At 34.2% G+C, this 72089-nt stretch overlaps 9 protein-coding genes across 9 annotated transcripts; all 9 read left to right on the forward strand.

Annotated features, from left to right (window-relative positions):
- The first annotated feature begins 391 nt into the window (after positions 1–391).
- On the forward strand, positions 392–2924 carry LOC128662388 (protocadherin gamma-C5-like). Its single transcript, XM_053716178.1, is given in 2 exon segments — positions 392–2736; positions 2739–2924. Coding segments are annotated over 2 exon segments (2331 nt in total). The 5' UTR covers positions 392–501; the 3' UTR covers positions 2835–2924.
- Positions 2925–10409: 7485 nt separating this feature from the next.
- Positions 10410–12799, forward strand: LOC128664829 (protocadherin gamma-C5-like). Its single transcript, XM_053719631.1, is given in 2 exon segments — positions 10410–12650; positions 12653–12799. Coding segments are annotated over 2 exon segments (2337 nt in total). The 3' UTR covers positions 12749–12799.
- A 3317-nt stretch (positions 12800–16116) lies between these two features.
- Positions 16117–18674, forward strand: LOC128662389 (protocadherin gamma-C5-like). Its single transcript, XM_053716179.1, is given in 2 exon segments — positions 16117–18482; positions 18485–18674. Coding segments are annotated over 2 exon segments (2337 nt in total). The 5' UTR covers positions 16117–16241; the 3' UTR covers positions 18581–18674.
- Positions 18675–24372: 5698 nt separating this feature from the next.
- LOC128664830 (protocadherin gamma-C5-like) lies at positions 24373–27333 on the forward strand. Its single transcript, XM_053719632.1, has 2 exons — positions 24373–26937; positions 27325–27333. Exons 1-2 carry the CDS (start codon positions 24499–24501, stop codon positions 27331–27333), a joined length of 2448 nt encoding a protein of 815 aa, XP_053575607.1. The 5' UTR covers positions 24373–24498.
- A 4683-nt stretch (positions 27334–32016) lies between these two features.
- LOC128662390 (protocadherin gamma-C5-like) lies at positions 32017–34538 on the forward strand. Its single transcript, XM_053716180.1, is given in 2 exon segments — positions 32017–34350; positions 34353–34538. Coding segments are annotated over 2 exon segments (2334 nt in total). The 5' UTR covers positions 32017–32112; the 3' UTR covers positions 34449–34538.
- A 3235-nt stretch (positions 34539–37773) lies between these two features.
- On the forward strand, positions 37774–40306 carry LOC128662391 (protocadherin gamma-C5-like). Its single transcript, XM_053716181.1, is given in 2 exon segments — positions 37774–40122; positions 40125–40306. Coding segments are annotated over 2 exon segments (2337 nt in total). The 5' UTR covers positions 37774–37881; the 3' UTR covers positions 40221–40306.
- Positions 40307–45378: 5072 nt separating this feature from the next.
- On the forward strand, positions 45379–48015 carry LOC128664831 (protocadherin gamma-C5-like). The gene has a single exon (XM_053719633.1). The coding sequence runs from the start codon at positions 45520–45522 to the stop codon at positions 48013–48015; it is 2496 nt and encodes an 831-aa protein (XP_053575608.1). The 5' UTR covers positions 45379–45519.
- A 6248-nt stretch (positions 48016–54263) lies between these two features.
- LOC128662392 (protocadherin gamma-C5-like) lies at positions 54264–56834 on the forward strand. Its single transcript, XM_053716182.1, is given in 2 exon segments — positions 54264–56642; positions 56645–56834. Coding segments are annotated over 2 exon segments (2337 nt in total). The 5' UTR covers positions 54264–54401; the 3' UTR covers positions 56741–56834.
- Positions 56835–64247: 7413 nt separating this feature from the next.
- On the forward strand, positions 64248–66941 carry LOC128663988 (protocadherin gamma-C5-like). The gene is given in 2 exon segments (XM_053718610.1): positions 64248–66749; positions 66752–66941. Coding segments are annotated over 2 exon segments (2337 nt in total). The 5' UTR covers positions 64248–64508; the 3' UTR covers positions 66848–66941.
- Positions 66942–72089: the final 5148 nt, after the last annotated feature.

The following is a 72089-nucleotide window of genomic DNA, read 5'->3' on the forward strand; positions in this document are numbered from 1 at the left end:
TTTAAAATTATTTACTTTAGTAAAAATTGCTTATCAACATCCAACAAAACTGACCAGTTTTTAGCTTTTTTTCTTTTTCTTATTAAAAAAGATGCAATGGAATAGCTATTACTTATAAGTTTTTTTTACATTATTATAAAATATAATCTATCAATGTAAAATACCACACATTTTGTTATTAATCTCTATTTTCCATTTGAGAAATTTCTGTTTTTAAAGCTCAGTGAGTATGACATTAACAATGTTGGCCAGCAGAGGGCGAGCCTGTCATCCAATCAGTTTTTAGCTGCACTATTAGATCTTTCTATGACATTACCATCTACTCTCCTCCTTCTAACACACAAAATCACTCCCATTTTGTTTTTCACTGACACACAAAGGAGAGCTGCTGTTTTGCTGACATTCTATGAATGATTTTAATACAAGGAGAAAAGGAATTACAATCTAAACTGTATACTCATGGGATTATAAAAGGATCTATATTTCTCCACATCTCAAGAAATGGACATAAGAAGCCCCTTAAATGCTTGGAAATGGCAAGTAATAATATTCTTTTTTTGTAGCTTGGGCTGTGTCTCTGGACAGCTTCGCTATTCTATTGTTGAGGAGTCAGAACCAGGCAAATTAATAGGAAATGTAGGTCTGGATCTTGGAATAAGCCTGACAGATACAAGACAGCTACATTTGAGATCAGAAGTAAGCAGCATTTTTTTTGCTATAGAAAGTGGAGCTTTGACTATAAAAGAGAGGATTGATAGAGAGAGGCTGTGTGGATCTAGCTCAAACTGTTTACTGTATATAGAAATAGTAGCTGAGAATCCATTTGAACTGTTTAGTTTAGAAATTGAAATTTTGGATGTAAATGATAATTCTCCCATATTTTTAAATGTTAATCAGATTTTAAAAATTACAGAATTAGTTGCCAATCCTGGAAAGAGATTCCATTTAGAAACAGCAGAGGACCAAGATGTTGGAATAAATAGTGTTACTCAGTACAGATTGAATCCAAACCCTTATTTTTCTTTGTCTGTAAAGAATCGTAAGGATGGAACACTAATTCCAGAATTAGTTTTAGAAAAAATTCTAGACAGGGAAGAAAAAAAAGAGCACAAACTTATACTTACTGCTACTGATGGAGGAGAAAACCCACGGACAGGATCTTGTGAGGTTACTGTTATAGTTCTAGATATTAATGATAATGCACCAGTGTTTGATCAATCAACATACAAGATCAGTTTATTGGAGAACCTCCCATTAAACACAGTTATAATAAAACTTAATGCTACAGATTTGGATGAAGGCTTTAATGGGGAGATTGAATATTCCTTTGTTCAACAGAGATTGGATAAAACAACAGAAATATTTGATTTAAATTCAGAAACTGGAGAAATATTTGTTAAGGGAAATATAGATTTTGAAACATCTCAATTTTATGAATTAAATGTTAAAGCAACAGACAAGGGAGTGCCTGCACTAGAGGGGCACTGCCTTATTCAGGTTGAAGTACAAGATGTAAACGATAATACACCAGAAATAGTCTTTACTTCTAAAACAAATGAAATACCAGAAAATGCACCATTGGGAACAGTTGTTGGTTTTATCAGTGTCAAAGATAAAGATTCGGGGAGAAATGGAGAAGTGAAATTGGATGTATCATCAAATCTACCTTTTAAATGTAAATTCTTTAAAAATCGATATTCATTAGTCACTAGTGGATATCTGAATAGGGAGAACGTATCTCAATATACTATTCAGCTTACTGCTTCTGATTTAGGTTCTCCATCTTTATATAATCAGACTGAAATCATACTAAATATTTCTGATGTTAATGACAATCCTCCAACATTTCTGCAGTCAGTTTATAATGCCTTTATCAAAGAAAACAATGAACCTGGCAGTTTATTGTGCACTGTATCTGCTACTGATCCAGATGAAGGAGCTAACTCAGATGTGTCTTATTCTACAGTTGAAAACCAAATAGATGGTTCAGCTGTCTCTTCATTTGTGTACATCAACCCCCAAAATGGTAATATTTATGCTCAACGTGCTTTTGACTTTGAGCAACTTCAGGTATTACAAATCACAGTAAGAGTGGAAGATGCAGGATTTCCCAAGTTATTTTCTAATGTTTTAGTCTTCATATTCATTATGGATGTAAATGATAATGTCCCATTAATATTGTATCCACAATATTCAAGGGATCTGAATGCACAGGAAAATATTCCAAGATCAGCATCTGTTGGTTATCTGGTCACAAAAGTGTCTGCAGTGGATCAGGATTCAGGTCATAATGCTTGGCTTGTCTATAGTCTTCTTGAATCTATCAGTAAAGGTTTGTTTCAGATCTCGGCATACACAGGAGAAATCAGAACTATACGTGATATCCAAGATGCAGACAATAATGAGCAACAGCTTGTTGTTTTAGTCAGTGATCATGGGGAGCTTTCCTTATCTAGTACAGTCACCATACATGTAAATATAATAGACAACATAATAAATGAAAGACCTAATTTGGAGGATTTCCTTACGAATTCTAAATCTACACCAGACATAACTTTATATTTAATTATTTCACTGGTGGCAATCAGTTTAGTTTCACTTGTAACCTTTGTCATATTGTTTGTGAAATGCTTTAAAAAGGGAAATTATGACAACAGCTGCGGGAGTTGTTTTTTGAAGAAATCACAATCAATGCAGTATACAGGAGAGTATCAGCCAACACTTTTTCTGAACACAGATGGAACCTTAAAATACATGGAAGTGAGAATGGCACCTACAGAACCCCAAGGGCAATGCTACCAGGCTTGTTTTCCTACAGCAACAGAAAACAATGAATTCACATTTATGAAGCCACTTAATTTCCCTCAATTGCAAGAGTTGGTCAATGAAACAGGGTCTACATCTGATTCAAATTTTTCTCCCAAACCAAATCAGGTGAGATGGGATTGTACTGGGTTATTATCTTTTTTTTATTATTTTATTTATTTTAATTTTAGTTTTGCTTGCTAATCATTTCGATGCAGGGCATTTATTAATACATTCATATATGATTATATCTAAAGTTTGTAAACATTATGGAATATAAATAAATGTTTGTTTGCAATCAAGGGAAACACCACTTTAGATCATATAAAATACATTTTTAAAACAATAATAGTAAATACAATTAAGTAGGATTAATGGGATAGTATTACTTGTGATGCATTAAACTGCACTTATTTACCAGAAAACCTTAAAATGTCTTACTGTAAGATACTTGAAATGATATATAATTTATATGGAACCATTGTGATGATACGTTTTTATAGAATAATAAGGTATTATTTTTTTATTTACAGTGATACGTAATTACATATTTACATTCAGTGATAAAAATTATCACATGTGTAGGTGCATTTCAGCATTTTCTTTCCATAACATTTTATAAAAATAACTAAAATAATCCCTTTAGAGAAAGATACTCTAAAACTAAGGTCGTGTAATTGAGATGAAGATACTTAAATGTGAATATCTTGCAAGTTTAAAATGAGCTCTTTTGTATAATGGAATAATAAATGACCTAGAACATGTTTATTTTAGCTTTGGTAATCATACCTTATGACAAGACTGTGATTAAGTTATTAAATCATATTTTTTGTTTACTTGTTTATAGATGTTAATGCAAGAGGTCCTTGTAAGGACTCATGATGACCTTTTATGATATAGATGTTGGTTAGGTAAACAGTAAGATTGAAGAAAAATAAATGTATTTTTGTGTGCCACCAAGCCACTTTCAAAGAGGAGTTGATATCTTATTCATGATATATTTTCAAAATAATAATTGTGAAACTGCTCCATTGCAATATTATAGCCACATAAATAATTGCAATATTATAGCCACATAAATGATGTTAAAACAAGATCACTCCTTTGTAACCTGTTTTTTAAAAGGAAAACGTGTTTTTGTGACCCAAAAGTGCGTGTTACAGTTATCGCACCTACATTATTGATCTTTGAAAAGGTATTGCGCTTTTATATTGAGTGTAATAATGTAGACACAAGAACTGAAAAATACACTGCTTTGGACGTGTTTGGACTTTGAATTCACAAAGGCATGATCAAGTTTGAAAGCCTATTCATGAAGGCGCGCTTCATTTTGAAAACTCAGTCATGAAGGTGCAATCTTGTTTGAACATCATTTATGCGGGTATAATATTGCAGTAGAGCGGTATCATATTTTTATAATTCAGTTTTTCAAGTTGACATGTCTTTGTAATAAAAACTTGTCTAATTCTTAATTTCAGATGTATATTAAACCAAATTAAAAAATAGTGCATTGAAAATCAATACATTTAGATATTAAAAAACAATACTTTTAAAATATTAAAACTGTAAATATAGTCATTAAGCAAACATGTCCAGTATGTCCGTCATGCCTACATACAAATGGTATTTAGATTATTTAGCAGTGGTCAGTATGGATTTGAAATGTAAAACGGTTTCTTTAGAGCTCCCAGTTACAAATGCACAATCATATTTGAAAGCCCAATTATGAAGGCACCTGTACTGATAATAACAATTATGGCAAAGCAAGTGTGACTTAGAAACAGACATTAACAGAAAGAGATTGCTAAACACCATTTTTCTAGATTTTGGGGTTCTGATCTCACTATTCATTAAAGTGAAAGTAAACCCTAGCTTTGTACAAATGCTAGGATTTACTATTGAAACAAATAAAGGGCACTTTCATTCATGAAGTATAAGATACTTCATGTAGAAAGCTCCTTTATTTGATTCAATCGATCTCCGTTTTTAGCTGCTACAGCAGCCCACGGCTAAAAAAAAATTTGGCTAAGAGTTGACGTTTTCACCTCTTAGCCAATAGCAGTGCGGTAAATCCGGCTTGGCGCCCATGGGAGCCGGATTTACCGCACTGCTATTGGCTAAGAGGTGAAAACGTCACCTCTTAGCCAAAAATTTTTTTAGCCGTGCACTGCTGTAGGAGCTAAGAGCGGCAAGTGATTGAATAAAATAAAGGAGCTTTCTACATGAAGTATTATACTTCATGAATTAAAGTGCCCTTTATTTGTTTCAATAGTAAATGCTAGCGTTTGTACAACGCTAGGGTTTACTTTCACTTTAAGATCCCATTAGCTGTACAGGATATACTCAATACATAAGCAAATGCAGATGGACTATACAATAGCGATGAATAAAGTTTAGTGAATCAATACCATATATGTTAATACACCTCTTGTGTGACCACTTCAGTGTTTTTTGAAAATGTGCAACATAATAGAATAATTCCAAATTGTCTTAAAATACTAGCATAGATATTTAAAAGACCATTTTAGGGTTTAGCAGGTGCCTTTAGGCATTGAATTTGAAAAGTATCTTGAAAATGTATTGTGATAGCTGAAAAGTTTTCTGCTCCATGTTAAAAATAGAACTTTTATTGAGAAGCTGAAAAAAAGATCACGATTACAGAAAATAGCTAATAACATGCTATTGAAGCATACAGACAGGTATGCAACATTTCGGGATCACAGTCCCTTAATCATGCATGATTAAGAGACTGTGATCATAAAATGTTGCATACCTGTCTGTTTGTATGCTTCAATAAAATATCTAAGGATTATATGGTGCTGTGGATTCCTTGCTTTGCTGTATGTTATCAGCTGGAGGTCACCAGCTTCTCCTACCTGCACCATCCTCATTGAGGTAGCTACCTAATTGCTGTTCAATACTTGGACATTTCTAATAACATGCTATTGTGATCACATTGAAAATAAAAAGTGTTATATTTAGGCAAAACAATCACCAAAACAAGCCAGCCAATAGACGGTGACCAACCCATAAATTAGGTAGTTTAAAGGACCAGTAAATACAGTAGATTTGTATAATCAACAAATGCATGATAAAAAGACAATGCAGTAGCACTGAACTTCAAATAATTAGTAGATTTTTTTCTGACAAATTTTTTAAGTTATGTTTATTTCTACTCCTCCTGTATCATGTGACAGCCATCAGCCAATCACAATTGCATTTATGCATATTCTGTAAATTCGCAGGTGACTACAAAAGTGTAAATATAAAAAGACTGCACATTTTGTTAGTGGAAGTAAATTGGAAAGTTGTTTAAAATTGCATCCTCTATCTGAATCATGAAAATTTTATTTTGACTTAAGTGTGTCTTTAAAGGACTGACAGAAAAAATAGTTTATGGGGAAGTGAAAATGGATGGTAATACATTATTTAGATTGTTGTTTAAATGTAATAGAATCCTTTTAATTGCTATGATGCTTTTATTATTTTAAAGGGACAGTAAACACATTGAGATTTTAATGTAAACTGTTTAGTTATTCAAAATAAAATGACTTTGCAGTATACTTTATTTATTTTCTGCCTTTTCATGTAATTATGCTATGGAAATTACAGATTTTTTTTTTAATTTTCAGAGCTGGAAGTGTACCCTGTAGACTTTTCATGGCTACCCCTGCCAAAAATATTTCCTTATTTAGCTTTAACAGATAACAACTGCAAAACAATTAATTTTATACTAAAAATATGACCATGGCTAGCCTTAATGTCTGCAGACTCTAGCCTGGATTGGGTCCCCCAAATAAGGCTAATGGTGGTTGGAATTTGACCATTAAAAAACAATTGCAGTAAACAAGACAATTTATATCAAAATTTATTAAAGTGATGCCACAATCCAACAAAGCTGAAATGACATTTAAAGCTAGAGCATATGTTTTATATATATATATATATATATATATATATATATATATATATATATATATATATATATTTATCACATAACAACAGAATTTAATTATCCAATAATATCTCACAATCTCTTGAATTATATTGTCACTAAGGGGCATATTTATTAAAGTGCAAGCAGACATGATACAATGTAGCCTTCATAAATGCTTGTGCAATACCGCCCCCTGCAGATTCGCAACCAATTGGTATTCAATCAGGTTGATTTCTGTCCACTGCCTCAGAGCTGTCGGACAAGTTATGGAGCTTGATAATTCAGCCCCATAGTATATAATTTACTACAGTAATATAGATGTAAATAGTGATTTGGAATAATATGTGTTCTAGAAGAATAACTGCTGGTAATGAATTTTTGGTGATTGTTGGTATTGAGGGGCTGATTTAACAATGCCTGGCGGACATGATACGCTGCAGCGTATCATGTCTGCCAGGCATCGCTGAATGCGGACAGCATACGCTGTTGGCATTCAGCATTACACAAGCAGTTCTAGCTTGTGCAATGCTGCCCCCTGCAGATTTGCGGCCAATCAGCCACTAGCAGGGGTGTCAATCAGTCTGATCATACATGATCGGGCGGATTGCTGTACACCGCCTCAGAGGCGGCGTATGAGTTAAGGAGAAGCAGTCTTAAGACCGCTTCTTCTTAACTCCTGTTTCCGGCGAGCCTGAAGGCTTGCATGGAAACAAGGGGAACAGGGGCTATTCGGCCCTTGTTAAATCGACCCCTGAGACTTTACATCAATCTCCTGTGATGGTTTTTCTTCTACAAATATGCTATATAGCTAAAGGATAAAGGTCTCCTTTTTAAACTTTTGGAGAGACAGCAGTATTACTTTATAATATTATGATTATAATCCTGCACGTGGCCAGCTTGTTTACTTTTGGATTCATTATCTTTACAGAAAAATGATATGGGTTTTATTTTGTGACATGGGAACTTTTAAGATAAGCCTGATTATTATACCTATCATATCATCATATAAATATTTTATTCTATATCATATCATTTCTTATAGCTAATAGTATTATTACAACCTGATACACAAGGAACATTTATAGTTATATTACAAATCATTCCAAAAAATGAACCAAACTTTTTTTTTACAAGCTATTAATCTTTTATTTCTGCATTATGCCTTTTATGATTGCAGAAATATTTTGTATGCCCATTATAATGTGGATCTATACAGATTGGCGTTTCTCTTTGCTGCCAGCTCAAGATGTCCATGATCTGAGGTAACTCTACTAGCAAACAGTTTGAAACTTAACTATCTATATTACCATCTGAAATTAGCTCTTGATTTACATCTCCAGTGTTCATAATATAGGACATATGTCAGTGTGAGGTTCAAAAAAAAGGAAAAATTCTATTATGCCTAACATTTTATTATATAGAAGTTTGTAGCAATAACTGCAGTTCCGTCTCTATAAGAGAGGAAGGCTTTATAAGGTTGGTGGAGTTTTCCCTCTTATAGTTATTCTTAAAATGTTGTCGGGCTAAACATGGTTTTCCTCGCCAACTGTCATGGGGCAGCCCTCATGGAATTCTTTAAAAAAAGGGTCTGCCCTGCGAGAGATATTTACCATAGAAATAAGGAGAGCTCTCTGCTATGTAAAAAAGTTTGCAATGGGGAACGAAGTACACAGGGAGAACCTAGTGTATGTTTAAACTTTAATATTTTGCAGAATATAAATCCGTTTACTCTGTTTTTAGTACAATGTACCTGAAAATCACTGTTATTTTCATATGCATAGGTTTTACTTTTATAGTAATTAGTGTTTTGAGTCTTTTGATAAAAAACTTGTTACCTTTTAATTTGGGAGAAAAAACAGTGAGGTCTGTAGGGACAAAATGTTTAGAGAATTAGAGCAACAATTTCATATACACCCATGTTCATCCCATTTTACAATAAAAAACAATTACACTTTGTATTTTGTACTTATAAATATGAATTTCTATATGTTTATTGCACATTGAGTGTATTTAAATTATGATTTATGCTGGCATTTTTGGCAACATTTATTCCTGTGTAATTTAAATACAAATGTTACGCTTTCGATAAAATATGATTTTTGGTGAAAAATGTTGTTATGATTTTTTATGTGTCTTAATACACATTTTTCTTGTGTATTTTTGTGTGAATGGTTTAGTTATTCATTTTATATTATTTTTTAAATTACGATTTTCATTGTACACGTTTGTAATGTATGCATCTCCTTTCTATAAGGAAATGCAGTATACACACTTTTCAGGGTAAAAAAATGACTTTAGAGAATTCCATCAGGGAAATAGAAGTAATGTTGAGCATTCTTAGAGAATCTCCTCAGCCCAGAGAGCTTTAGAGAATTGGGCCCATAGTCAAGAGCATTCACTTGTGATACATTGTGTTATCACAAACTATTTAACATGGTTATGAGCTGATATAAACTACTATACATGTGATACATTATGTTCTTTATTCTAAAAATACAAATTGTAGAGCTGCATATTCGATAATAATCTACGTATGTTTCTTCACTCTCAGCTTTGATTTTAAATTGTGGTTAGTAAATACTTGTATTTTAGCTATAGTGTACTGCATGTATTGCTTTAGTTCATGTTTAGTCTTTAGCATCATTCTCATTTGTTTATTTAAATTTATTGTTGTTTATTTTTGGAGTGTACATTTATACAGGTTTCTTAAAAATCATAAATTACTTTAAAGAGTAGTACAATTTTATATGAATGTTCTATACATAAAAGTGATGGTTGTAAGGAAAACAAATGTAAGCTAATTTCTAATAGTAAAATGTCATAATACAAAAAATAAATAAACTATTAAAAAATAGATTACTATCAGTATCATTTTCTGTAAGCTTGGAACAGCTTTTAATCAGTTACTTTTGGCTGCATTCTATATCAGCTTGCAATACTACTGACAGTGTCCTCTATCTTGTTCTTTGAATGGTAATGGAATGATGTATCTATTAATTATAATACAATTTTAATTTAAATTAAACAGAATGTATCAATCTATAGTCATACAAATTTTCAATATATAATCTAAAATCTTAAATTAATTTAAGATCTTTTTTGATATTTCTCTTTGCTAATGTTTAGCAAAGAATGAAATTAACATTATTGTCCAGAAGAGGGCGAGCATGTCATCCAATCAGTTTTTTTAACTATACCAGTAGATCTGCAATACTACTGACAGTGTCCTCTATCTTGTTCTTTGAATGGTAATGGAATTATGTATCCATTAATTATAATACAATTTTCTTTTAAATGAGACAGAATCCATCAATCTATAGTCATACAAAATTTTGCTATAAATTTTAAAATAATCTATGCTCTATTTTGATATTTCTCTTTGCTAGTGTTAAGCAAAAATAAAATTAACATTTTTGGCCAGAAGAGGGCGAGCACGTCATCCAATCAGTTTTTTAGCTACACCAGTAGATCTGTTCATGACTTTACCATCTATTCTCCTCCTCCTAACACACAGAATCACCCTCCCATTTTTTTCACTGACACACAATGGAGAGCTGCTGCTTTGCTGAAATTCTATGGATACTTTAAACAAGAAACAAGAAATTAAACCTAAACTGTATACCCATGGGATTATAAAACAATCTTTTTTTTTCTAACATCTCAAGATATGGACACGAGAAGCTCCTTAAATGCTTGTAAATGGCAAGTAATATTATTCTTTCTTTGTAGCTGGGGCTGGGTCTCTGGGCAGCTTCGCTATTCTATTGTCGAGGAATCTGATCCAGGCACATTAATAGGGAATGTAGCTCAGGATCTGGGAATGAACTTGGCAGATATTAATATAAGGCAGATGGTTTTGAGATCTGAAGGAAGCAGTAGATTTTTTACTGTGAAAAGTGGAGCTTTGATTGTAAATGAAAGGATTGACAGAGAAAGTCTATGTGGATCCAGCTCAATTTGTTTACTGTATTTAGAAATAATAGCTGAAAATCCATTGGAACTGTTCAGTTTGGAAATTGAAATTTTAGATGTAAATGATAATTCTCCTACATTTTTAAATGCTAATCAGGTAATAAAAATTTCAGAATTAGTAGCTAATCCGGGAAAGAGATTACATTTAGAAAAAGCAGAGGACCAAGATGTGGGGATTAATGGTGTTACTCAGTACAGACTGAATCCAAACCCTTATTTTTCTTTGTCTGTAAAGAATCGTAAGGATGGAACACTAATTCCTGAATTAGTGCTAGAAAAAATTCTAGACAGGGAGGAAAAAAGGGAGCACAGACTGATACTTACTGCTTCTGATGGAGGAGAAAACCCACAGACAGGATCTTGTGAGGTTACTGTTATAGTCCTAGATATTAATGACAATGCACCAGTGTTTGATCAATCAACATACAGGATCAGTTTATTGGAGAACCTCCCATTAAGCACAGTTATAATAAAACTCAATGCTACAGATTTAGATGAAGGCTCCAATGGGGAAGTTCAATATTCCTTTGTTCAAAACACTTTAGATACAGCAACAGAAATATTTGATTTAAACCCACAAACAGGAGAAATATTTGTTAAGGGGAATATAGACTTTGAAAAATCACAGGTTTATGAATTAAATGTCCGAGCACTAGACAAAGGAGTACCTGAATTAGAGGGTCATTGCCTTATTCAGATTGAGGTACAAGATGTAAACGATAATACTCCAGAAATTATTTTTACCTCCAAGACAAATAAAGTACCAGAGAATGCACCACTGGGAACTGTTGTTGGCTTTATCAGTGTCAGAGATAAAGATTCAGGGAAAAATGGAGAGATACAATTAGATGTATCACCAAATGTACCTTTTAAATGTCAATCCTTTAACAACCGATATTCATTAGTCACTAGTGGACATCTGGATAGGGAAAAGGTTTCTCAATATACTATTCAGCTTACTGCATCTGATTTAGGCTCTCCACCTTTATATTATAAGACTGTAATCATCCTAAACATTTCAGATATTAATGATAATCCTCCAGCATTTCTTCAGCCAGTTTATAATGCCTTCATCAATGAAAACAATGAGCCAGGCAGTTTATTGTGCACTGTATCTGCTACTGATCCAGATGAAGGAGTTAACTCAGATGTGTCTTACTCAGCAGTTGAAAGCCAAATAGATGGTCCTGCTGTATCTTCTTTTGTGTACATCAACTCTCAAAATGGTAATATTTATTCACAGCGTGCTTTTGACTATGAGCAGATTCAAGTATTACAAATCACAGTAAGAGCGGAAGATGCAGGATTTCCCAAGTTATTTTCTAATGTTTCAGTCTTCATATTCATTATGGATGCAAATGATAACACCCCATCAATATTATATCCACATTATTCAGGAGACCTCATTTACCAGGAAAACATTCCAAGATCAGGATCTGTTGGTTATTTGGTCACCAAAGTGTCTGCTGTGGATCATGACTCAGGCCAGAATGCTTGGCTTGTCTATAGTTTTCTTGAATCTTCCAGTAACAGTTTATTTCAGATCTCAGCATATTCAGGCGAAATTAGAACTCTACGTGATATTCATGATACAGATAATAACGAGCAACAACTTGTTGTTTTAGTCAGTGACCATGGAGAGCCACAGTTGTCAGTTACCATCACCATACATGTTAATATAATAGACAACATAATAAATGAAGGACCAAAATCTCAGGATTTACTTACAAATTCTAAGCCCACACCAGACATAACTTTATATTTAATTATCTCACTGGTGGCAATCAGTTTGGTTTCACTTGTAACCTTTGTCATATTGCTTGTGAAATGCTTAAAACAGGGAAATTATTACAACAGTTGTGGATCTTGTATTTTGAACAAATCACAACCCAAGCAGTATGCAGGAGAGTATCAGCCAACACTTTTCCTGAACACAGATGGAACCTTAAAATACATGGAAGTGAGAATGGCACCTACAGAACCTCAAGGGCAATGCTACCAGGCTTGTTTTCCTACACCATCAGAAAACAATGAATTCACCTTTATGAAACCTCTTAATTTCCCCCAATTGAAAGAAATGGTTAATGAAACAGGGTCAACTTCTGATTTCAATTTTGCACCCATACTAAATCAGGTGAGATGCAAATGTAATTTTTTTTTTAAATTAATTATCAAAAGTAACCTGCAAAACAAATTCTCCCTATGATATTATTGATGTCTTTAGAGTTTCTTAAACAAGAATTTCCAGTGTCTTTTAAAGCAGTTTATTTGCAGTTTGCTTAAGCCATGAACTTAGACAGTACACAATAAAGATATGTAGTAGGAATAATTATTGCTTGCGATGCATCGAAATGCACATATATGCCTTATAAGGTCTTATAAATGAGCATGTGAGAAACCTTAGCGAAAGATACTTCATATAATTTCAATAATAGCTATGGCAGGAACATATTTACAATCAGTGCATAATTACATATTTATAATTACTGATAAAAAAGCATGGTGTTTCTGTAGAGTCTTGCTATATTTATTTTCTCTGAACAGAGCATTTTTAGCCGAGTCATGACAAAACCAAAAATTATTATCTATATATTTTTTCTGTTGCCTACTCACAGATGCTACTGTAGTAGAGAGTGAAATAAATGTCATTATATGTTATATTTACTTTTATAAAGTACAAATGAACATATTTAAATTTAATCAATAAAATAATGATTCTAAGGACCATGGTAATACACAGGCACTATGAAGAAAAAATATACAAAGGCTGAGACTATGTGAAATGTGTTAAAGAGAATATAAGGTGGTAATATAAGATGTTAAGCAAACATACTATAGAGTTCACACTAATCTAGAATTCCAGGGATAGAATAAACCCTGAAATCATCAGAAAACAATATTGTGAATTTGTTTACATTTCTTTTTGATTTATTTACTGCTTTTTTTAAAGACTTGCATCTAAAATTATAATTAATTTACCCATATTACCCATAAACTAGGGACATTGGAGTAGATTTACCAAGCAGCGGATGCTGCAATCTACCCCTGTAGTTTCCAGATCGCTGTAAACAGGAGTTAAGATGCAGGGATCGTAAGACCACTGCTCCTTAACTCGTCCGCCACCTCTGAGGCGGAGGACAGCAATCAGCCCGATAGAAAACGATCGGGTTGATTGACACCCCGTGCTCGAATGTGCAGGGGGCGGCTGCTCGCAATATGATAAATTGGCCCCATTAAATAAAAATGGACTGGGGCTAAATAAATCTAAGTACCATTTCAGGTCAATATCATACGTAAATATGAATATTTTTTTTAAATCTGATGTATTACATTGTACTATTTTTTTATATACTATTTATAGATGTTAATATAATAGGTGCTTGCAAGGATTTATGATGACTATTGGTGGAATGGTGAACTTTCTGTTTAAAAAATACATGATTTATATGTGATTACTAGATTAGTCAACCAAGTTACTATCAAAGCCATTGTGATATCTATCCTGCTCATTGCATAGTTTAAAAAAATATAATCTATGAGTTGTATACAGACAACATGAGACACTTATTGTAAACATTAATCTTCATTTTAATGCCACCTTCAGCTCATTCTGTAGGGCAGTTTCCCAAACTCACACATCAGCAGATTTTTTTATGCATCTTATCAATGCACTTTTTCCTTCATATTTTTGTGTGAATGGTTCAATTCTTTATTTTGCATCATTTTTAAATGACGATTTTCACTGTACACTTTTGTAATGCTTATTGAGACACCCTGTTTTCCGGGTAAAAAGTGACTTTAGAGAATTCCACAAGGAAAATAGAAGTACTGGTGAGCATTCTTAAATAATGTCACCAGCCTTTAAAGAATAAGGCACGTAGTTAAGAGGATTCACCTGTGATATATTGGGCTCCATTTATTAAGTAGTGGATGCTGCTTCGGAGGCCCATCTTTCAGGCTCGCCTGAAACGGAAGTTAAGAAGCAGCGGTCATAAGACTGCTGCTCCTAACCTGTCTGCCACCTTTTAGGTGACGAACTGAAATCATCCCAATCTGATCAGGATGATTGACACCCCCTGCTAGCGGCCGGTTGGCCACTAGTGATCAGGGGGCGGCATTGCACAAGCAATAAATCGACCCCATAATGTTATCAGGAACTATTTAAATACAAATGTTACGCTTTTAATAAAATATGGTTTTAGGTAAACAATTTTGTTATGATTTTTATGCATCTTAATACAATTTTTTCCTGTGTATTTTTGAATAAATGGTTCAGTTATTAATATATATTTTTAAATTACAATTTTCATTGTACACTTCTGTAATGTATGCATCTCCTTCCCATAAGGAAATGCAGTATACACCCCTTAGCGACATACCCTTTTTTCAGGGTAAAAAAATTACTTTAGAGAATTCCACCAGGGAAATAGAAGTACTGGCGAGCATTCTTAGTGAATCTCATCAGCCCAGAGAGCTTTAGAGAATTGGGTCCTTAGTGCCCATAGTCAAAAGTATTCACTTGTGATATATTGTGTTGACAGGAACTATTTAACATGGTTATGAGCTGATATAAACTACTATACATGTGATACACTGTGTTCTGTATTTTAAAATTACAATTTGAAGAGCTGAATATTCCATAATAATCCAGGTATCTTTCTTCTCTGTCATCTTTGATTTTAAATTGTGGTTAGTAAATACTTATATTTTAGCTATAGTGTGCTGCATGCATTGCTTTAGTTCATTTTTAGTCTTTAGCATCATTCTCATTTGTTAATTTTAATTTATTTTTGTTTATTTTTGGAGTGTACATTTATACAGGTTTCTTAAAATATCATAAATGACTTTAAAGAGTAGTATAATTATTTATGAATGGTTCTATACATAAAAGTGGTGATTGTAAGCAAAACAAATTTAAGCTAATTTCTAATAGTAAAATGTCTTAATACAACAAATACATAAATAAACTAAAATAAACTAAAACAATAGATTACTATCAGTATAGTTTTCTATCAGCTTGGAACAGCTTTGAAACAGTTACTTTTGGCTGCATTCTATATCAGCTTGCAATACTACTGACAGTGTCCTCTATCTTGTTCTTTGAATGGTAATGGAATTATGTATCCATTAATTATAATACAATTTTCTTTTAAATGAGACAGAATCCATCAATCTATAGTCATACAAAATTTTGTTATAAATTTTAAAATAATCTATGCTCTATTTTGATATTTCTCTTTGCTAGTGTTAAGCAAAAATAAAATTAACATTTTTGGCCAGAAGAGGGCGAGCACGTCATCCAATCAGTTTTTTAGCTATACCAGTAGATCTGTTCATGACGTTACCATCTATTCTCCTCCTCCTAACACACAGAATCACCCTCCCATTTTTTTCACTGACACACAATGGAGAGCTGCTGTTTAGCTGAAATTCTATGGATACTTTAAATACAAGAAACAAGGGATTAAACCTAAACTGCATACCCATGGGATTATAAAAAGAGCTTTATTTCCTAACATCTCAAGATATGGACACGAGAAGTCCCTTAAATACTTGGAAATGGCAAGTAATATCATTCTTTCTTTGTAGCTGGGGCTGGGTCTCTGGGCAGCATCGATATTCTATTGTTGAGGAATCTGATCCAGGCACATTAATAGGGAATGTAGCTCAGGATCTGGGGATAAACCCGGCAGATATTAATAAAAGGCAGATGGTTTTGAGATCTGAAGGAAGCAGTAGATTTTTTACTGTGAAAAGTGGAGCTTTGATTGTAAATGAAAGGATTGATAGAGAAAGTCTATGTGGATCCAGCTCAATTTGTTTACTGTATTTAGAAATAATAGCTGAAAATCCATTGGAACTGTTCAGTTTGGAAATTGAAATTTTAGATGTAAATGATAATTCTCCTACATTTTTAAATGCTAATCAGATTATACAAATTTTAGAAATAGTAGCTAATCCTGGAAACAAATTCCATTTACAAACTGCAAAGGACCAAGATGTGGGGATTAATGGTGTTACTCAGTACAGACTGAATCCAAACCCTTATTTTTCTTTGTCTGTAAAGAATCGTAAGGATGGAACACTAATTCCTGAATTAGTGCTAGAAAAAATTCTAGACAGGGAGGAAAAAAGGGAGCACAGACTGATACTTACTGCTTCTGATGGAGGAGAAAACCCACAGACAGGATCTTGTGAGGTTACTGTTATAGTCCTAGATATTAATGACAATGCACCAGTGTTTGATCAATCAACATACAAGATCAGTTTATTGGAGAACCTCCCATTAAATACAGTTATAATAAAACTCAATGCTACAGACTTAGATGAAGGCTCCAATGGGGATGTTCAATATTCCTTTGTTCAAAACACTTTAGATACAGCAACAGAAATATTTGATTTAAACCCACAAACAGGAGAAATATTTGTTAAGGGGAATATAGACTTTGAAAAATCACAGATTTATGAATTAAATGTCAGAGCACAAGACAAAGGAGTACCTGAATTAGAGGGACGCTGCCTTATCCAGATTGAGGTACAAGATGAAAATGATAATACTCCAGAAATCCTCTTTACCTCCAAGACAAACGAAATACCAGAAAATGCACCACTGGGAACAGTTGTTGGCTTCATCAGTGTCAGAGATAAAGATTCAGGGAGAAATGGAGAGATAAAGTTAGATGTATCACCAAATATACCTTTTAAATGTAAATCCATTAACAACCGGTATTCATTAGTCACTAGTGGACATCTGGATAGGGAAAGGGTGACTCAATATACTATTCAGCTTACTGTATCTGATTTAGGGTCTCCGCCTTTATATAATAAGACTGTAATTATCTTAAATATTTCGGATATTAATGATAATCGTCCAGCATTTCTTCAGCCAGTTTATAATGCTTTCATCAATGAAAACAATGAGCCAGGCCATTTATTGTGCACTGTATCTGCTACTGATCCAGATGAAGGAGTTAACTCAGATGTGTCTTACTCAGTAGTTGAAAGCCAAATAGATGGTTCTGCTGTCTCTTCTTGTGTGTACATCAACTCTCAAAATGGTAATATTTATTCGCAGCGCGCTTTTGACTATGAGCAGATTCAGGTATTACAAATCACAGTAAGAGTGGAAGATGCAGGATTTCCCAAGTTATTTTCTAATGTTTCAGTCTTCATATTCATTATGGATGCAAATGATAACACCCCATCAATATTATATCCACATTATTCAGCGGACCTCATTTACCAGGAAAATATTCCAAGATCAGGATCTGTTGGTTATTTGGTCACCAAAGTGTCTGCTGTGGATCGTGACTCAGGCCAGAATGCTTGGCTTGTCTATAGTATTCTTCAATCTTCCAGTAACAGTTTATTTCAGATCTCAACATATTCAGGAGAAATTAGAACTCTGCGTGATATTCATGAAACAGATAATAACGAGCAACAGCTTGTTGTTTTAGTCAGTGATCATGGAGAGCCACAACTGTCAGCTACCATCACCATACATGTTAATATAATAGACAACATAATAAATGAAGGACCAAAATCTCAGGATTTCCTTACAAATTCTAAACCCACACCAGACATAACTTTATATTTAATCATTTCACTGGTGGCAATCAGTTTGGTTTCAGTTGTAACTTTTGTCATATTGCTTGTGAAATGCTTAAAACAGGGAAATTATGACAACAGTTGTGGCTCTTGTTTTTCTAACAAATCCCAACACAAGCAGTATGCAGGAGAGTATCAGCCAACACTTTTCCTAAACACAGATGGAACCTTAAAATACATGGAAGTGAGAATGGCACCTACAGAACCTCAAGGGCAATGCTACCAGGCTTGTTTCCCTACAGCATCAGAAAACAATGAATTCACCTTTATGAAACCATTAAATTTCCCCCAATTGAATGAAATGGTTAATGAAACAGGGTCAACTTCTGATTCCAATTTTTCACCCATACTAAATCAGGTGAGATACAAATGTAATTTATTTTTTAATTTTTATTAATTATCAAAAGTAACCTGCGAAACCTATTCTCCCTAAGGTATTATTGATGGCTTTAGAGTTTATTAAATAAGAATTTCCAGTGTACAGTATTTTAAATCAGTTTATTTGCAGTTTGCTTAAGCCATGAACTTAGACAGTACACAATACAGATATATAGTAGGAATAATTATTGCTTGTGATGCATCAAAATGCACATATATGCCTTATAAGTTCTAATAAATGAGCATGTGAGAACCTTTAGCGAAAGATACTATGACAGGAACATATTTACAATCAGTGCATAAACATAATAACATTTTTACAATCACTGACAAAAAACATGGTGTTTCTGTAGTCTTGTTATATTCATTTTGTCTGCACAGAGCATTTTTAGCCACGTCGTGAGAAAAACAAGAAGCATTATCTATATATTTTATCTCTTGCATACTAACAGATGCTACTGTAGTTGAGAATAAAATACATGTCATTATATGGTATATTTACTTGTAATAAATACAAATGAACATATTTACATTCAATCAATATAATAGTAAGGATTCTAAGGGCCATGGTAATACACAGGCACTATGCAGATAATAAATACAAAAAGGCTGAGACTATGTGAAATTGTCAAAGAGATTATAAGGTGGTAATATAAGCTATTAGGCAAACATACTACGGGGTTCACACATCTAGAATTACAGGGATAGGACAAACACTGAAATCAGCATAAAAAAATGCAGCATGCATTTGTGTAAATTTGTGTGTGTTTATTTTTTCTTTTTAATGAAATGCAACTAAAATTATAATTTCAAAGATAGTTACCCAAACACTAGAGAGATTGAAGGAAAATTTACTGCGGCTAAATATATCTAAGAACCTTTCCAGGTCAATATAATATGTAAATAATAAGATTATGTAAATCTGAAAGGATTTATCAACATATCATAGGACGTATTGTATAGTGTCCTTGATAAGGTATATGAAATGTGTTGTATTAAATAGTACTATTTTTTTTTATACTTTTTATGGCTGTTAATACAAGTGCTTGCAAGGCTTTTTAATGACATTTGTTGGAAAGATCAACTTTCTGTTTCAAGAAAGATGATTTATATGTGACTGCTAGGTTAGTCAACCAAGTTATTATCAAAGTCATTGTGGTATCATGCTTATTGCATAATTAAAAAATATCTGTATATACACATGTGCAGCTTAATCATAAAACACTTAGCCAATCCAGCTGCCGCTGTCGGCAGCTGGATTGTCTAAGTGTTTCATGATTAAGCTGCATATGTGTATATAATCAATGTTAGGAGGGTATTTGTTATACTGGTTGTTCTTTGTATCTGAGGATCATTTGACAAAAGGACCGGAGTGGTACCCGAAATGTCATGACATTTTAAATGCTGAATTAAAGGCTATTTTTTGTGGGATTAAGTCCGTTGAGTGCTTTCTTATCTTTGGGAGTATGATTGCTTTTTGTTAGCACCTTGGCGGCTGTAAGAAACATGAGGAGTGCATACCTTACTGAATGATGTATATATATATATATATATATATCCATCTTTAGACATGTACAGTATATATATGTATCTCAATGTTAAAGCCTGCTTTTCACCTGAGACCTCATATCTTTGACCACTTTTTACTTTTTTGTGCATTATTTATTTTAAATAATTGTATTAGATTGCGTTAATATGAGTGTAACTATAATTTGTAATGTATTTTTGATGTGTTCCGTGCAACTTTTTTTTTTTCACGAAAAAATTAACCAGAGCTCTGAGGATTCAGTAATCATTCTAGCATAAGTTGTTTTTACACTCAAGTGATCAAGTTTACTTTCAACTCGTAAAACTAGCGGTAAGCATGATGAGTACAAACACCTGCAATAAACCCTCTATCCCTCATGTGCAAATGTTATTGCTCCACTCGTAATCTGGCCCAAGGTTTGTGTTAACTAAAACTCTTGTTAGCTGTACTCTAGATTGTGCTGCAAAGACCAACCAGGACAGTAGCTCTAATTAGCTATTTGTTCATTTTTTACCCCAGAAGCATGCTTCTGCCTCCATGCACAGGTGCTTTGCTTCATCTCATTCTCTAGGGGATTGATTACCGCACATTTTTTTTAATGTACGGCTGAGTATTCATTGTCAACATCAGAAATATTTCAGTTTGCGTGTGCTACAGTTGACTACCAAAGTATGTCCATCATGATTTAAATAGCCAAGGTGGTGCTAATGGTAGTAAAATTAAGGATATGAAATCTTTTAAACAAGGTAGTTTTGCAATAGTTGTTTATTCATAAATAATAAAACACAGATGTTGCGCTAAAAAGCAAGGTATCTAAATCAATATAAAAGTTCTAAAACATCTAAAAACAGTTAATCTAACAGATCAAATCCAAATATCACACAATAAATATAGTAAACATAAAGTTAAATTTAATAATACATACCCACCGGTGGTATTTAAAAAATATATAATATTGACACACACAAATTGATCAAACTATTAAAAAAGCTCAAATCCAGCAAAAGTCACTAATTACGAGTTTCTATTATAAAACTCTTGAAAATAACAAGTGTCTGAGGTTGAATGCAAAGGATTCAGGTAGAACAAATGATTACAGCGTTAATCCTCCATGGCTCAGGGAGCAGTTCCCAATATATACGATATACGTTACCAAGGTTTGATGACAATGAACCCCACTCTCTCTGGACCCTCCACTCTGTTCACCTTGTAATCCAGTAGTGGCTAATGGATTCACCACTTTGGTATCCTGATGTCCCGGTCGGGTGTTCAGTGGCATCTCAAAACCCTCTAAAATACAACTTTGTATTGTAACTGCAGACTATCTACTTGTTAAGCGGAGGAGAGTTCCATCAATCCAGCATCTAAACTGAGAAGTCACACGTGTCCAAAAACCCTGTCCGGACTGCTGAACAAAAATCAAAATTACCTATTGATTTGAGTATGCAGCCTTTCTGCTTTCCTCAACTCCCATATTTATTCATAAATGTATTTGCTTTAAGTCTGCATAATTCAACAGTCACTTCTATGCTCCTATAAGAGACTAATAGCAAACAAGACAGAGGGGATGGAAGTAAAATATTTAACAATGTGTAGCAGAATAATTGTAATAGATATGCATTTTCTGTATTTAAAGATTAATTTAGTATGGGAGGAGAAAAATCAATCCGTTATGTTAGTGATAAAATATATAAGATCACAGATGATGTCAATGGTGATACTGTACATTATATTCTCAATTGAATTCCTCTAATGTTCAAGAAATCTTTTGAGCAATATAGACATGTAGTATGTAAATTTCTACAGTGCATGATTATAAGTTGCATTAATATATTTTCAAGAGCAAATGCTGTTATTTAGGATGGATATTATACAGAGGCGCCATGCTGTACTGATTTGCATCAGTTTTGTAGAGATTATTTACACTAGCAGTTAAATCTGTAATTTATCATATTTCTGTTATGTTCATTTGATAAAAATGATTTTTTTTTACTTGATACTATATATAGAATTAGTTCCTATATTATATAAAATCTAAAGGTTTACATTCAAACATTTTAGAAAAAGACACCAATAGCAACATAATTTCATACCTTTAGTATCAAAACAAAACTTATAAACCTACAGCTTCTTACATGAGAGATACTTATCATTGTAGTAAGAGAATATGGAGTAGATTTATTATGCAGCGGATGCTGCATTCTACTCCCATCTATTCAGGCTCGCCTAAAACAGAAGTTAAGAAGCAGCGGTCGTAAGACCGCTGCTCCTTAACTTCTCTGCCACCTTTTAGGTGGTGGACTGAAATCATCCTGATCCAATTGGGATGATTGACACCCCCTGATAGCGGCCGATGGACACAACTGGGCAGTGGGGTGCATTGCACAAGCAATTTACTGTCGGCATTTAGTGAGGTCAAGTAGACATGATTCACTACAGCGAATCATGTCCGCTCGACTATAGATAAATCTACCCCTATATCTCTACTGTATGATATTAGTACTTTTAAGCTATGTAAACCAGCTCTTAGGTTATGGTGAGGTTTACAAACAACCTGCTAATCAAGGATCATGTACATGTTTGCTTGTGTGTGTGTATATATATATATATATATATATATATAAATCAATTTGAAAACCTGACCCAAAATGTTTACAAGTTCTTAAAATGTTTCTTTTTTGCATTATGAATTTTATGTGGGTAGCATTATTCTATGTGCTCATTTCATACATTTGGACAAGGTATACTTTTATTGAGATATGTTTTCTTCTCTATGCTATCAACTCAAAATGTCCATGAGCGTAGAGCACTACATTGTAGATGTTAGTAAGCTTTCCATATTATACTCAAGATAAGTTACTTAATGCATAGGGCTCTGTTTATAAAGCTGCACAGGCAACATTGTGGCCACTGTGCTGCAGGCGCACACATGCAAGCATGCAACTACAAGTTAAGAAGCAGCAGAGTGATCTGCCTGGGGTAATTGACAGACCCTTCTCTCTTGCTATGAGTTGCTCAAGTGCAGTGGATTGGATTGCACAAGAGAGGTCTTGTGCACTTATATATACTCTGTCAAAGATGCTTGTATTACTGACAGTGAGTTTGGCAGAAAGATTCCCTGTTTTGGAACCTTATACACCTGAAGGTTAATAAAATGGGGGCCATGTTTTATAAGAAACAATCTTATTTAATTTTGATTATACTAATATGAGGAGCTATTATAAAGGACTTAAGACATCATACAATATGTTCTATATTCTAACCAACAGAATATGTTAATATGTAGGTCCTATGATATGAGTAAGGTATCTTTCCTCTCTGTCTTCATTGATTTTAAGTTGTTGTCAGAAAATAAATACATTTTAGCTATAGTGCACTGCATCCACTTTTCCTTTTGTCTAGTTTAGTTTTATTATTTTGCTGAAGTATGTAATACTAGCATTTAACCAGTCTAAAAGCATAGTAAGTTCAACATAACATAGAATAAATCTGTTATTTTTATTATCTCATAACTAATATTTAAAGTGCATTTGAATTGTGAAGATGATTTTGAATATACTTTCAAAGTGTATTTAAAATTCATATAAATATTTTTAAAGAGTAACATAATTTGTTTATAAAAAGATTTTATTAATAAATTCCATGATTTTCAGCATAAATTTTAAGTATAGATTTAAAGGTAGAATACTGTAACAAATAGATTAAAATCCATGCACACATATATATAAAGAAAATTATTTAAAGTGTTTTATTCTATATCACTTTGCCACAGCTTTGACTATATTACCATAAATTGCCTACTTTATCAGCTTGCAATAATACTAAAGTATTTTAACTCTTCTGTATTTTGTTTGTTGATTAAAGATATAATTATATAGCTATTAAAACTGACTTTCTACTCTTTATAAGAAGCACAATCCATAAATCTATAATCATAACAACATTTAACTAGTAAACTGTATTCAATTTGTGGCATTTCTGTTTTCTAATGTTCAGAAAAAATGATGTTAACATTATTGGCCAGGAGAGGGCGAGCCTGTCATCCAATCAGTTTTTCAGCTGCACTAGTAGATCTGTTCATGACATTACCATCTTCTCTCCTCCTCCTAACTCACAGAATCACCCTCCCATTTTTTCACTGACACACAAAGGAGAGCTGTTGTTTTTCTCAAATTCTATGGATGTTTTAAATGCAAACTAATAGAGATTGAAACCTAAATGCATACTCATGGGATTATAAAAGGACCTATATTTCCTATCATCTCAAGATATGGACATCAGAATCTCCTTAAAGGCTTGGATATGGCAAGTAATATTATTATTTCTTTATAGCTGGGGCTGGGTCTCTGGGCAGCTTCGCTATTCTATTATTGAGGAGTCAGAGCCAGGCACATTAATAGGGAATGTAGCTCAGGATCTAGGAATAAGCCCGGCAGATATTAATAAAAGACAGCTGAGTTTGGGATCTGAAGGGAGCAGCAGATTTTTTTCTTTGGAAAGAGGAGCTTTGACTGTAAAAGAGAGGATTGATAGAGAAAGTCTGTGTGGATCGATCTCAAGCTGTTTAATACATTTAGAGATAGCAACTGAAAATCCCTTGGAACTGTTCAATTTGGAAATTGAAATTTGGGATATAAATGATAATTCTCCAACATTTTTAAATGTTAATCAGGTTATAAAAATTACAGAATTAGTAGCTAGTCCTGGAATGGTATTCCCTTTAGAAACAGCAGAGGACCAAGATGTGGGAATTAATAGTGTTACTGAGTATAGACTGAATCCAAACCCTTATTTTACTTTGCTTGTTAAAAATCATAAGAATGGAATAGTGCTTCCTGAATTAGTGCTAGAAAAAATTTTAGACAGAGAAGAAAAAAAAGAGCACAATCTAATATTGACTGCTTCTGATGGAGGAGAAAACTCTCGAACAGGATCATGTGAGGTTACTGTTATAGTTCAAGACATCAATGATAATGCACCAGTGTTTAATCAATCAATATATAAAATCAGTTTATTGGAGAACCTGCCATTAAATACAGTTGTAATAAAACTCAATGCTACAGATCTGGATGAAGGATCCAGTGGGGAAATTAAATATTCCTTTGTGCAACACAGGTTAAATACAGCAACAGAAATATTTGACCTAAATCCACAAACAGGAGAAATATTTGTTAAGGGGAATATAGATTTTGAAAAATCACAATTATATGAATTAAACATCAGAGCAACAGACAAAGGAGTGCCTGAATTACAGGGGCGCTGCCTTGTTCAGATTGAAGTGCAAGACGTTAATGATAATACTCCAGAAATTCTTTTTACTTCCAAGGTAAATAAAGTACCAGAAAATGCACCACTGGGAACTGTTGTTGGCTTTATCAGTGTCAGAGATAAAGATTCAGGGAGAAATGGAGAGATAAAATTAGATGTATCACCAAATGTACCTTTTAAATGTCAATCCTTAAACAACCGGTATTCATTAGTCACTAGTGGATATCTGGATAGAGAAAAGGAATCTCAATATACTATTAAGCTTACTGCATCTGATTTAGGTTCTCCACCTTTATATAATCAGACTGTATTTATCCTAAATATATCTGATGTTAATGACAATCCTCCAACATTTGTGCAGCTGGTTTACACTGCCTTCATCAAAGAAAACAATGAACCAGGCAGCTTATTGTGCACTGTATCTGCTACTGATCCAGATGAGGGAGCTAACTCAGATGTATCTTATTCTATTATTGAAAGCCAAATAGATGGTTCTGCTGTCTCTTCTTTTGTGTACATCAACTCTCAAAATGGTAATATTTATGCGCAGCGTGCTTTTGACTATGAGCAGATTCAGGTATTACATATCACAGCAAGAGTGGAAGATGCAGGATTACCCAAATTATTTTCTAATGTTTCAGTCTTCATATTCATTATGGATACAAATGATAACACCCCATCAATATTGTATCCACAATACTCAATGGAGCTCATCACCCAAGAAAATATTCCAAGATCAGCATCTGTTGGTTATTTGGTCACAAAGGTGTCTGCAGTGGATCAGGATTCAGGTCACAATGCCTGGCTTGTCTATAGTCTCCCTGAATCTACCAGTAACACTTTATTTCAAATCTCAGCATACTCAGGAGAAATAAGAACCATACGTGACATCCATGATGCAGATAATACTGAGCAACAGCTTGTTGTTTTAGTCAGTGACCATGGGGATCCATCCTTGTCTACTACAGTCACCATACATGTAAATATAATAGACAACATAATAAATGATCAACCAAAATCTCAGAATTTCCTTACAAATTCTAAACCTACACCAGACTTAACTTTATATTTAATTATTTCACTGGTGGCAATCAGTTTGGTTTCGCTTGTAACCTTTGCAATATTGCTTGTGAAATGTTTAAAAGGAAGAAACTATGACAGTAGTTGCAGGCCTTGTTTTTCAAACAAATCTCAACACAAGCAGTATGCAGGAGAGTATCAGCCAACACTTTTCCTGAATACAGATGGAACCTTAAAATACATGGAAGTGAGGATGGCACCTACAGAACCTCAAGGGCAATGCTACCAGGCTTGTTTTCCTACAGCATCAGAAAATAATGAATTCACCTTTATGAAGCCACAAAATTTTCCACAGCTGGGAGAGTTGGTCAATAAAACAGAGTCCACATCTGATTTAAATATTTCGACCAAACCAAATCAGGTGAGATTAAATTGTAATGTTTTTTCTTTTTTTTTAAGTAACCAACAAAACAGAATGGAAATGTAAAACATATATAATTATTACAGCAATCTTAACTTTTTTTTTTGCTATTAGCATGGTACGCTTCTAAATGCAGGTCATTTGTTAATGCATGATGCCTTCTACCTGATTTTTATTTATGTAATTGAGAATACAATAGTGATCAATCACTGTTAATGAAGAAAATATTATCCTATAATATATATAGTTACAATATTAATTACTGTACTTTTTTTTTTTTAAATAAGCATTTTTCATACATGTTTATTTTAGTTTTGGCAAGCTGTGGCTAAGTACTCTGTGATTCAATTATTCAATTGTACTTTTTTTGTTTTTCTACGTGTTCAGTTGTATTAATGAAGGGGACATCAAATAGTTTGTAAATCATATTCATTATATTATTTCAAGCTAAGCAAGATACATTAATGGACTAATAGAAACAAATTGTGAGCCAGTGAAATTGAACTACAGTGAACTATTACTACTACTAAATATGTATGTAGGTATGGTATTATGTGTCTGTATATTAAGATGTGTGTTGTTGCAAGAAGTCCAACACAACTATTATAACATTTCTAAGTTTCTAGTATATTTAAAATGGTGTTTTATGAATGTGAAGCAACATTAAATAATCATCATTTTTATTGGTATAAGGATTTTCTAGTGTTGAAAGTGTATGTTTGTGCATTTTGGTGCAGAATTGTAAAAACATTTTGCTAATATTAACTTTCAGTATATTTTAAAAATACATTGAACACCCCTTGCTTTTTTATAAAAACCGTTATGCTTGTGTCATGGTTCCTGGACCATGTTTCAATCGGGACTACATATCTTGCCACCAGATAAAGATACATGCGATCTCTAGGCACTCCGCTGTACCATGGAAAACTGGATAATATTATATGATCAAGATCAGTGATGGCCAACTTCCTAACACATGGGGCAGCTGATCAATAGTTTATCAGCCTTAAAGGGACACTCAATCAAAATTAAACTTTCATTATACAGATAGAGCATGCCATTTTAAACAACTTTCCAATTTACTTTGATTAACAAAATGTGCACAGTCCTTTTATATTTAAACTTTTTGAGTCACCAGCTCCTATTGAGCATGTGCAAGAATAAGCGTGTATGCGTTTGTGAATGGCTGATGGCTGTCACATGGTACGTGTATGCATTTGTGAATGGCTGATGGCTGTCACATGGTACAGGGGGAGTGGAAAAGACATAACTTTTAAAATTGTCAGAAAAAAATCTACTACTCATTTGAAGTTTAGACTAAGTGCTATTGCATTGTCTTGTTATCTTGCATTTGTTGATTATGCAAATCTACTGAGTTGACTGGTCCTTTAAGGGCCACATATACATTTATGTCTATTAAACACAAACACTAATATGTTTTCTAATAATTTCCAGTAGCACAGGGTGGGATTTGAGGGTGCATGGTACTCTTTGTCTGCTATTATCCACTCCAGTGTGTTCTTTTTAATGGTGGCCACCCCAAGCAGACATTTATAGTTCTGCTTTTTCTTTGGGCCACACACTCTATGGCACACATTCTTACCCGTACTCTTTTCAAGAGGTAAAAAAAACAGAGAAGAGAACCACATTTGGCACTCAAGCCACCATCTTTACAAAAAAGGCTAGGAAGCAATTATACTGGGCACATTATAATCTAAAAAACAGGATCTAACAACAACTACAGTTTGGCTTTTAGCTCCTATGGGTTTTAGTGGATTATCGTCTTTTTCTCTTATGAGCTGCTTCTCTAACGTTATTTGGTCTGGTGAGATCTAATCTTAGTCTCATTAGTACTGTGAAGTCCCTCATAGAATTTTAGAATGGGACACTTTAGCTTCAAAGCTGTTTGTCTCAATAAGTGGGGTTCTGGGTTTGAAGAAGAGACACAAATATTGCAATGTATTGCTTAACAAAAAAAAAGGTTTTGTGATATTTCTATCTGTGTCAGTGAGTTTTTGATAATCAGGCTCTTACGTTATCATACATTAAAGTCAACATGCTTCCCTTTTGAAATTTTGGAAGCAAGGTTAAAAGCTAATATAAAGCTGATAAATGTTTTATATTCTGAACCATAGAATAAGGTGAGGTACATGGCTCATTAATAATGCAGGTATCTTTACTCTCAGGTTTTTATTATTTTTTATTGTGATCTATATTTTAGCTAAAGCACAGTATATATAGTATGTATTTAGATTATGTTTTTGTTTTGTCATGTTGCATGGGATGTGTAATAGTAGCAGTTAGCCTAGCAAAATATGGGTAACATTAAAAGCATATCAAATAATTTCAAAATGTAGCATAATTACTATATAAAATATTTTATACATAAAAGTAGACTTGTGCGAGGCGAAAAAATTTGGTTCGGTTCGTTTCGTATCGATTCGGATGTTATTGAATTTCGTTTTCGGATCGATTCAAATTCGTATACATTTGAATGCATTAGTTTCGGATTCCTTTGGATTCATTTGGATTCGGATGTATTCGGTTCGGATTTGATTCGTAAATTCAGAAGTTCGGTATGTGTTAGGTGGGATGTGCTGTGTATTAGACTAGTATTATATACTGTAATATTAGGTGTAGCCCATATCAGAGTTATATAACCTAATATACAGTACAATACTAGTGTAATTGTGATTAGTCCATGGCTATCCGAATGTTACAAATAAATCCAAACTAATTCGGATTTATTTGTTAGATTCAGTGCTACGGTAATTCGGAAATTCGATTCTATCCAAATCTCCGAATTTGACAAATTCGTACGAATTTAAATTTGGAATGAATCGAAACGCACATGTCTACATAAAAGCTATAATTGTTAGCATCAGAAATGTAAGATGATTTCTAACTGTAAATTGTACAATTAAACAACCACATAGCTTAAAATTCATACAAATATGGAAAACATTATTTTAAAACAAATTACTGTAATAACTAAAGGTTGCATTATATATCAGATTCAATAATATTTTTTTTTTTTTTTAATGTTCTGCCTTTTGTTTACTGATTAATGCAATTATATAGTAATACATCTATAATCCTCACAAACATTGTTTAACCATTAGACTGCGTTCCATTTGTGATATTTCTGTTTGCAAGAGTTTTATAATTTCTTTAAATACTCAAAGTAGGAATTTAAGCATATTCTTTAAAGTACATGTGTGTTCAAAAACCATATACAATTATTTGGTAAAAGAAACATGATCTATCAGTAAAATTTAACAAGTAAATAAAAAATCACGCATATAGATCTAGATTACAAGTGGCGTGGTATTTTTTTTTGCGTAAGAGAAAACTCAGCTAGGATTTTCATTTTTGTGATTTTCAGGTTGTGTTTGTATTACTAAGTTCCAAAAATAACCTATTTTGCACTAGCGTTAAGCTGTATAGTGTGAAAAAACAAACTTATGTTTTCATGTGCGCGTGCATGTATTCACCCATAGAGATCAATGGAGAACAGAAAGGGGGTAAAAACAGAGATCACGCAAACGTCATTACCTTTTAATTACCTTTTCACATTCCCCATAGAAGTCAATGGGGAATAAAAATTGTTGAATAGAAAACACCCATTGCGCAAACAACATAGCATATTCGCATTAGCAAATGGGAAATATTTAGAGTAAATACATAGTTAAAATCTTTATTAAATATGAATATTGCATTAATGTTTTATCAGCTTAATGGAAAAGGACTATAATGCACTTATATATATATGTTTATATATGTGTACATATATATTGTTTTTATGTGTATATATGACTGTAAATACATATATACACATATAAATACATTAATATATATGTACACAGATACAAAACATATATATATATATATATATATATATATATATATATATATATATATATATATATATATATATATATATACATACAAATACATATTTAGCAATGTATATGTATGTGTCTCAATGTTAAAGCCATTTGCCTGCTTTTTTTTCTAACATCCGAGATCTCCTATCTTTGAGCCCTTCTAACTTTTTTGTGCAATATTAGTAATTTTTATTAGACAGTGTTAATATGAGTGTAACTGTACTTTGTAATGTATTTTTGTAGTGTTTTGTGCAACTTTTTGTTTCAGAAAAGAGTTAACCACAGCTCTGAAATTGCGGTAAGGATTGAAGCTTAAAGGGCGATTGCACTAGAGCAATCACGATTTTGCTCCATTTGTAATATCAGCGAAATGAAAATGGCTCACAAAAATACGATTGAGCTAGCGCAAAACCGTTTGCGCCTCACTTGTAATCTAGCCCATGATAAAGTAAAATAAGTTAATACATTGCTTTCAATATGCAGCAGTATTAATTAAATTTCTATATGCTACATTCTACATAGGTTTGCAATATATACTAATTTGCAGCTTTCTGTGTTTTATTTGTTAAATAAAAATGAAAATAAATAGCTACTATATGTGTGTATCTTTACTGTTACCCATTTAAATCAAAGTGGACATGTAAACAGTGTGTCAAGTAGATTTAAAAGTTAGTATTTATACAGGTGTATCACATTAATTACAATAATGTGGGAAAAGAAGCATAAATCTATCAATACATTTTGACAAATACATATATTAAAATTCACACACATATAAAAATAAAATAAATCAATATATGTTGCAGTCTGTTTACAGTAGTATTAAATTAACTTACAATAATATGGACTCATTTTCACCTTTCTGTAGTTTTTTTGTTGCAATAAAAATGTAAATATATAACTATTAAATTGGACTACCTTTAATTTTTTTTAAACACAATCCATAAATCTAGAAACATCACATGCTTTGGTTAATACTTTGTTTTCTGATTTTTACATTTCTGTTTGCTAGTGTTCAGTAAAAATGTAGTTAACATTATTGGCCAGGAGAGGGCGAGCCTGTCATCCAATCAGTATTTTTAGATACATCAGTAGATCTACTCATGACATCACCATCTACTCTCCTCCTCCTAACTCACAAAATCACCCTCCCATTTATTTTACTGACACACAAAGGAGAGCTGCTGTTTTGCTGAAAATTCTATGGATGTTTCATATCTAAGGAAACAAGGATTATAACTGCATACTCATGGGATTATAAAAGGATTTTTTTTTAACATCTCAAGATATGGACATGAGAAGCTCCATAAATGCTTTGAAATGGCAAGTAATATTATTCTTTATTTGTAGCTGGGGCTGGGTCTCAGGGCAGCTTCAGTATTCTACAGTCGAAGAATCAGAGTCAGGCACTTTAATAGGCAATGTAGCCCAGGATCTTGGAATAAACCTGGCAGATATTAATAAAAGACGTTTGAGTGTGGGATCTGAAGGGAGTAATAGATTATTTGCTGTAAAAAGTGGAGCTTTAACTGTAAAAGAAAGGATTGATAGAGAAAGTCTGTGTGGATCCAGCTCAAGCTGTTTACTATATATAGAAATTCTTGCTGAGAATCCATTTGAATTGTTCAGTTTGGAAATTGAAATTTTGGATGTAAATGATAATTCACCCATATTTTTAAATGCTAATCAAGTTATAAAAATTTCAGAAATAATAGCTAATCCTGGAAAGAAATTACATTTAGAAACAGCAAAGGATCCAGATGTGGGAATTAATAGTGTTACTCAATATATATTGAATACAAATCCTTATTTTTCTTTGTCTGTCAAGAAAAAGGATGGAGCTCTAATTCCAGAATTAGTGTTAGAAAAAAATTTAGACAGGGAAGAAAAAAATGAACACAAACTTATACTCACTGCTTCTGATGGAGGTGAAAACCCACGGACAGGATCTTGTGAGATCACTGTTATAGTTCAAGATATCAACGACAATGCACCTTTGTTTGATCAATCAACATACAAGATCAGTTTATTGGAGAATCTCCCGTTAAACAAAGTTATAATAAAACTTAATGCTACAGATTTAGATGAAGGCTCCAATGGAGACGTTCAATATTCCTTTGTTCAAAACAGTTTGGATACAGCAGCAGAAATATTTGATTTAAATCCAGAAACTGGAGAAATATTTGTTAAAGGGAATATAGATTTTGAAAAATCCCAAATGTATGACTTAAATATCAGAGCAACAGACAAAGGAGTACCTGAATTAGAGGGACGCTGCCTTGTTCAGATTGCAGTACAAGATGTAAACGATAATTCGCCAGAAATTCTCTTTACCTCCAAGACAAACAAAATACCTGAAAATGCACCACTGGGAACAGTTGTTGGCTTCATCAGTGTCAGAGATAAAGATTCAGGTAAAAATGGAGAGATAAAATTAGATGTATCACCAAATGTACCTTTTAAATGTCAATCATTTAAGAACCGGTATTCATTAGTCACTAGTGGATATCTGGACAGAGAAAAGATCTCTCAATATACTATTCAGCTTACTGCTTCTGATTTAGGTTCTCCACCTTTATATAATCAGACTGTAATTATCCTAAATATTTCTGATGTTAATGACAATCCTCCAACATTTCTGCAGTCCGTTTACAATGCCTTCATTAATGAAAACAATGAACCAGGCAGTTTATTGTGCACTGTATTTGCTACTGATGCAGATGAGGGAGCTAACTCAGATGTATCTTACTCTATAGTCGAAAGCCACATAGATGGTTCTGCTGTATCCTCTTTTGTGTATATCAACTCTCAAAATGGTAATATTTATGCCCAACGTTCTTTTGACTATGAACAGTTTCAGGTATTACAACTTACAGCAAGAGTGGAAGATTTAGGATTTCCCAGATTATTTTCCAATGTTTCAGTCACCATATTCATTATGGATGCAAATGATAACACCCCATCAATATTATATCCACAAGCTTCAAGGGAGCTCATTGCAGAAGAAAATATTCCAAAATCAGCATCTGTTGGATATTTGGTTTCAAAAGTGTCTGCAGTGGATCAGGATGCAGGTCGAAATGCATGGCTTGTGTATAGTCTTATTGAATCTACCAGTAATAATTTATTTCAGATCTTGGCATACACAGGAGAAATCAGAACTGTACGGGATATCCATGATGCAGATAATAATGAGCAACAGATTCTTGTTTTAGTCAGTGACCATGGGGAGCCATCCTTGTCTTCTACAGTAACAATACACATAAATATCATAGACAGCATAGTAAATGAAAAAACAAAATCTCAGCGTTTCCTTACTAATTCTAAACCCACACCAGACATAACTTTATATTTAATTATTTCAGTAGTAGCAATTAGTTTGGTTTCCCTTGTAACTTTTGTCATATTGTTTATGAAATGCTTAAAAGGGAGACTATATGACACTAGTTGTGGGTCTTGTTTTTCAAACAAATCACAACCCAAGCAGTATGCAGGAGAGTATCAGCCAACACTTTTCCTGAACACAGATGGAACCTTAAAATACATGGAAGTGAGGATGGCAGCTCCAGAACCTCAAGGGCAATGCTACCAGGCTTGTTTTCCTACAGCATCAGAAAACAATGAATTCACCTTTATGAAACCACTGAATTTCCCCCAATTGAAAGATATGGTTAATGAAACAGGCACTACATGTGATTCCAATTATTCTCCCAATCCAAATCAGGTGAGATGCAAATATGACATTTTTCAATTTCTTTAGTATGCATCTTACATTAGTGATGCAAACTGTTAAAATATAAGGATTTCTACTTTTTCCTTGCTAAATATCTTATAGATACTGTCTAAATTACATTTTTTTGTTTCCAATTCTATCTTAGGGAATATTAAAAAAAAATGGTGTTACAATAATTATTAATATCAACAAGTGGTTACCTGTGATGTTTGTATATATTTATTTAAATATTTGTAATATTACTGTGAGAAGAGGTGAGAGACTGTACAGAAAGATGTGCATTAAATGATGAGTATATACTATAGAACTTTCAATTTGACCAGAAATACTACTGTGAAAAAAACCATCATTGTTTTTATATATTTTCTTTGTAACATGCCATTAGATTTTGCAGCACCAAACAATGGAATACATGGTGCTATATATTATTCTTTGTTTACAATGGGTACATACTCATACATAGTCATATTATTACTTACTTTATATGTAATATAAAGTATATCGTATAAAATAAGATTCCAGGGAAAGTTGATATACGTTTTCTGTATGTAGTAAGCATATGAGACAACAACAAGAATATACGTTGATAGTGACTAAATGTAAGTAATTATGTAAAGATAATATACAACAAGGATCTCAGAAACATTGGCTTACGGGGAAGTAAAACTGAAAAGTAAACAAGAATCATGTAATTCATTTCAGGTATTATGCTACTGAACTATTCATGGAGTTGATCAAAGACCTTTATAAAAATATATCAAATGATTTAGCTACAGAAATCCCCATGGATTTTAATTGTAGTAAAATCATAAGATAAACTTTTCTAAAGGATTGTGATCTTCCCGTTTTAATAATAGGTATCGGAAAACCCATGCATTGGATGGACATGGTCTGATGTTATATGTAAGAACCTTGACAAAACAATACATGTAACAATGTAAATGTTTATGAACAGTTTACAAGTTAGAGAATATTTATCATGCTCTATCATGAGCCTTATTATGTAATAGACTAGGAAAAATTACACAGAGCATGTTTTGTTTAGCTTTGTTTAGATTGCCTTATAGCAGAACTGTAAATAACTATTTTAAGTGATGCATTAATTCAAACTATTTGTTATGGATGTTCAAATGCTAGAGGTGCTTGCAAGTATATATGATGATGTTAAATGGCATGAATGTTTGTTGGTAAACTTTCTGTTTCAATTTATACAACATGATTAGAGTAAGTCATCAAGTTACGTTAGGATTTGTTGATATCATATTCATGAGATAATTTTAATATATTTCTTACATTAAGAGGCTACTTGAAAAAAGATTTATGAGATAGGATGTTAATGAACTAGGTAAAACATGTTTGTAAGTTAAGATTATGGGCCCAATTTATCAAAGCTAGTTCAGAAAATTTTACTACAAATGGAATTTGTCTGCACACATACAGGGCCTCTGATGCAGTATCTGCTACTGGAATTATATATGGCACCAGCAACCCCGCCACTGATAGATCAGGGCCTCTCAGTCTACCCGTCCCCGATGAAGGACTCTTTTTGAGTTTGTGGATAGGTTAAGAAGCCACAGTCATAAGACTGCTGCTCCTAAATTTTGGTTTCAGGCTTGATATGTTTATTTATTTATTTACAAATGTATTAATTTATTTATTTATTGGGGAGCGTAATTTATGGGCAACATCTTTTTCCATTTTTTGAGCGTGCTATATTTCAGCATACGTCTCTCTTACCTATTTTGTTACGTATAAAATTGTTAAATTGATTAATTTTGAAGAACAGTGATTTGAAACCACATTTTTTTAAACATACATTGGCTGTAAAAATCTTCATTACTTCTTAGCTTTATTATTCTGGATATTTGTTTTTTTCTGTTGTGACATTAAAACACATGTACCACAGCCAACTTGTGTGCATATATACTTGTGCTACTCACACTTGTGCATACATAGCTCCACCTTATTATGCTTTCTAAGGTTATCAACATTTTATTGTGCATTTAATTGTGTAAAATTTTAATTCATATATTTTCATTTGACCATTTCTTTGGAACCAGTAATAAGATACACATGACCAGTTGCAACCCACTGATTTAGACAGCCATGTGAACTAGCTCTTTGCCTATAGTACAGTATATTTTTAAACCAAACTTTTGTCACAGGAAGATAAAAACAAATAGCTAGCAAAAATACTATTACATGGGACATATTCTAATGTTTAAAATCGGCTACAGTTAAAACTGTAGTTCACCTTTTTTAAAAAGTTAGCTTTCAAATTGTATTTAAGCTATCTTCATTAGTCTTATACTCAACTTGCTTTTGCTTCTTTAGAAACTAATTTAGATACAAAAAACCTGACTCCATTATGGTATGTAACAGATATAAAGCACTGAATATTGCAATACAATGTGACAAGGAGTATATTCTGCTATCACCTGGTATATTTCCTGCCTTCTACCACAATAACTATTGATAACATACAATTATCCAAATTTTATTTTTATAATACATTTAACTCAAAGAGGACATGTATAATGTGTCATGTGCATTTTCAAGTGGCCATTTATACAGGTGTATTAAAAAAATATAAAATAATGTAAAAAATAAGCATAAATCTATCAATATATTTTGACAAATACATACATTAAAATGTACATATATATATATATATATATATATATATATATATATATATATATATATATATATATATATGTAACAAAAAACTTGCACTCGCTGGTCTTTTTTAACACACTCTTTTACTGTGAAAAGTAGTAATGTTTTGGGGAAAAATATCCACTTGCATTCTTTTTTAAACAGTATTAAATTAAATTATATTTGTTATGATATGTAAAAAATATCTAATAATATGGAATAATTTTCATCTTTCTGTATATTATATGTTGATTAAAAATGTAAATATATAACTATTAAATTGCACTAGCTTCAAATTTATATGAAGGACAATCAATAAATCTACAAACATCACGTACTTTCCTTAATAATTTGTTTTCTGATTTTCACATTTCTGGTTTGATAGTGTTCAGTAAAAATGTAGTTAACATTACTGGCCAGGAGAGGGCGAGCCTGTCATCCAATCAGTTTTTTAGCTGCACCAGTAGATCTGTTCATTACATTGCTATCTACTCTCCTCCCCCTAACACAAAATCACCCTCCCATTTTTTTTACTGAAACACAAAGGAGAGCTGTTGTTTTGCTGCTATTCTATGGATATTTTAAATACAAAGAAAAAGGGATTCAAACCTAAACTGCATACTCATGGGATTATAAAAGGATCTATATTTCCTAACATCTCAAGATATGGACATGAAAAGCTCCTTAAATGCTTGGAAATGGCAAGTAATATTATTCTTTCTTTGTAGTTGGGGCTGGGTCTCTGGGCAGCTTCACTATTCTATTGTCGAGGAGTCAGAACCAGGCACATTAATAGGGAATATAGCCCAGGATCTGGGAATAAACCTTGCAGATATTAATAAAAGACAGCTGAGTTTGGGATCTGAAGGGAGCAGCAGATTTTTTGCTGTGAAAAGTGGAGCTTTGACTGTAAAAGAGAGGATTGATAGAGAAAGGCTGTGTGGATCCAGCTCAAGCTGTTTACTGTATATAGAAATAATAGCTGAGAATCCATTGGAACTGTTCAGTGTAGAAATTGAAATTTTGGATGTAAATGATAATTCACCTATATTTTTAAACACTAATCAAATTATAACAATTTTAGAATTATTTGCTAATCCTGGAAAAACATTCCATTTAGAAACAGCAGAGGACCATGATATAGGAATAAATAGTGTTACTCAGTACAGTTTGAATCCAACCCTGTATTTCTCTCTGTCTGTAAAGAATCGTAAGGATGGAACACTAATTCCTGAATTAGTGCTAGAAAAAATTCTAGACAGGGAAGAAAAAAAAGAACACAAACTTATACTCACTGCTACTGATGGAGGAGAAAACCCACGAACAGGATCTTGTGAGGTTACTGTAATAGTTCAAGACTTCAATGATAATGCACCAGTGTTTAATCAATCAACATACACAATCAGTTTATTGGAAAACCTCCCATTAAATACAGTTATAATAAAATTAAATGCTACAGATTTGGATGAAGGCTCCAACGGGGTAGTTCAATATTTTATTGTCCCAACTAGGTTGAAAACAGCAATAGAAATATTTGATATAAACCAACAAACAGGAGAAATATTTGTTAAGGGGAATATAGACTTTGAAAAATCCCAATTTTATGAATTAAACATCAAAGCAATGGATAAAGGGGTTCCTGAATTAGAGGGACACTGCCTTGTTCAGATTGAAGTACAAGATGTAAATGATAATTCTCCAGAAATTATTTTTACTTCCAAGACTAATGAAGTACCAGAAAATGCACCACTGGGAACTGTTGTTGGCTTTATCAGTGTCAGAGATAAGGATTCAGGAAGAAATGGAGAGATACAATTAGATGTATCACCAAATGTTCCTTTTAAATGCCAATCCTTTAAGAACCGATATTCCTTAGTCACTAGTGGACATCTGGATAGAGAGAAGGTGTCACAATATACTATTCAGCTTACTGCCACTGACTTAGGTTTTCCACCTTTAAATAATCATACTATCATCCTATTAAATATTTCTGATGTTAATGATAATCCTCCAGCATTTTATCAGCCATTTTACAATGCCTTCATCAAAGAAAACAATGAACCTGGCAGTTTATTGTGCACTGTATCTGCTAATGATCCAGATGAGGGAGCTAACTCAGATGTGTCTTACTCTATAGTTGAAAGCCAAATAGATGGTTCTGCTTTATCTTCTTTTGTGTACATTAATGCTCAAAATGGTAATATTTATGCACAGCGTGCTTTTGACTATGAGCAAATTCAGGTTTTACACATCACATTAAGAGCTGAAGATGCTGGTTTTCCCAAGTTGTTTTCTAACATTTCAATATTCATATTCATTTTGGATGCAAATGATAATGTCCCCTCTATATTATATCCACATTTTTCAAGGGAGCTCATTGCACAGGAAAGTATTCCAAGATCAGCGTCTGTTGGTTACTTGGTCACAAAAGTGTCTGCAGTGGATCAAGATTCAGGTCACAATGCCTGGCTTGCCTATAATCTCATTGAATCTACCAGTAACAATTTATTTGAGATCTCAGGATACACAGGAGAAATTAAAACTGTACGTGATATCCATGATGCTGATAATAATGAGCAAAAACTTGTTATTTTAGTCATTGACCATGGATATCCATCCTTGTCAACTACAGTAACTATACATGTAAATATAATAGACAATATAGTAAACGAGAGACCAGATTCGCAGGATTTCCTTACTAATTCTAAACCTACACCAGACATAACTTTATATTTAATTATCTCACTGGTGGCAATCAGTTTGGTTTCACTTGTAACTTTTGTCATATTGCTTGTTAGATGCTTAAAAGGGGACAATTACGACAACAGTTGTAGGTCTTGTTTTTCAAACAAATCCCAATCCAAGCAGTATGCAGGAGAGTATCAGCCAACACTTTTCCTGAACACAGATGGAACCTTAAAATACATGGAAGTGAGAATGGCACCTTCAGAACCTCAAGGGCAATGCTACCAGGCTTGTTTTCCTACAGCATCAGAAAACAATGAATTTACCTTTATGAAACCACTAAATTTCCCCCAGCTGAAAGAGATGGTTAATGAAACAGGGTCCACTTCTGATTCAAATTATTTTCCCAAACCAAATCAGGTGAGATGAAGCTAATGTTTTTTTGTTTGTTTACAGTGAGTACATATTGTTATTTTTATATTTACAGATAAAATAATATTCCAGGGGAAACTGAATATACATATTCTGTATGCTTCAAGCATGTGAAATAACAGAAATAAGGGTAAGATTACTCAAGAATATAAGCTGATAGAGACTAACAATAAGGCATTATGCAAATATAATATATGACAAGGCTTACAAAATGCAGGTTGACTTCGTGTGATGAAACTGAAACATTTGGATGAATCAAAACTTATCATTTTAGTATTCAACAGAAAAAGGTATGGGGGACGATTTATCAAGGGCCCTATCTCCGCGTGAGCCTTCAGGCTTGCCAGAAACAGCAGTTATGAAGCAGCGGTCTTAAGACCGCTGCTCCTTAACTGGTTCGCCTGCTCTGAGCGGCGGACAGCAATCAACCCGATCAGATATGATCGGGTTGATTGACACCCCCTGCTAGCGGCCAATTGGCCGCAAATCTGCAGGGGGCGGCATTGCACAAGCAGTTCACAAGAACTGCTTGTGCAATGTTAAATGCCAACAGTATATGCTGTCGACATTCAGCGATGTCTGTCGGAAATGATACACTACATTGTTAAATTGGCCCCATGGAATGGACATAGACTGATGTTTATATTCCTTTAAGAAACTTGAAAAAATAATAAGGTATAGAAATGTGGACTTTTTACAAGTTTGAAATAATTGAATAGACTCTTCTATAAGCTTTATTGTACAATAGGCTAATAAAAAGACACATTTAGAGGGCTCAATGTAGTAAGCAGCAGATGCTAATTTTGAACCCTTGCTGGGTTGCTTCTTACCCTGTCAACCACTTCTAAGGTGGCAGAGATAAAACTCTCTGAGCATGGGCGTTCAGGGTGATTGACAGACCGAGCCCACTTCCTATTTACTGCAAAGGCGGGCAGACAGGTTCCCATGATTAGAGAAAGTGATCAAGTCTTGTGAAAAGTTGGTGATTAGTTCATGAGACAATGTCAATAGGTTACCTGTATTAAGAGATTACTAAAAAAACAATTTATTTTTATTTGAATGCATGTGTTTGTGGTTCTATGTTTTTACACTTCATTTCGAAAAACTTTTTCTATTAAATACTTGAAGTGAACTTTAACTTCAAGCCAGCATAGGTTATATTGAAGATAAGGTATCACCTATGAGACTAATGATTGTGGCATTAATGTTACTACTGCACATAACGTGCTATCAGTGATATCTCTGATTATGTGACATCAGCACTGAATTCTGTAGTAATATTAAACAAAAACATCTATATAGTATTGATGTACATCTTGTTACAGTACAGTGTAGGTATGATAATAACCTGGTATGACACTTTTTTTCCTAGAGGAAGCATCCTGAGATCAAACAATATCTGAACATCACATCTGTTGTCCTCATTACCAATATCAGTCTAATATTTCATATATCCGTTTTCTGCAGTATACAAAAGGTGTATGTATTTGACAAAACAGATGTGTTACTTGTTTTCATATAGCAGTAGTTATGCTCCAGTGGTGGAAAAGCTTAAGAAGAGTTTATTGGATTTTGTTAATTTTTTTTGTAAAGAGACAGCATTAACAAACACTGTCTAAAACTTGCTTATATCTATTACCATTTAAAAAGTTTTAGCATAATAATACGTGTAAACATAGAGCTGGCTTGTATCAGGGTTCCTTTCATTTACTGAAAGGGCTCTGTTTATCAGCTATGGATGCAGCTCCTGATCCTGAGTGGTTTAGAATAGCACAAGTGAGTCTGCAATACCAGTAAAAAAGCACTGGTCATTGTTTGTGCTATGATGCCAGATGGACAGGTTTCTGGATGAGAATCTTGTGCACCCGCAGTATGATAAATGTAGACTATATACTTCATGTGCATGATATACTGTATGTACTGTCAGCTGCTCATAAGTAGCCTATCAGCAGGTTTGTATTTAAGTGATGGTCTTGTTTCACATATTTGAATACAACCTGCTAAACAAGGACAAGATTACATTAACACACCTCCCAATAGTTGTTTGCTAGATATTAGAGACTCAGGAGGTTTGAGGGAGGCTGTCTCCATTTTGTTGGTGGGGCTGTGTTGAAAGTAGCTGAAGTCATGGGTGGATAGTGGTATTATGGATGTGTCTGGGCAGTTTATGGACATATCTGGGTGGACTATGGCTGCCTCAGAGAGACAGATGGACAGAGCTAAGATTCATGGACTGTCCCTCTCAAATAGGGTCATTTGGGAGGTCTGCGTTAAAGGGACATTTAAGTAAAAAAATAAATATTTGTGATTCAGATAGAGTGTGCAATTTAAAACAACTTTCTAATTTATTTTGAGTTACTTATTTGCTTTGTTCTCTTGCTATCATTTGTTGAAAAGCATACATAGGTAGGCTCAGGCACAGCAATTCACTACTAGAGCTGGCTATTGGCTGGGGGCTGCACATATATGATACTTTTCATTGGGTCACTAGATGTGTTCATCTAGCTTCCAATAGTGCATGGCTGCTGCTTTACCAACGGATACCAAGACATGGGGCTCCATGTACAAAGAGGCGGGCGGACAGCTTCTTAACTCGCGAAGCTGTCCGCCCGCCTCCGCTACACACGGGCAGCGGATCTATTGATCCGCTTGCCCGTATGTACCATTACACACTCAGCGGAGTGTGTAATGCCCGCCCCTTCAGTCGCGCGACCAATCACGCGACTGAAGGGGCTGTCAATCACCGAGAGCGAGCGAGCTCTCTGTGATTTTGCTTCGCCACCTAAGAGGTGGCGTAGGGTGTAGGAAGCAGCGGTCTAATGACCGCTGCTTCTTACATTGCGGGAAGCAGGCTCGCATATGCGAACCTGCCCCGCAAAGGCTCCGGAGCAGCTTTCGCTGCTTCGTACATGGAGCCCAAAGAAGCAAATTTGATAGCAGAAGTAAATGTATTTAGCCCCTTAATAACCAGCAACATACCCTGCTTTTGTGATAGCGCGGCTTTCACCACCAACTGCAAAACCGTGCTATAATAGGAGGCCGGCAGGAGAGAGGGATGTTGCATTAGCGATATCCTGGGCAAAAGAAAAAAAAAACTTAGCGACCAGCGAAGTACAGGGAAGCATGCTCTATTGACCTCAGGGTTTCCATTCAATGCAAGCGTGCTCCACTCATAACCTGACCCTTAATTGTTATACCTATTTCAAAATAGTCACAAAATATTTTTACAAAGTTTTTTAAAATCTGCATTATAAAAGTGTATGGCTCAGTCATTTTCATTATATAATTTGTCAAATAAATAATTCAACTTTTATGAAACCTGAAGGAAACTGAAACATTATAGATGAGGAAGACATACATTTCTTAAATTCATTATCCTATTCAGCTAACTGGACACAACTAGTTAACTATACACAAAGAAAAACACCTAAGGTTTTATTATTTTCAACATACGTTGCTAACCAAATTAAGTAAGAAAGAGGTCATCTGTATTATAGCCAACTTAAAAAGTAGAAGCAATTATCAAACCAAAATAAATAGGGTAGTGATTCTTTTTTAGTTGCTTTTTTATGTTTACATTCCATAAAAGTCTTTGCATTAGATGAGCACAGAAAAACAAAAAAAAAATTTCAGATACATTTCCTATGGTGAACATCTTCAGGGCAGCAGAAGAGTAGCTGGACAGCAGCATCAGTTTTAAAAAAAAGTTATGATAGTAGCTTGTGCTGTTACTACAAGCCAGCAGCATCACAAAATATTGTTTATTTTGTTTTAAATGGGATTATAACTTTCAAAAAACAAACAAAAGGAAAGCCTACATATTTATTAGCTGACACTACAATTATTCAACTAACAGGGTGTTGCTAAATCATAATTAAATATTGTAAATGTGAGAGGTTACTGCAATGTAAAAAAAAACAGAAAACAAATATTCTATTACACATGACACATTAGAATGTATCAACAGGCTGCAATAACATCTTTTAAAACAGATGTAGGGGCCGATTTGCTATGCCCCGAATGGGGCGAACTCGTCCTGTTTCCATGCGAGCCTTCAGGCTCACCGGAAACAGGAGTTAAGAAGCAGCGGTCTTAAGACCGCTGCTCCCTAACTGGATCCGCCACCTCTGAGCGGCGTACAGCAATCAACCCGATCTCATATAATCCGGTTGATTGACAACAATTCAGGGGGCGGCATTGCACAAGCAGTTAACTAGAACTGCTTGTGCAATGCTGAATGCCGACAGCGTATCATGTCGGACAGACATTGTTAAATCGGCCCCGTAGCCTTTAAAATGTGAGTTATCTGTGGTTCACTTGTTTTGATACCACTTTGGTTTAAAAACGATATAATGCTTTGAAGATTGTATAAAGTATGATGTATAAATACATTTGAGATATATTTTATTTGTTGTGCATGGCATGCAGGAGTGCATTAGTCCATTTTATTGTTTCATTACTGTAGTGAGGTATGTAACCTACAAAAAATATTTAATACATTTTACATAACATATAATTATTCATTCTTAGGTCAATTTTATAATTTCGTTAAATACTCAAAGTAGGCATGTATTTTTTAAAGTACGGGTGTATTTAAAAACAATATATATTCATTTTAAAAAGAAGCAAAATCTATCAGTAAACTTTAACAAACAAACAAATAAAAAATGACAACTATAAAAAAAATAAGTAAATAAATTTATACATAACATTCAATATGAAAAGGTTTTAAATCTGTTTCTATTTGCTTCATTCTACATAAGCTTGAAATAATATAGACTAATGTTCATCTTTATGTATTTTATTTGTAGAATAAAAAAGTTACTATTCTTACTTGTATCTGAAACACAATCCATAAATCTAAAAACATCACACGGTTGTATTTTTAACATTTCTGATTGTTAGTCTTCAATAAAAATGAAGTTAACATTATTGGCCAGAAGAGGGCGAGCCTGTCATCCAATCGGTTTTTTAGCTGCAGCAGTAGATCTGTTCATGACATTACCATCTAGTCTCCTCCTCCTAACTCACAGAATCACCCTCCCATTCTCTCCCTGACACACAAAGGAGAGCTGCTGTTTTGCTGCAATTCTATGGATGTTTTATATACAAGGAAAAAAGGATTAAAACCTAAACTACATACTCATGGGATTATAAAAGGATCTATATTTCCTAAAATTTCAAGATATGGACATGAGAAGCTCCTTAAATACTTGGAAATGGCAAGTAATATTATTATGTCTTTGTAGCTGGGGCTGGGTCTCTGGGCAGCTTCGGTATTCTATTGTTGAGGAGTCAGAACCAGGCACATTAATTGGGAATGTAGCTCATGATCTGGGAATAAACCTGGCAGATATTAATAATAGACAGTTGAGTTTGGGATCTGAAGGAAGCAGCAGATTATTTAATGTGGAAAAGGGAGCTTTGACTGTGAAAGAGAGGATTGATAGAGAAAGTCTGTGTGGATCCAGCTCAAGCTGTTTACTGTATTTAGAAATAATAGCTGAGAATCCATTGGAACTTTTCAGTTTGGAAATAGAAATTTTGGATGTAAATGATAATTCCCCTGTTTTTTTAAACAATAATCAAATTATAACAATTTTAGAATTATTAGCTAATCCTGGAAAAATATTCCATTTACAAACAGCAGAGGACCATGATGTTGGAACTAATAGTGTCACTCAATACAGACTGAATCCAAACCCTTATTTCTCTCTGTCTGTAAAGAATCGTAAGGATGGAACACTAATTCCAGAATTAGTGCTTGAAAAAATTCTAGACAGGGAAGAGAAAAATGAACACAAACTTATACTCACTGCTACTGATGGAGGAGAAAACCCTCTAACAGGATCTTGTGAGATTACTATTATAGTTCAAGACATTAATGACAATGCACCAGTGTTTGATCAATCAATATACAAGATCAGCTTACTAGAGAACTTGCCATTAAACACAGTTATAATAAAACTAAATGCTACAGACTTGGATGAAGGTTCCAATGGAGAAGTTCAATATTCATTTGTTCAACAAAGATTAAATGCAGCAACAGAAATATTTCATTTAAATCCACTAACAGGAGAAATATTTGTGAAAGGGAATATAGATTTTGAAAAATCTCAATTTTATGAATTAACTGTCACAGCAACAGACAAAGGAGTCCCTAAATTAGAGGGACATTGCCTTATTCAGATTGAAGTAGAAGATTTAAATGATAATACTCCAGAAATTCTTTTTACCTCCAAGACAAATGAAGTACCAGAAAATGCACCACTGGGAACTGTTGTTGGCTTTATCAGTGTCAGAGATAAAGATTCAGGGATAAATGGAGAGGTAAAGTTAGATGTATCACCAAATGTACCTTTTAAATGCCAATCCTTTAACAACCGGTATTCATTAGTCACTACTGGATATCTGGATAGGGAAAAGATCTCTCAATATACTATTCAGCTTACTGCTTCTGATTTAGGTTCTCCACCTTTATATAATAAGACTGTAATTATCGTAAATATTTTGGATGTTAATGATAATCCTCCAGTATTTCTCCAGTCAGTTTATAATGCTTTCATCAAGGAAAACAATGAACCTGGCAGTTTATTATGCACTATTTCTGCTACTGATCCAGATGAGGGAGCTAACTCAGATGTGTCTTACTCTATAGTTGAAAGCCAAATAGATGCTTCGGCTGTATCTTCTTTTGTGTACATCAACTCTCAAAATGGTAATATTTATGCCCAGCGTGCTTTTGACTATGAGCAGATTCAGGTTTTACAAATCACAGCAAGAGCTGAAGATGCAGGATTCCCCAAGTTGCCGTCTAATATTTCAGTCTTCATATTCATCATGGATGCAAATGATAATGCTCCCTCTATATTATATCCACAATATTCAAGTGAGCTCATTGCACAGGAAAGTATTCAAAAATCAGCATCTGTAGGTTATTTGGTCACAAAAGTGTCTGCAGTGGATCAGGATTCAGGTCATAATGCCTGGATTGCATATAAGCTGATTGAGTCTACCAATAACAATTTATTTGAGATCTCAGGATACACAGGAGAAATTAAAACTGTACGTGATATCCATGAGGCTGATAATAATGAGCAAAAACTTGTTGTTTTAGTTACTGACCATGGAGATCCATCCTTGTCAACTACAGTAACTATACATGTAAATATAGTAGACAATTTAGTAAATGAAAGACCAAAATCCCAGGATTTCCATACTAATTCTAAGCCTACACCAGACATAACTTTATATTTAATTATCTCACTGGTGGCAATCAGTTTGGTTTCACTTGTAACTTTTGTCATATTGCTTGTGAGATGCTTAAAAAAGGACAATTATGACAACAGTTGTGGATCTTGTTTTTCTAATAAATCCCAACACAAGCAGTATGCAGGAGAGTATCAGCCAACACTTTTCCTGAACACAGATGGAACCTTAAAATACATGGAAGTAAGGATGGCACCTTCAGAACCTCAAGGGCAATGTTACCAGGCTTGTTTCCCTACAGCATCAGAAAACAATGAATTCACCTTTATGAAACCACAACATTTTCCCCAGCTGAAAGAAATGGTCAATGAAACAGGGTCCACTTCTGATTCAAATTATTCTCCCAAACCAAATCAGGTGAGATTCAAATGTGATGTTTTTCCATTTTTATTTTTAAGCATCCTGAAATACTGATCCAAATTGTTATTATTTACTGATTTCTACTACCTATTTGCTTGCTAAATTTCTAGAAGCATGCAACTGCATTTCAAAGATGTTTCTAATTAGGGAAAACACCATTCTAGAAAAAAATAAAATAATTCTGTTATAATATTTATTAATTTCAATAAGTAGCTGCCTGTGATGCTTCACACTGTAAATATTTTCCTCAATCCCTTAATATTTGCCATTCATATAAAGGAAAAACTATACAGCAAGATAATATATAATAATGTGCAAATAATATTGAACTACTAATAATGGTAAATGTAATATTTGATAACACAGACTGCTGTGTAAAAAAATATAAATGATTATTTATTCTATTTGTAACACACCAACATATTTTGTATCACTTATCAGTTGGATAAGTGTCACTTTGCATTATTCTTTGTATACAGTGAGTACATAATTACTTATTGATACAATAAGATTCAAAGGGACCCTGAATATATATATATATTCTTAAGGTAGTAATGTTAGTAAATGACAAGGGTCAGAGAAAAACAGTTTAACAGGAGATTATCATGAAAAGTCAGCAAGAATCAAAGAATTTATTTTAGTGCATTTCAACAGTTATTTTCATAGCATTTTATGAAAAAAATGCAACTAAACTAATCATTTTAGAAATCGGTATCCAAAACGCATGGAATGGACATAGGCCCTGATGCTTTTATCTTGAGATATGGTTATGACTATGTAATGTTATTTAGGTAAAGGAAAGACTTCTGTATTACAATATAAGGTTTAAAAAAGTCATACAGATTTTTTTGTGATTTCTCTCCATGCCGTCAAGTGATCATCCGGCCTATAATCTGATGTTTATATGCATTATACAACCTGTGGACATTTTACCAATTAGAAATGGCTTATCATGCTTTCTTTATGAGCTATATTATATAGTTGTCATAGAGCAAGCTTGTTTAGCTTTATTTAGAGTGCCTTATAAAATAATAGAACTATAAATTACTAAATTAAATTATTTATTAAACCATACTGTTTTTCTTTGTGTGAGTGAGAGATGCTTGCAATGATCTATGAGGAGGTCACAGTATATGATGTGGATGTTTTTAGGTGACCATTCTGTTTCAAGTAAAATATCGGCTATATAACATGATTAGAGTCAGCCACCAGGTCTCGTGGAGAGTAGGTGATATAATATTCATCAGACAGTTTCAATGTTAGCTGTATTGAGAGAGTACTAGAAAAAAAATACATCTGGCATTGAAATAGAATTGTAACAAACTATTTTTTTTTTTTTATTAAAACATATGAACTTTATTCAAAAACTAATAAAAGCCTGGATGCACAGGCTATCAAACAGCTGATGCATTTCGGCAGATGCCGTATTCGAAGCTGCTAGCAATGTAAAATAAGACAGCTTATTTAGAACACAAGCCTCCTCCTATTGGACAATCAATTTTTTTAAATTAACAACGTATGCACTTTCAATACATAGCGCATTTAAGCGACATAGATGTGTGCATAGATCCACACAGAAAGTATGTGACACAATACAAATCAATAAAAAAATTTAACATCTTATGCTTGCAATATATGCATAAAGTTTCCTACTAATTTAAGGTCAAATGTCAAAACTACCTAATTACTGTTAATAGAATTAGCATTAGGAAGAAAGCACTAAAGTCCAAACAGCGGTTTGTATCAAAACTCATAAAGATTAAAGGGTTATGCTTGCTATGTCTAATCTACGGGTTCATGCCATATGTATAATATGGTCTATATCTTGTTACCGGGGACAGTGTTACCCTGAATGTATGCCTACAACTACCTATGCTTATAAAGTAGGCTTCCTACTGTTCGGAGAGCAAAATGGTTGTTTCAGTGCCAGCATGCTTTTGGTAAATAGTGCGTTGAAGTGAAGTGGTAAAACAGCGATAAATTGTGAGCCCCCTGAGAATGGAACATTAAATGTGAGGGCTATACTTTGATACTCCAAATACATGAACAATGGTCTACACCTCATTACTAGGGACTATAGGGCCCCAAAGCTACATTTTGTCAGGTAACAATCTATTTTTAAATGTGGTAGAATCCTTTTACAATGTATAACATGCCTGCAAATTAACATATTTTTTTTTTTTTTAAATATGTACAATGAAATTAAATGGAAATCACAATAATCCTCCAAAGATAAAAAATGTCACTTTAAATCACTAGTTTTCAAACCTTTCCTCAGGCCTCCCTAACAGGCCAGATTTTCAGGATAACCTTGGGTAAGCGCAGATAAAATAGCCATGGTTACTAATCAGCTGATTATTTCACCTGTGCTCTAGTTTAGATATCCTCAAAATCTGACCTGCTAGGGAGGCATGAGGACAGGTTTAAAAACTAGTGCTTTAAAAAAAAAAAAAAATAAGAATAAAAATATACTTTTTTAATTGACTTAATAAGAATCAACCATTAAGTAGGTCCTTTATTTGTTTACATATTTTTTAATTTGAAATGCATGTGTGAGTGAACTTTCACTTTAAGTCAGCAGAGATTATGCTGAAGAAATGGTAGAAAAAAATAACCACACACAAAACCAAAATAATAAATATTTATCATCATAAATATGATTCTAAATATATATATATAAAACTACACAGAGGTCCACAAGTAAACCTTATCCAGCAACCCCATATGAAGCCTATAAATTAAATAGATATAGGAACCGTCTCCCCCCAGAAATAAACACTACTAGGGATACTGGTAAATATTCTATATTTAATTAATTTGTGATCATGTTCAAAAAAGATAATAAACAAAAAGAAACAACCACACATTGATTGGTCATATAAAGTTAAGCATATGCAATTCATTCATTACCCAAGAAACAAAGGTACCCAGAATAATATTAAATGAGTATTGATTATTTAAGACAGCAAATAGAAAGCTCTTCACATATGCACTGAAGCAAGTCTCCACATAGAATATTCTTGTAGTTAAACTGTCTTGTGCAAATATACGGCAGCTGCATACACTTATACAGAAACTAGGTATCCCCAAATTAATTCCTTCACTCCCTACGTTTCCAGATAAGGTATATCTCAGCAGATTAACAGAATGACCATCGTGGGGGGCTACAATATCGTTCATATCTCATCCAGAGCTTCCTCCCATACCTTTTCTCATAACCATAAAGAAAGTTGAACCATGCCAAACAGGGATAGTTATACAGATCAATCCGGAACAACAGGAGAGAAGTTGCACAGCGCTATTCACATTCAGCGTCTGCTTCGTATTACCTGTTCTTATGAGATGTCTTTGTTCACCCCCTAGGCCATAACATTCCACTTACCTTTCATAGGTATATAATAAAGCTATCCACTGCTTACATAGGGAGACTTACAGGGGTTTCCTGAATGTAAATGCAAGTTAGAACACTGTAATTCAAGACAGTGTGGAAATCGGCAAACAGCGGATACAGACTCTGCTACACATGTTTCACCCTACGTCACCTGGGGTTTCCTCAGGCACAATCAATCAACGCCATTTACTGTACTGTTTTAGTCATTTTTACATTCATTTGAAAAGTAATCCACATGTATAGTCTGTATCTGATTTATATAATACAGTATATATATATATATATATAAATATGAGCAACTGGAGAGCACTCTCACTTCTTAGGTCAATCTGCCAGGGTGCATGCAGGAGTTGAATAATAAAAACGAACAAATGGCAGCACTCACTGGTCCTTTAAATGTGCAATTTATTTTGTGACGTTTCGGGGACCGTATCCCCTTCCTCAGACGTCTGAGGAAGGGGATACGGTCCCCGAAACGTCACAAAATAAATTGCACATTTAAAGGACCAGTGAGTGCTGCCATTTGTTCATTTATATATATATATATATATATATATATATATAATTTTTGTAATCTTTTTGCGTGCTATATTTTGTCACACTACTTTCTTACTTATTTTGTTGAGCACAATAAAGTAATTGGAATCATCCATTTATTTCATCTGGGGGACAATTTACCAAAGTGCGAGCGGACATGATATGATGTAACATATCATGTCCGCCGCATGTCGGCATTTATCATTGCACAAGCAGTTCTGGTGAACTGCTTGGCTGTGAATCTGCAGGGGGCAGCATTGCACAATCGGCCACTAGTAAGGGGTGTCAATCAGCCTGATTATATAGAATCGGGCAGATTGAAGACCACAGTCTCAGAGGCAGCGGACATGTTATGGAGCAGCGGTCTTTAGACCACTGCTTCATAACTACTGTTTCCGGTGAGCCTGAAGGCTCGCGTGGAAACAGGGGCATCAAGCTCCAACTGGAGCTTAATAATTCGGCCCCAATGTTTATACATGTAAGCTAGGAAAAGCCAATATACTTGTGTCACTTACACGTGCTATTTCTATGGCATGGTTCGAGTTTGTAGATTAACCATGTGACTCACTTTATTTAACCTCATGGACATTTTTGCTGTATATAGTATTATTGTTTACTATAAGGGTTAATGCCTTGCATTATAAATTAATTTTGCATGGTTCATTAATATGCAGAGTATCAGTGATACTTATTTTACATGTTATACTTTTACACTATAAAAGTGTACGCAGCTTTTGATTCCTTTGCGGGGCATGTTCGCATATGTGAGCCTGTTTCCTGTAATGGAAGAAGCAGAAGTCATCAGACAACTGTTTCTTACACTCACCTCAGAGGTGACAGATTGAAATCATTCTGAACATGCACGCTTATGGTGATTGATGGGCCAGAGAGAAGTGGCAGCATTGGACATTTAATCGAGTGTGTAATGATACACCCGGGAAGCGGGAGTACAGGGTCCACTGCTGGTTCGATGCAAAGCCATGTGGATGAGTTCTCAAGTTTTGAACCTTGGCCACACGGCTGTTAGCACATGGAGCCCTACATGGCTTCTGCACATGTATGCATATGATGTTGACACATATTTCATTATGTATATATGATATTTTTACTTAGTATAGGAATGATGTTTGTATTATGGATTTTGTTTATCTGTGCATATAATTATGTCAACAATTATGTTTGTTTTTTTCTGTATTGGTGGTGGTTTGTGTTCACATATTTTCTCTTGTCTGAGGAAAGGGTAACCACCATGAAACATCACTATATATTAAACATTCAGAGTTAAATTCCAGGGAGTGCCAGTATATATATTTTTTATTTATTTATTGACACTTCAGCAGCCTATGTGTGTGTGTTTATGTAATATATATACATATACATGAACTTACTTTTCCTATATTTAACATTTAGTGGACTAGTAACTTTTTCATGTGGACCAGTAGCTCTTAACCCCTTACTAGTAAACTATAGTGATATGTTTTCACCCCATGTATAGATGGATAGATATAAAGATAGATAGATGTAAATATATATTCTAGATAATATTACAGGAGTATTTCCAAATAGAGCTGACATGTAAACCGTTGTAACAGTGCATTAGTCAATTTTTTTGTTTCATTTTTGCAATGAATTTTAAAAGACTCAATAAATTAAACATAACATATAGATAATGATATGACATTTTATAATTTCCATAACATTTTCAAGGTGGGTATCTGAGCTTGTTTAAAATACAGATGTATTAAAAGAAATCATATGAATTCAATAAAAAAGGAAGTGTCTATAAGTAAAATTTGAAAAATAGATTTAAAATATTGTTTTGTTTCATTATTGCAGTGAATTGTGATACCAAAAAGACAATAAATTATACATATAATAATTAATAATATGATATTAAACTCAAGGTGGGTGTCTGAGCTTGTTTAAAATACAGTTGTATTAAAAAAACATATAAATTCAATTAAAAAGACTAGTCTATAAGTAAAATTAAAAAAATATATATTTAAAAATATTTTAGAATAAATGTATACAATGCATTCTATATGCAACAGTATTGAATCCAATTCCATATTTTACATTTATATATGCTTAAAATAATATGGACTTATCTGCAGCTTTCTGTATTTTATTTATTTAGTAAAAATCTAACGAAATGGCCATTTAGAAACACTATCTAAAAATCTAAAATCATCACATAATGTTCTATTTTTGACATTTCTGCTTGTTAGTCTTCATTAAAAATGAAGTTAACATTATTGGCCAGGAGAGGGCGAGCCTGTCATCCAATCAGTATTTTAGCTGCACCAGTAGATCTGTTCATGACATTACCATCTAGTCTCCTCCTCCTAACTCACAGAATCACCCTCCTATTTTTTTCACTGACACACAAAGGAGAGCTGCTGTTTTGCTGCAATTCTATGGATGTTTTACATACAAGGAAAAAAAGGATTTAAACCTAAACTGCATACTCATGGGATTATAAAAGGATCAATATTTCCTAACATCTCAAGATATGGACACGAGAAGCTCCTTAAATGCTTGTAAATGGCAAGTAATATTATTCTTTATTTGTAGATGGGGCTGGGTCTCTGGGCAGCTTCGCTATTCTATTGCCGAGGAGTCTGAACCAGGCACATTAATAGGGAATGTAGCTCAGGATCTGGGAATAAACCTTGCAGATATTAATAAAAGACAGCTGAGTTTGGGATCTGAAGGGAGCAGTAGATTTTTTGCTGTGGAAAAGGGATTTTTGACTGTAAAAGAGAGGATTGATAGAGAAAGTCTGTGTGGATCCAGCTCAAGCTGTTTACTTTATTTAGAAATAATAGCTGAGAATCCATTGGAACTGTTCAGTTTGGAAATTGATATTCTGGATGTAAATGATAATTCTCCCACATTTCTAAATTTTAATCAAGTTATAACAATTTTAGAATTATTAGCTAGTCCTGGAAAAATATTCCATTTAGAAACAGCACAGGACCAAGATGTAGGAACTAATGGTGTTACAAAATACAGTTTGAATCCAACCCCATATTTCTCTCTGTCTGTAAAGAATCGTAAGGATGGAACACTAATTCCTGAATTAGTGCTAGAAAAAAATCTAGACAGGGAAGAAAAAAAAGAACACAAACTTATTCTCACTGCTTCTGATGGAGGAGAAAACCCACAAACAGGATCGTGTGAGGTTACTGTTATAGTTCAAGACGTTAATGACAATGCACCAGTGTTTGATCAGCCAACATACAAGATCAGCTTATTGGAGAACCTTCCATTAAACACAGTTATAATAAAATTAAATGCTACAGATTTGGATGAAGGTTCCAATGGGGAAGTTCAATATTCCTTTGTTCAACACACTTTGGATAAAGCAACAAACATATTTGATTTAAACCCACAAACAGGAGAAATACTTGTTAAGGGGAATATAGATTTTGAAAAATCCAGATTTTATGAATTAAATATAAAAGCAACTGATAAAGGAGTCCCTAAATTAGAGGGACGCTGCCTTATTCAAATTGAGGTACAAGATGTAAATGATAATACTCCAGAATTTTTTTTTACCTCCAAGACAAATGAAGTACCAGAAAATGCACCACTGGGAACTGTTGTTGGCTTTATCAGTGTCAGAGATAAAGATTCAGGGAGAAATGGAGAGGTAAAGTTAGATGTATCACCAAATGTACCTTTTAAATGCCAATCCTTTAAGAACCGATATTCATTAGTCACTAGTGGATATCTGGACAGAGAAAAGGTATCTCAATATACTATTAAGCTTACTGCATCTGATTTTGGTTCTCCACCTTTATATAATTATACTGTGGTTATTCTAAATATTTCTGATGTTAATGATAATCATCCAACATTTCTCCACTCAGTTTATAATGCCTTTATCAAGGAAAACAATGAACCAGGCAGTTTATTATGCACTGTTTCTGCTACTGATCCAGATGAAGGAGCTAACTCAGATGTGTCTTACTCTATAGTCGAAAGCCAAATAGATGGTTCAGCTGTATCTTCTTTTGTGTACATCAACGCTCAAAATGGTAATATTTATTCGCAGCGTGCTTTTGACTATGAGCAGATTCAGGTATTGCAAATCACAGCAAGAGCTGAAGATGCAGGATTCCCCAAGTTATTGTCTAATGTTTCAGTCTTCATATTCATCATGGATGCAAATGATAACGCTCCCACTGTACTATATCCTCAATATTCAAGGGAGCTTATTGCACAGGAAAGTATTCCAAAATCAGCATCTGTAGGTTATTTGGTCACCAAAGTGTCTGCAGTGGATCAGGATTCAGGGCACAATGCCTTGCTTGCCTATAATCTCTTTGAATCAACCAGTAACAATTTATTTGAGATTTCAGGATACACAGGAGAAATTAAAACTGTACGTGATATCCATGAGGCTGATAATAATGAGCAAAAACTTATTGTTTTAGTCACTGACCATGGAGATCCATCCTTGTCAACTACAGTAACTATACATGTAAATATAATAGACAATATAGTAAATGAAAGACCAAAATCTCAGGATGTCCTTACTAATTCTAAACCTACACCAGACATAACTTTATATTTAATTATCTCACTGGTGGCAATCAGTTTGGTTTCACTTGTAACTTTTGTCATATTGCTTGTTAGATGTTTAAAAAGGGACAATTATGACAGCAGTTGTGGGTCTTGTTTTTCTAACAAATCCCAATCCAAGCAGTATGCAGGAGAGTATCAGCCAACACTTTTCCTGAACACAGATGGAACCTTAAAATACATGGAAGTGAGGATGGCACCTACAGAACCTCAAGGGCAATGCTACCAGGCTTGTTTCCCTACAGCATCAGAAAACAATGATTTCACCTTTATGAAACCACTAAATTTCCCCCAGCTGAAAGATATGGTTAATGAAACAGGGTCCACTTCTGATTCAAATTATTCTCCCAAACCAAATCAGGTGAGATGCAAATGTGATGGGTTTTTTTGTTGTTTTGTTTTTTGTTTCTTTAGAATGCCTCCAGCACTACTTACGCAAATTGTTAAAATATTACAGCAAGAGACTGTACAGCAAGATTCTTTTAAAATGATGTGCATTGATAACAAATACTGCTGTTTAAATACAAAAAATCATTGTTTATATATTATCTTTGTAACATGCCAACAGATTTGCCGCACTTGACAGTCCATTATTGTTGTTTACAGAGAGTATATATTTGTATATTTACATTTACTGATAAAATACCATTGCAGGGGAAACAGAATATACATATTCATTATGCTTCAAGCTTATGCGATTACAGAAATAAGTGAAAGATTACTTAAGAATATAGATTGATAGGGACTAACAATAAGGCATTATGCAAAGATAATATATAACAAGGCTTACAAAATGCAGGTTGACTTTGTGAGATGAAACTGAAATTTCTGCATAAATCTAAACTAATAATTTTAGTGATCGCTATCCAACACCACATGTATGGAATGGACTGATGTTTATATGCATCTAAGAAACTTTATGGGGAAACGTTTAGAACTGTGGACTTTTTGCAAGTTTGAAATCATTTAATAGACTCTTCTATAAGCTTTATTGTACAATAGGCTAATGAAAAGACACATTTAGAGGGCTTAATGTAGTAAAGCGCAGATGCTGCTTTTGAACCCTTGCTGGGTTACTTCTTACCCTGTCCACCACCTCTATTGTGACAGAGATAAAACTCTCTGAACACAGGCGTTCAGGGTGATTGACAGACCAAGCCCACTGTCCATTCACCACAAACGCGGGCAGACAGGTTCCCATGTACATGTTGCCCAGAGCATATTGTCAGAATTATTTAGAGTGCTTTATAACAGACATGTAAATAAACCAGAAGTTATGTATTAAATTACATTTATATTTTTTCCAAGTATGAGTGTTAATGCAAGAGGTGATTTCCATGAATTATGATGAGGTTATAAAGATATGGATGTTTGTTAGGTGATCTTTCTTTTTAAAGAATAATATTATTTATACAACTTGATTAGAGAAAGTGATCAAGTCTTGTGAAAAGTTGTCGATTAGTTCATAAGACAATTTCAATAGGTTACCTGTATTAAAAGATTACTAGAAAAAAAAGTGTCAGAAGCCTTTTAGGTATAACATATCTGCAAATTAAGATGTTGTACTGTTTTTGAAATATGCTCAAATGACAAATTACTTGGAAACCATTACAATTTCACCACAACCCTCCAAAGCTAAAATATTACGTTAAACATATCCATTTTGTATTAAAATAAGCAGAAACAAGTATTAAGGAGTTGTATTTGCCTACAGATTTTTTTATTTTTATTTGAATGCATGTGTTTGTGGTTCTATGTTTTTACACTTCATTTTGAAAAAAAATTCTATCATATACTTTAAGTGAACTTTAACTTCAAGCCAGCATAGATTATATTGAATATAAAGAGGTCTATCTATCAAGCTCTGAATGGAGCTTGATGCCCAGTGTTTCTGGCGAGCCTTCAGGCTCGCCAGAAACAGCAGTTATGAAGCAGCGGTCACAAAGACCGCTGCTCCATAACCTGTCTGCCTGCTATGAGCAGGCGGACAGACATCGCCGGAAATCAACCCGATCGAGTACGATCGGGTTGATTAACACCCCCTGCTGGCGGCCGATTGGCCGCGAGTCAGCAGGGGGCGGAGTTGCACCAGCAGCTCTTGTGAGCTGCTGGTGCAATGCTGAATACGGAGAGCGTATTGCTCTCCATATTCAGCGAGGTCTGGCGGACCTGATCCGCACTGTCGGTTCAGGTCCGCCAGACTTTGTTAAATAGGGGCTAATGTATCACCTATGAGATCAATGATAGTAGCATTAATGTTACTACTGCACATGACGTGCTATCAGTGATATCTCTGATTATGTGACATCAGCACTGAATTCTGAAGAAATATTAAACAAAACCCATCTAGTATTGATGTACATCTTGTTACAGTACAGTGTAGGTATGATAATAACCTAGTATGACACTTTTTTCTAGAGGAAGCATCCTGAGATCAAACCATGAGGCCTGTTTAACAAAGGTCTGTTGGACCTGATCCAACAGTGCGGATCAGGTCCGAAAGACCTTGCTGAATGTAGAGAGCAATACACTCTCCGTATTCAGCATTGCACCAGCAGCTCTTGTGAGTTGCTGGTGCAACACCGCCCCCTGCAGATTCAGGGGGTGTCAAACAACCCGATCATACTCGATCGGGTTGATTTTCGGCGATGTGTGTCTGCCTGCCTTTAGACCGCTGCTTCATAACTGCTATTTCTGGAAAACCTGCAGCCTCGCCAGAAACACAGGCCCTCAAGCTCCATACGGAGCTTGATAGATAGGCCCCAATATCTGAACATCACATCTGTTGTCCTCATTAACAATATCAGTCTAATATTTCGTATTTGACAAAACAGATTTGTTACTTGTTTTCATATAGCAGTAGTTATGCTCCAGTGGTGGAAAAGCTTAAGAAGAGTTTAATGGATTTTGTTAATTTTTTTTTGTAAAGATACAGCATTAACAAACACTGTCTAAAACTTTCTTATATCTATTACATTTTAAAAAGTTTTAGCATAATAATAGGTGTAAACATAGAGCTGGCTTGTATTAGGGTTCCTTTCATTTACTGACAGGGCTCTGTTTATTAGGCTATGGATGCAGCTCCAGATCCTGAGTGGTTTAGAATAGCACAAGTGAGTCTGCAATACCAGTAAAGAAGCAGTGGCCATTGTTTGTGCTATGATTCCAGATGGACAGGTTTCTGGATGAGAATCTTGTGTACCCGCAGTATGATAAATATTGACTATATACTTCATGTGCATGATATACTGTATGTACTGTCAGCTGCTCATAACTAGCCTATCAGCAGGTTTGTACTTAAGTGATGGTCTTGTTTCAAATATTTGAATGCAATATGCTAAACAAGGACAATATTACATTAACACACCTCCCAGCAATTGTTTGCTATTTATTAGAGGTTTGCGGGAGGCAGTCTTCATGTCTTTCCTATGGCATGGAGAGTCCACTATTTAATTCCAATTACTAGTGGGAATTCAACTCCTGGCCAGAAGGAGGAGGCAAAGAGCACCCAGCAGAGCTGTGAAGTGTTACTTCCCTTACCCATAACCCCCAGTCATTCTCTTTGCCTCTGTCACGGGAGGATGTGTGAAGTTGGCGTCTGAAGAAATTAAGAATTTAATCCTTTAATGGGTACTTTTCCCTGCAAGCAAGGATTGGGGTTTTGCTGTGTCCATGTCAATCTTTTTAGTAAGAGTAATGGTGACTTATAGCAGTTAGAAGATGGTGAGGTGGTCTTTGCTTAACTTCTAACATTAGTGTTACCCCATTATAGAAAACTAGGGTTGGTTACTCTGCTTTTTCTTTCTCTACAGGTCCCTGATAGATATTAGTCACACCTAGGAGTTGCTCCTGCCCTGCAACCAAAACACAGCTAAGTGCTTTACCTTTCTAGGTGGGAAGGTCAGCACTTTCAGGGGTTAAGGTCTCTGTGAGACAGGACACATATATTGATCTCTGTGTGTTCAAGGGTCAAGGTTCCCTGGTTGGACTTAGTGACATTTTATACCTTTTGACAGGGATTTATCTTGGGCAGTGACAAGCAACTATTTTATTTAGATAAGGCACTGGGGGCATAATGGGTTAATATGATTGCATAGGGAATGTTATTGCTTATTCCGGTTCCCTTTATATTGGAATCAGGCTTAACTTTAGAGTGTTTTACGTTAAAGTAAAAGTAAATTTTAACAATCAACATTAATGCCATGGATTACAATTATCCTATTATATCTAGTCGCTAACTTTTTTTTGGTATTCCTTCTTATTTTTAATATATTATACTTATATCCCTTAATACCGTCTCCTATCTTCCTCTGCCCCCCCTTCATTTCCTACTTTTGTTATTTTACACGTAAAAGCGGTCCCGCCAGCTCTTAAATGTTCATCCATGCGCATTCTTGAGCAGTTAAATTTATTGAGCACACATGCTTAGTGCCGATGCATCTAAGTTATTGGCTTTTTCCCTTTAGAACTCTATGTGCATGTATGTCTAATGGACGCGCTTCTAGACACGGAGTACATTCAATGAGACACGCATGTGCAATTGAAGGTGGGGGCATTTAGTGTAATTTCCAGACGCCACTGGGGTACCAACAGAAAGATTTATAATGATATTCGTCATCGGAAAATAAAAATTTTTTTGAGGCAAGCGGAGGAACGGTAATATAGCAATGCAAACTAAATGGTACATTTAAGTGATAAATCTATCATATCTAAAAAAAATCATGAATTAAACTCAAGTTATTTTGAGCTGTATTTCGCTTTGCGGCATAGAGGTACAGGCAACTTTACTTTTCCTTTAGGTTGCGGTCATATTCAGACCGGTGGAGTAGCACTTATTCGCGCCAATTTGTTTTCCTTTCACTTGTGGTGCAGTTAAATTCGGGCGCACACGTGACCTTCCGCTACCGCTTCAGACTTAATCCAAGCAGTTAGGAGAGAGGAGCGTAAGGGATTTGTTATCAGCCTAGTTTAATGTTGGCTGTTTGTAAGTGGTCTCCTGTTGTCTGTGATGATATTGATCGTCTTTGTGGAGACTGCTGTACTGAGTAGACGATATCGATCGTCTCTGTATTCCTGCACCGACGAAGAGTTCCAGTTTTTCTTTACTGGTATTCTTTCAAGCAACTAATATTATCAGGAGAGAAGAATTAGTCTCTGATCTTCGGAGGATGAGTTTTCCTCAGTATTGAGGTTATAGAGGTGCAGGGCAGTAATACATTATTTTACTCAAACAATTAATTGCTGTTATTTTATGTTTATCTTGGGATTAGACTTGGTCTAATTATCCTAAAGGGCATTAAATTTTTCCTTTATTATGGAGTCTATTAATAATTTGTATATCAATATTGATACGTTTTATTTATTTATTTATTTATTTATTTATTTATTTGCTTGGAGGTTCCTATTGTTCCTCCTATGCAATTTTGTACTACATTCAATAAGTCTTTGTTCTACAGGGACAAAAATCCTTTTCTGAGCCAGTTATCTCTCATGACGAGGTTGTCGTACCATGCCTCAACTTTCTCCTTAATCACCCCAAGCTTTATCTTCATCACAGGCAGTGCCCAGCGGATCCTTTTATCACATTCCTGAGGGTAGCTATTTGCCAGGTGCTTTTGCTGCCCTAATAATTTCTGCAGTTTTCTGCAGCATTGTCAGCATTCACTTTATCTGGGATAAGGAAATCTAGAAAAATCTAGAAATTTCTCATTCTTCAGTAGGTCCAGAGGAAGTTAATTTTAGATTTTAGCTGGAGCACCTTCAGTTACTGTTGCAGAAGGACCTTGCTACTTTGGAAGACTTCTACTCTACTGTTGCTTAGACCCCAAAGAAGTCTAATAATTTTAACAGAGTGTTTGATGTTATTCCTTCATATGTTGAGATTTTTCAAGTTCCAGACCCAATGACAGAAATTATTTCTCAGGAGGGAAAAGAGGAATCCTTTTCCCCCGTCCCCTGTTTTTAAGAAAATGTTTTTTTCCGGTGGCTAAAGCTGTGCGTGACTTGTGGTGCACTGTGCCTAAGGTAGAGGGAGCTATGTCTACTCTGGCCAAGAAATCCACTGTTCCTATTGAAGATAGTGCTTCTTTTAAGAATCCCCAGATAAGAAGCTAAGGTCTTTCTTAAGACAGATGTATTTTTATCAGGACAATGATTTAGTTGGTGGGGCTGTGTTGAAAGGGTTTGTGGTCATTGGTGGACAGTGGGATTATGTGTATGGGCTCAGAATCAAAGACTGTACCACTCATATAGGGACAGTTGGGAGGTCTGCGTTGAATGGACAGTAAAGTCAAAATTAAAGATTCATAATTCAGACGAGTGTGCAATTTTAAACAACTTTCCAATTTACTTCCATTAACTTATTTTCTTTGTTCTCTTGGTGTCTTTTGTTTAAAAGCATACATAGGTAGGTTTAGGAGTAGCAATGCAGTACTGAGGTAGTTACTGATTGGTGGCTGCACATATATACTTCTTGTCATAGGATCACTAGATGTGTTCATCTAGCTTCCAATAGTTTATGGCTGTTGCTTCACCAAAAGATAACAAGACCAAGAAGCACATTTGATAATAGAAGTAAATTGGAAATGTATTCAACCGCTTACCAACCAGCGACGTACCCTTCTTTGTGGATAGCGTGACTCTCACCACCAGCAGTGAAACTGTGCTATAATAGGAGGGAGGTTGTAATAGTGAGACCTAGGCTATTATGGGCCAAAAAAAGCTTAACAACCTGTGACGTACAGGGTACATTGTGGTCGTTAAGGGGTAAAACATTGTTCTATCTGAATCATGTGATAAAAAATTGGGCTTCATGCCACTTTAGGGCTAGATTACAAGTGGAGCGCTAAATTATGGTGTGCCAGCTAATGGGCAAATTTGCCCATTTGCAGGCTCGTGATAATTAACCAGCCATTACAAGTGGCTGGTTATTGCTACTGCGAGCTCATGGCAGCAATTAGCACTTATAAAATTAACCAGAGAGGAGATCTCTGGTTAATTTTAGAAATGTGCCCCAAATGCCCCCAAAATAAAGTGAAGTGTATATTTAATAAAAAATAAAGTTAGCAGCATCTTTATTTATTAATAAAATAATTGCACTAGGCAGTATTTTGGGGCGGGAGTGGGGCGTTAGGAAAAAAACAGTACTGAAAAGTGACTTGTATTGCAGTCTATGGGAACTGTGCATTCCCTGTAAATATATATGTATATACTTATATACATATATATTTATGTGTTAAAATGTGTTTATATATGAGATATATTTTAGTAGTGCATTCGTCCATTTTTTGTTTCATTACAGTAGTGAGGCGTGTAACCTACAAAACAATACTGAATAAATTATAGATAACATATTCATTGCTATGTCATTGCTATGTCTTTCTTATAATTTTGTTAAATACTCACAGTAGGCATGTAAACGTATTTTTTTAAAGTACAGATGTATTTAAAAAAGAAGCAAAATCTATCAGTAAACTACAAATTAAAAATGACAACTATAAAAATAGTTTTAAAATACATTTATACATTACATTCAATATGAAACATTATTAAATCAGTTGCTATATGCTGAATTCTACATAATCTTGTAATAATATAGACTAATTTACAGCTTTCTGTATTTTATTTGTAGAATAAAAATTTAAAAACATGGCTATTAAATGTTATTATCCTTACTTTTATCTGAAACACAATCCATAAACTGACAATCATCACACACGGTTGTATTTTTGACATTTCTGCTTGTTAGTCTTCATTAAAAATGAAGTTAACATTATTGGCCAGGAGAGGGCGAGCCTGTCATCCAATCATTTTTTTAGCTACACCAGTAGATCTGTTCATGACATTACCATCTACTCTCCTCCTCCTAACTCATACAATTACCCTCCCATTTTTTCACTGACACACAAAGGAGAGCTGTTGTTTTGCTGCAATTCTATGGATGTTTTAAATACATGGAAAAAAGGATTAAAACCTAAACTGCATACTCATGGGATTATAAAAGGATCTATATTTCCTAACATCTCAAGATATGGACATGAGAAGCTCTATAAATACTTGGAAATGGCAAGTAATATTATTCTTTCTTTGTAGCTGGGGCTGGGTCTCTGGGCAGCTTCGCTATTCTATTGTCGAGGAGTCAGAACCAGGCACATTAATAGGGAATGTAGCTCAGGATCTGGGAATAAACCAGGCAGATATTAATAAAAGACAGCTAAATCTGGGATCTGAAGGGAACAGCAGATTTTTCACTGTGGAAAGTGGAGCTTTGACTGTAAAAGAGAGGATTGATAGAGAAAATCTGTGTGGATCCATCTCAAGCTGTTTACTGTATTTAGAAATAGTAGCTGAGGATCCATTGGAATTGTTCAGTATAGAAATTGAAATTTTGGATATAAATGATAATTCTCCTGTATTTTTAAACAATAATCAAATTATTACAATTTTAGAATTATTTGCTAGTCCTGGAAAAATATTCCATTTAGAGACAGCAGAGGACCAAGATATAGGAACTAATAGTGTTACTCAGTACATATTAAATCCAAACCCCTATTTTTCTCTGTCTGTAAAGAATAGTAATGATGGAACACTAATTCCTGAATTAGTGCTAGAAAAAATTCTAGACAGGGAAGAAAAAAATGAATACAAACTTATACTTACTGCTACTGATGGAGGAGAAAACCCTCTAACAGGATCTTGTGAGGTTACTGTTATAGTTCAAGACATTAATGACAACGCACCAGTGTTTAATCAATCAATATATAAAATCAGTTTATTGGAGAACCTCCCATTAAACACAGTTATAATAAAACTTAATGCTACAGATTTAGATGAAGGCTCCAATGGGGAAGTTCAATATTCCTTTGTTCAACAAAGATTAAATGCAGCAACAGAAATATTTCATTTAAATCCACTAACAGGAGAAATATTTGTGAAAGGGAATATAGATTTTGAAAAATCTCGATTTTATGAATTAACTGTCAGAGCAACAGACAAAGGAGTCCCTAAATTAGAGGGACATTGCCTTATCCAGATTGAAGTACAAGATGTAAATGATAATACTCCAGAAATTATTTTTACCTCCAAGAAAAACGAAGTACCAGAAAATGCACCACTGGGAACTGTTGTTGGCTTTATCAGTGTCAGAGATAAAGATTCAGCGCTAAATGGAGAGGTAAAGTTAGATGTATCACCAAATGTACCTTTTAAATGCCAATCCTTTAAGAACCGATATTCATTAGTCACTAGTGGATATCTGGACAGAGAAAAGATCTCTCAATATACTATTAAGCTTACTGCATCTGATTTAGGTTCTCCAACTTTATTTAATTATACTGTGATTATTCTAAATATTTCTGATGTTAATGATAATCATCCAACATTTCTCCAGCCAGTTTATAATGCCTTCATCAAAGAAAACAATGGACCTGGCAGTTTGTTGTGCACTGTTTCTGCTACTGATCCAGATGAGGGCGCTAACTCAGATGTGTCTTACTCTATAGTTGAAAGCCAAATAGATGGTTCAGCTGTATCTTCTTTTGTGTACATTAACTCTCAAAATGGTAATATTTATGCACAGCGTGCTTTTGACTATGAGCAGATTCAGGTTTTACAAATCACAGCAAGAGCTGAAGATGCTGGATTCCCCAAGTTATTGTCTAATGTTTCAGTCTTCATATTCATCATGGATGCAAATGATAACGCTCCCTCTATATTATATCCACAATATTCAAGTGAGCTCATTGCACAGGAAAGTATTCCAAAATCAGCATCTGTAGGTTATTTGGTCACAAAAGTGTCTGCAGTGGATCAGGATTCAGGTCACAATGCCTGGATTGCATATAAGCTCATTGAGTCTACCAATAACAATTTATTTGAGATTTCAGGATACACAGGAGAAATTAAAACTGTACGTGATATCCATGAGGCTGATAATAATGAACAAAAACTTGTTGTTTTAGTCACTGACCATGGAGATCCATCCTTGTCAACTACAGTAACTATACATGTAAATATAATAGACAATTTAGTAAATGAAAGACCAAAATCCCAGGATTTCCATACTAATTCTAAACCTACACCAGACATAACTTTATATTTAATTATCTCACTGGTGGCAATCAGTTTGGTTTCACTTGTAACTTTTGTAATATTGCTTGTGAGATGCTTAAAAAGGGACAATTATGACAACAGTTGTGGGTCTTGTTTTTCTAACAAATCCCAACACAAACAGTATGCAGGAGAGTATCAGCCAACACTTTTCCTGAACACAGATGGAACCTTAAAATACATGGAAGTGAGAATGGCACCTACAGAACCTCAAGGACAATGTTACCAGGCCTGTTTTCCTACAGCATCAGAAAACAATGATTTTACCTTTATGAAGCCACTAAATTTCCCCCAGCTGAAAGAGATGGTTAATGAAACAGGGTCCACTTCTGATTCAAATTATTCTCCCAAACCAATTCAGGTGAGATGCAAATGTGATGTTTTTCCATTTCATTATTAAGCATCCTGAAATACTGATTTGAATTGTTAATAAATAAGGATTTCTGCTACCTATTTGCTTGCTGCATTTTGAGAGGCATGCAACTGCATTACTAAATTGTTTCTAAATAGGGAAAACACTATCCTAGAAAAACCTAAAATAATTTTGTTATAATAATTATTAATATCAATAAGTAGCTGCCGTGATGCTTCACATTGTACATATTTTCTTAATCTCTTAATATTTTCCATTTAAATAAGTGAGAAACTGTACAGCAAGATAATCTAAAATGATGTCAAAATATTATTGAGCTAGTGATAATGATAAATTTAATAGTTTCTAACAAATACTGCGGTGTAAAGAATTACAATTGTTTATATATTTTATTTGTAACACACCAACAGATTTTGCAGCACTTAACAGTGGAATAAGTGGCACTATGCATTATTCTTTGTATTCAGTGAGTACATAATTACTTATTGATACAATAAGATTCAAGGGGACCCTAAACATATAAAATCTGTATGTAGCAAGTACATGATACAACTATAACAAATATTAAGAAGATAACGAATATAAGTTGATAGATAGTGACTAAATGTAAGCTATTATGCAAAGTTTATATACAGGGCTTCATTTAAGAAGCTGCAAATGTATTAGAGCATTAGACCGCTGCTTCCTAACTTGATAAGCCAAATATGAAGTGGCATTCCACAAACCCCCCGGACTTCTCCGACCGGGGTAATTGACGGCCCCTGCTCGCACAGGCCAATTACATGGGGCAGCATTGCACAAGCAGCAGCGTGCAATGATAAATGCAGGCAGTGTATTGCTGCCTGCTACCCGCAAAACCATGCAGGCAGGGGAGAAGATGTCTGCCCGAGGGGTTTTAAATGGGCCCCATAAGATAAGGGTCACATAAATACAGATTTACAGGAGATTATACTAAAAAGTAAGCAAGAATCGTATACTTTATTTTAGTGCAATTCAACAGTTATTTTTATAGCATTTTATAAAAAAATGCAACTAAACTAACCATTTTAGTAATCTGTATCCAAAACCACATGCATGGAATGGACATGATGTTTATATGTTTTAAAGAACCTTAACAAAACAGTAACATATGTACATGTGGACAATTTACAAGTTAGAAATGGCTTATCATGCTTACTTTATGAGCTATATTATATAATTGACACAGACCAAGCTTGTTTAGCTTTATTTAACGTGGCTTTTTGCAGAACTGTAAATAACTTTTGTAAATGATGTATTGAACCATACTGTTTTATGCTTGCAATAATTTATGAGGAGGACATGGCTGTTTGTTTGGTGTCCTTTCTGTTTCAAGTAGAAAAATGGTATACAACATGTTCAGATTAAGCCCCAAGTTTTGTGAAGAAGTGGTAATATAATATTCATGAGACAGATTAAATGTTAGCTGTATTGAGAGAGTACTAGGGCAAAAAACGCATTTGACATTGAGATTTTTAACAAACTATTTAAAATATCAATTTAAATGTGGTAGAATCATTTTACAAGGTATAACATGCCTGCAAATTAAGATCACGCATTGTTTTAAAATATGTACAAACAACAAGTTAAATGGAAATCATAATAATTTCACCACAACCTTCCAAAGATAAAAATTGTCACTGTAAATACATAGGGCCAGATTATGAGTAGAGTGCAAACGTTTGCGCGTGAGCAATGTATGTAACATTGAGATACATACATATACATGTCTAAAGATGTATATGTATGTATGTATGTGTATATATATATATATTTGTGTACATATGTATTTATGTTTTTTTATATGTATATATGTATTTACAGACATATATTCACATCTAAACACATAAATACATACAGTATCTAACAAAAGTGAGCACACCCCTCACATTTTTGTAAATATTTTATTATATCTTTTCATGTGACAACACTGGAGAAATGACACTTTGCTTTAATGTAAAGTAGTGTCAATATTTAACCCTCTTGCGCATGGAGTTCACCAGAGCTTCACAGGTTGCCACTGGAGTCCTCTTCCACTCCTCCATGATGACATCACGGAGCTGGTGGATGTTAGAGACCTTGTGCTCCCCCACTTTCTGTTTGAGGATGCCCAACAAATCCTCAATAGGGTTTAGGTCTGGAGACATGCTTGGCCAGTTCATCACCTTTACCCTCAGCTTCTTTAGCAAGGCAGTGGTCATCTTGGAGGTGTGTTTGGGGTCGTTATCATGTTGCAATACTGCCCTGCGGCCCAGCCTCCGAAGGGAGGGGATAATGCTCTGCTTCATTATGTCACAGTACATGTTGGCATTTATGGTTCCCTCAATGAACTGTAGCTGCCCAGTGCTGGCAGCACTCATGCAGGCCCAGACCATGACACTCCCACCACCATGTTTGACCAGACATTCTTGTCTTTGTACTCCTCACCTGGTTGCCGACACACACGCATGACACCATCTGAACCAAACAAGTTTATCCTGGTCTCATCGGACCACAGAACATGGTTCCAGTAATCCATGTCCTTAGTCTGCTTGTCTTCAGCAAACTGTTTGCAGGCTTTCTTGTGCATCATCTTTAGAAGAGGCTTTCTTCTGGGACGACAGCCATGCAGACCAATTTGATGCAGTGTGCGGCATATGGTCTGAGCACTTACAGGCTGACCCCTACCCCTTCAACCTCTGCAGCAATGCCGGCAGCACTCATATGTTTATTTCCCAAAGACAACCTCTGGATATGATGCTGAGCATGTGCACTCAACTTCTTTGGTCGACAATGGTGAGGCCTGTTCTGAGTGGAACCTGTCCTGTGAAACTGCTGTATGATCTTACCCACCGTGCTGCAGCTCAGTTTCAGGGTCTTGGCAATCTTCTTATAGCCTAGGCCATCTTTATGTAGGGCAACAATTCTTTTTTCAGATCTTCAGAGGGTTCTTTGCCATGAGGTGCCATGTTGAACTTCCAGTGACCAGTATGAGAGAGTGTGAGAGTGATAACACCAAATTTAACACACCTGCTCCCTATTCACACCTGAGACCTTGTAACACTAACAAGTCACATGACACTAGGAGGGAAAATGGCTAATTGGGCCCAATTTGGACATTTCCACTTAGGGGTGTACTCACTTTTGTTGCCAATGGTTTAGACATAACAGCAAATTTACACTGTTATACAGGCTGTACACTCACTACTTTACATTGTAGCAAAGTGTAATTTCTTCAGTGTTGTCACATGAAAATATATAAAAAAAAAAAAACATGTGAGGGATGTACTCATTTTTGTGAGATACTGTATGTACACATATATAGACATATATAAGTGCATTGGAGCCCTTTGCAGTTAAGTAGATGAAAGCATGTAAAAACATATTTATGCAATATTCATATTTAATAAAGTGTTATAGTGTATATTTACTTTAAATATTTCTCATTCCAATGTTCTGCACACAGCAGAATATGTTCTATGTATTTTTAAATACGTAGATATTCCTACATGTATCTGTATATATATATATATATATATATATACCTATATATAATCATGTCTATATATAGATATACATATATATTGACCAAAATACCACCAGATGTATGAAGAAATTTTTATTTAAGAATAAAGAGAACATATTATTCTATGTGAAGAACATTGGAATGTGAAATATTCATATTCATGGGAATTTGTGATCATGTTTGCGTGAGAGTAGGGTGTTTTATTTCTTTTTTCTCCATTGGCTTCTATGGGGGAATACGGAATATTTGCACTCATCGGTTAGTGAGCAAGTGAAAACAGTTTACTTTAAACTCATAATACGAGTGCAACCCAACAAGTGCAAAAAGCTTACTTCAACTGCAATTAACGCTCAAGCGGGAGCGTTAATTAGCGCTCCACTTATAATCTGGCCAATAATTTTTTTATTAACATAGTCAACAAATATTAAGAAGATATTTTATTTGCCTACAGATTTTCTCATTTTTAAATGCATCTACTTTAAAGGGATAGCCAAGTCCAAAAATAAAACGTTTATGATTCAAATAGGGCATATAATTTTAAACAACTTTCCAATTTACTTTTATCACCAATTTTGCTTTGTTCTCTTGGTATTGTTAGTTGAAAGCTAAACCTAGGAGGTTCATATGCTATTTGTTTAGACCTTGAAAGCCGCCTCTAATCTGAATGCATTTAGAGGGTGTTAGTTCATGTGTGTCATATAGATAACATTGTGCTCACGCACGTGAAGTTTACTAGGAGTCGGCACTGATTAGCTAAAACACAAGTCTGTCAAAAGAACTGAAATAAGGGGGCAGTCTGCAGAGTCTTAGATACAAGGTAATTATAGAGGTAAACGTGTATTATTATAACTGTGTTAGTTATGCAAAACGGGAATGGGTAATAAATGGATTATTTATATTTCCAAACAACAAAACTTCTGGTGTTGACTGACCCTTTAAGTGAACTTTCACTTTAACACAGCAGAGAATATGGGCTCCATTTATGAAACTGCGATAGCAGCTTTCGAGCCCCACTGTTTCAGGCTCGCTCAGAGCGAGCAAGTCTGAAATGCTACTTAACGTCTCTGCAACCTAAAGTGTGGCGGATTGATAAAAAAGAGCTCACACTAAGACAAAGTAATAGATATTTTTTAAATTAAATAGGATAGTGATTCTAAAAGATTTTTTTTTATTTTTTTTTCAATGGGGTAAGGACTGGCCAAAACAAAAGGGAAGGGTAAATATTAATTAGCTAAATCAATAAACCCTTTTCTGTTTGCCAAAAAATACATTTTCTGCCTACAGCAGAGCCTTTTCTGCCCCTAGTTTTAACTGCACAAACTCATCAACTTTTTTCTCACATGTATTTGTTTTGTTTGTTTTTCATTAAATATATATATAATTTTAACACTCTTTTTGTGTGCTATATTTCACTACTTTCTTCCTTATTGTGATGAGCTCAGTAAAGTAGTTGGCATCATTCATTTATATCACTGATTCATTTTTTAGAGCAGTGCCCACTAAAACCACTGTGTAAACATATATTAACTATACAAACTTCTTCATTACTTTTCAGCTTTACAAGTCTATCTGTTTTTTCAGCTGTGACATTAATATAAAAAAATGTA

Source organism: Bombina bombina, chromosome 6 (genome assembly GCF_027579735.1).
Source record: "Bombina bombina isolate aBomBom1 chromosome 6, aBomBom1.pri, whole genome shotgun sequence".
NCBI classification, from domain to species: Eukaryota; Metazoa; Chordata; class Amphibia; order Anura; family Bombinatoridae; genus Bombina; species Bombina bombina.

Bases quoted from the DNA above. Each gene is read 5' to 3' on its own strand.
- LOC128664830 (XM_053719632.1), top strand. From the start codon at position 24,499: ATGGACATCAGAATCTCCTTAAAGGCTTGGATATGGCAAGTAATATTA.
- LOC128664831 (XM_053719633.1), top strand. From the start codon at position 45,520: ATGGACATGAGAAGCTCCTTAAATACTTGGAAATGGCAAGTAATATTA.